Source organism: Nicotiana tomentosiformis, chromosome 2, assembly GCF_000390325.3.
Source record: "Nicotiana tomentosiformis chromosome 2, ASM39032v3, whole genome shotgun sequence".
Taxonomy (NCBI): domain Eukaryota; kingdom Viridiplantae; phylum Streptophyta; class Magnoliopsida; order Solanales; family Solanaceae; genus Nicotiana; species Nicotiana tomentosiformis.
The window spans coordinates 86,785,497-86,855,884 of NC_090813.1; the positions used below are offsets into that span (position 1 = coordinate 86,785,497).

The 70,388-nt window shown below is 37.4% G+C and overlaps 6 protein-coding genes and 2 long non-coding RNA genes across 18 annotated transcripts; 2 read left to right on the forward strand and 6 right to left on the reverse strand.

The window, feature by feature from the left end:
- Positions 1-2,947: 2,947 nt before the first annotated feature.
- Positions 2,948-3,259, reverse strand: LOC138904976 (uncharacterized). The gene is made up of 2 exons (XR_011413498.1): positions 3,082-3,259; positions 2,948-3,033 (listed from the first exon to the last, which is right to left on the reverse strand). It is a non-coding gene; the product is annotated as an uncharacterized lncRNA (long non-coding RNA).
- Positions 3,260-8,279: 5,020 nt separating this feature from the next.
- On the reverse strand, positions 8,280-9,630 carry LOC138905213 (uncharacterized). Its single transcript, XM_070193718.1, has 4 exons — positions 9,552-9,630; positions 9,160-9,459; positions 8,829-8,905; positions 8,280-8,756 (listed from the first exon to the last, which is right to left on the reverse strand). Exons 1-4 carry the CDS (start codon positions 9,628-9,630, stop codon positions 8,280-8,282), a joined length of 933 nt encoding a protein of 310 aa, XP_070049819.1.
- A 2,091-nt stretch (positions 9,631-11,721) lies between these two features.
- Positions 11,722-17,270, forward strand: LOC104113114 (uncharacterized). The gene is made up of 8 exons (XM_009623213.4): positions 11,722-12,026; positions 12,148-12,240; positions 13,231-13,309; positions 14,371-14,449; positions 15,781-15,820; positions 15,906-16,040; positions 16,190-16,327; positions 16,655-17,270. Exons 1-8 carry the CDS (start codon positions 11,803-11,805, stop codon positions 16,932-16,934), a joined length of 1,068 nt encoding a protein of 355 aa, XP_009621508.1. The 5' UTR covers positions 11,722-11,802; the 3' UTR covers positions 16,935-17,270.
- A 5,121-nt stretch (positions 17,271-22,391) lies between these two features.
- LOC104113113 (vacuolar lysine transporter YPQ1) lies at positions 22,392-26,332 on the forward strand. Of its 3 annotated transcripts, XR_690165.4 has the most exons (13): positions 22,393-22,742; positions 23,001-23,043; positions 23,164-23,190; positions 23,320-23,418; positions 23,511-23,620; positions 24,042-24,213; positions 24,559-24,651; positions 24,742-24,837; positions 24,958-24,978; positions 25,092-25,150; positions 25,434-25,524; positions 25,640-25,847; positions 25,936-26,332. XR_690165.4 is itself a non-coding variant. In XM_009623211.4 (12 exons), exons 1-12 carry the CDS (start codon positions 22,489-22,491, stop codon positions 25,739-25,741), a joined length of 1,167 nt encoding a protein of 388 aa, XP_009621506.1. In that variant the 5' UTR covers positions 22,393-22,488; the 3' UTR covers positions 25,742-26,332. The 3 variants fall into 3 exon arrangements, 1 of the variants encoding a protein (XP_009621506.1); XR_011414047.1 differs by lacking the exon at positions 25,936-26,332 and having other exon boundaries at positions 22,392-22,742; positions 25,092-25,182; positions 25,640-25,748; XM_009623211.4 differs by having other exon boundaries at positions 25,640-26,332.
- A 3,621-nt stretch (positions 26,333-29,953) lies between these two features.
- On the reverse strand, positions 29,954-31,615 carry LOC104113112 (probable galacturonosyltransferase-like 1). The gene is made up of 2 exons (XM_009623210.4): positions 30,477-31,615; positions 29,954-30,274 (listed from the first exon to the last, which is right to left on the reverse strand). The coding sequence occupies exon 1, from the start codon at positions 31,531-31,533 to the stop codon at positions 30,478-30,480; it is 1,056 nt and encodes a 351-aa protein (XP_009621505.1). The 5' UTR covers positions 31,534-31,615; the 3' UTR covers positions 29,954-30,274; position 30,477.
- A 2,662-nt stretch (positions 31,616-34,277) lies between these two features.
- On the reverse strand, positions 34,278-36,255 carry LOC104113111 (uncharacterized). 4 transcript variants are annotated; one of them, XM_009623208.4, is made up of 2 exons: positions 36,116-36,255; positions 34,278-35,153 (listed from the first exon to the last, which is right to left on the reverse strand). In XM_009623208.4, exon 2 carries the CDS (start codon positions 35,129-35,131, stop codon positions 34,469-34,471), a length of 663 nt encoding a protein of 220 aa, XP_009621503.1. In that variant the 5' UTR covers positions 35,132-35,153; positions 36,116-36,255; the 3' UTR covers positions 34,278-34,468. The 4 variants fall into 4 exon arrangements, with proteins under 4 accessions (XP_009621503.1, XP_009621504.1, XP_009621502.1 ...); XM_009623209.4 differs by having other exon boundaries at positions 34,278-35,159; XM_009623207.4 differs by having other exon boundaries at positions 34,278-35,197.
- Positions 36,256-50,537: 14,282 nt separating this feature from the next.
- On the reverse strand, positions 50,538-52,294 carry LOC138906584 (uncharacterized). 2 transcript variants are annotated; one of them, XR_011414048.1, is made up of 4 exons: positions 52,017-52,294; positions 51,263-51,395; positions 50,745-50,888; positions 50,538-50,635 (listed from the first exon to the last, which is right to left on the reverse strand). It is a non-coding gene; the product is annotated as an uncharacterized lncRNA (long non-coding RNA). The 2 variants fall into 2 exon arrangements; XR_011414049.1 differs by lacking the exon at positions 51,263-51,395 and having other exon boundaries at positions 52,017-52,290.
- Positions 52,295-53,370: 1,076 nt separating this feature from the next.
- On the reverse strand, positions 53,371-55,728 carry LOC138906583 (replication protein A 70 kDa DNA-binding subunit B-like). Of its 5 annotated transcripts, none has more exons than XM_070195687.1 (10): positions 55,399-55,728; positions 55,230-55,326; positions 55,023-55,147; positions 54,849-54,921; positions 54,630-54,765; positions 54,388-54,545; positions 54,190-54,310; positions 53,931-54,125; positions 53,778-53,828; positions 53,371-53,653 (listed from the first exon to the last, which is right to left on the reverse strand). In XM_070195687.1, exons 1-10 carry the CDS (start codon positions 55,586-55,588, stop codon positions 53,405-53,407), a joined length of 1,395 nt encoding a protein of 464 aa, XP_070051788.1. In that variant the 5' UTR covers positions 55,589-55,728; the 3' UTR covers positions 53,371-53,404. The 5 variants fall into 5 exon arrangements, with proteins under 5 accessions (XP_070051788.1, XP_070051790.1, XP_070051787.1 ...); XM_070195689.1 differs by having other exon boundaries at positions 55,023-55,138; positions 55,399-55,727; XM_070195686.1 differs by having other exon boundaries at positions 54,849-54,933; positions 55,023-55,138; positions 55,399-55,727.
- Between the last annotated feature and the right edge of the window lie 14,660 nt (positions 55,729-70,388).

The window sequence follows — 70,388 nt, forward strand, 5'->3', positions numbered from 1 at the left end:
CTTGGCCGTAAAACGCAATAAAACGAGGAACGATCATGGCGGGGCAGTGATTATGGTTCCTTAGGCTGTATTTGATGGCCCGCAAAAATTTAATGCGATCTGGGTCCCGAAGGGCATGACCCACTCGGAAGGCGGCACACGAAAATATGGGAATCAAGCGGAATTCTAGTTTTTTTGCTGTAGCCCGCAACAAAACGAGGAAAGGTCATGGCGGGGTGGTGACTATAGTTCCTTTGGTCGTTTTTTATGGCCCGAAAAAAATTTAGGCGATCAGGGTCCGGGGGCCCCAGCCAAGTCGGAAGGCGTGGGCTATAGCACACGAAAATATGGGAATCGGGCAGAATTCTTCTTTTTTGGCCGTAAAATGCAAAACAAACGAGGAACGGTCATGGCGGGGCGGCGACTATAGTTCCTTATGTCGTATTCTATGGTCCAAAAAACTTTTAGGTGATCCGGACCGGAGGGCCCGGCCCACTCGGTAGGCGTAAGTTATAGCACACGAAAATATGGGAATTGGGCAGTATTCTAGTTTTTTGGCTGTAAAACGCAAAAGAACGAGGAACGGTCATGGCGGGACGATTCCAATATTTTCGTGTGCTATAGCCCACGCCTTCGGGTGGGTCTAGGCCCCCGAACCCCGATCGCTTAAAATTTTTCTGGACCATCAAATACGACCTAAGGAACCATAGTCACCGCCCCGCCATGATCGTTCCTCGTTGTTTTGTGTTTTACGGCCAAAAAACTAGAATTTCACCTGATTCCCATATTTTCGTGTGCTATAGCCCACGCATTGCAAGTGGGCCCGGGCCCCCCGGACCCGGATTGCCTAAATTTTTTTGGGCCATCAAATACGACCTAAGGAACACAATCATCACCCCGCCATGATCGTTCCTCTTTTTTTGTGTTTTACAGCCAAAAAACTAGAATTCCGCCCGATTTCCAGATTTTCGTGTGCTATAGCCCATGCCTTGCGAGTGGGCCCGGGCCCCCAGGACCCGGATCGCCTAAAATTTTTCCTGGCCATCAAATACAACCTATGGAACCATAGTCGCCTCCCCTCCATGACCGTTCCTCTTTTTTTGAATTTTACGGCCAAAACACGATAATTCCGACTGATTCCCATATTTACGTGTGCTATAGCCCACGCCTTCCGCGTAGGTCCGGCCCCCCGGACCCCGATCGCCTAAAACTTTTTCGGGCTATCAAATACGACCTAAGGAACCATAGTCACCATCCCGCCATGACCGTTCCTCATTTTTTTGCATTTTACGAACAAATACCAAGCTCTCCAGCACGAACACGACTCCACATGTCGCGAACACGACTCCACATGTCGCGAACGCGATGTATAAATCACTGGTAGCCCAAGACACACTTTGCAATTGCGATGCTCAACAACCCAACACCAGAAATCAGAGAAACCAGCAATGCAAATAATGAGGAAAATGGTGTGAAACCACCCTGAAACTTACACGAGCCTCTCAGAACTCCATCCGAACATACCAACAAGTCACAAAACATAACAGGACCTACTCGAGGCCCCAAATAATTCACGTTTAGTTTGTCTTGTTCACCAGCCCGTACTGATTTCTATTATTTTTGGGTCTAACTTTTCCTTCCAGTAGTTGCGTTGGAGTCACGAACTTATTTCTCGAAGTGAGGATATGACTTATGGCCTATATTCTTTTATTGTCTCAAGGCCTATCACTTCTCGTCTTTTTTCCTTCCCTTACTATAGACTATGTAATACTGTCATCTACCATTGTCATCCAGGTATCACATCTTAATCATAATGCTTCATTAATTCTCTTCTTATTTTTCGCTAATATTTATGTCTATCACTTTATTATGAAAACTCGAACAAAACATTCTTTTGCTTTTAGCTCCCTTTTCTCCATCTACTAGCTCTTGGGGTTGCCTAACATTCTTTCTCTACTAGGGATGGGAGTCACACTACGATAATATTCATCCATTCCAGGCTTATAATTCCTATCTTTGTAGTACTCATATCTAGTTGTACTATTTTAGAGTACACCATCTGGGCGTCTCACAAGGAGATCTATTAGCACATTTGCAATATCCTTTGGAAATGTCAGCTAACGCTAACAATCCATCCACCATTTTGGGTTACCTTAACCCCAGCTAGATCCTGATATCCCGCCTTCTCTTATACTACTTCTGTTAGCCCCCATAGGACATAAATGAGATGGGTGTGGCCAATTGTACATACCTCTATTATTGTTGAAGGTAACTCAAAAGGCTTATATTCATTCCTCTGCGATAATCTTCATTAGTTGGGTAGCTCATACCCTTTTTCATCTTGCTTCGTTTACTTTCTGAAACTTGTATCTACCTTTCGATTCGCTTATTCCTTTTTACCGTAAGAGTGGATAAATATTCTTGCCTTAAAGCTCCTTATCAAGAACCTTACACATTTTAGTACACGCATGATCTACTGAAGACCTCACATTTACTTATCATAAGAATCATGCAAAATCGAGTTCCTCTGACTCAACTCTTCCACAGTTATATCTCTTATCAACCGTTTTTTTGGATGTAGGCATCGTCATATTATCAATAAGATAAAGTTTAGGAAATTGAGTTCTTACAACTGAGCTCTACCACACGATCTAGAGTAAGACGAAAGAGTGATAGTCCTAAATTCCCTATAGCCTTCTGCTTATAAGTGTGGTGCACAACACACCCATAAACAAGACTATACTCGACACGGCTTGTAGACTCCCTAGGACAGAACTACTCTGATACCACTTTTGTCACGACCCAAACATATGGGCCGCGATGGGCACCCGGTACCTTACTCACCCGAGTACCAACATAACGTATCTTTTCATGTCATACGATCATATATAACTGAGCCGGAAAGCTGCCGCGAGATAAGTAGAATACAACATGTAATACCAACCTATACATAAGACATACAGGCCTATAAGACCAAAATAACCACTCGTACACTGAACATAGACCGACAAGGCCATACAATCTTTTACGTACATGACATCTGTCTACAAGCCTCTAAGAATACATAATTTTCATAAAGGTTGGAACAGAGTCCCGCCATACCAAACAATACACGTCTAAATCATACTAACCAAACAAGCAACTCCAGAGCAAATGGAGCGCACCAACATCTTCCGCTGAGCTGATAGCTTACTTAGAGGGCTCTCGACCTGCCTATCGGGACCTGCGGGCATGAAATGCAGTGTCCCCAGGCAAAAGGAACGTCAGTACAAATAATGTACCGAGTATAAAAGGAATGAAAATCAGTAAATAATAGACATGAGAGAAACATGGAGTAAAAGACTCGACATGTACGTTTGTATAGCTATGTGAATCATTTCATTTTTATAATGTCATGCATATGAGTATAAATGTCATACCATGAATAAGTATATGTGTTCATAACATCATCAAGCCTCTGAGGGCATCCCATCATATCATTTCGGCCACTGTGGGCAAATCTTCAACGTATACTAGCTGATTAGGTGGTGATGCGTATATAACGCCGTAACCTTTTTCCATATCCTATATACATATATTATACATATATACGCGTATATAACGCCATCTGGTTATTGGTCAATGTACATGTATAAATGCATGAAATGCATAAGAAATATGTTAATAAGATTTTCTCAGTACGTCATAAGACCATTATGCCTCTGGTTAATATCATGAAATAAATATTACCAACTTACGTATTTTGGAGACCCATGAACAGATGATAAAATAATATGACACATTGAGAATCAAGAATATAAGCATCTCTAATATTTCTATGAATAGAGTCATGTATGGAAATTGTAAATTTACTCATTTCATTTGTGTCGTATGGATCATGCCAAAAGAAATAAGGGATAGTCTTAACATACCTGAGTTGATTCTCTTGACAATCCCTCTAACACACGTTAATTGCGATGAAATACGTAACGGCGATATCGAAATAGGGAACAATCCATTTGAAATGCTCAAAGCAATAACGTTGCTATTGCAAAATTATCTTTGTCGAAACCCTTTCTTAAGAGATTTAGAATCAATGTTGTGTAATGGAAAGCTTGTTGAAACTCTTCTTAAGAGGTTAGGAATAATGTTACATGAAAATGGAAAGCTTGGTTGAGCTCTCATAAAAAGAACCTTACTGTGTTCTTGTCTTAAGAGATTTGAAGATAATGTTGAATTTGGAAAGTTATCCTTAATTATTAGGTGGACCCCACATGTCTAGCTTAGTGTCACTTAAGTTCTTCAAGTATGACACCTTTCATTCCTAATATAGGAGTCACAACAATTGGAATGGGAGCTGCCACGCTTTTGGCTTGGTCTTTATCCAAAGACTTTAGTTAATCAACTACTAATTAATAATTAACTAGTTAATTCTTTCATTAACTAATAATTAATAAATTATTCATATAATTAAGAATCATCTCAAATTATTTAAAATACAACTCACTTTTAACACACCTTACTATTATGATCATGTGATATCTTTTATGGAACTAGTCCATAAATACCGGGTATTATAGCTTGGACCGTATTTTATCCTAAAATGTCAAACTTCGACGAAACTCATTTTCTTTGATTCGTTTATCCTTTAACCTTCAGAAAGAAGTGCATAGATTAACAGGTAGGATAGCAGCTCTCGGAAGATTTATATCAAAGTCATCAGAAAAAAATTTAAATTAAAAAACAAAATCAGTTTGAATGGACTCACGAGCGCCAACAAGTTCTCAAGGACCTAAAGTCGTATCTATCAAATCCGCCTTTGTTAGACAAACCAAAAGATGGTGAAAGATTGCTCATTTACCTCGCTGTGTCAGAAGCAGCGGTAAGTGCGGTGTTGATACGAGAAGATAAAGGTAAACAATCCCCAATTTATTATGTTAGTAAGTCTTTACTAGATGCTGAGACACAGTATCCATACCTAGAAAAGCTTGCTTTAGCGTTAATTATGACATCTATCAAGTTACGACCTTATTTTCAATGTCATCCTATTTCTATTATAACTGCTTTCCCCCTAAGAAACATACTGCATAAACAGGAATTATCGGGTAGATTATCTAAATAAGCAATAGAACTTAGTGAGTATGATATCATATATCAGCCTAGAATTGCAATAAAATCACAGGTATTAGCATATTTTGTAGCGGATTTTAGCACGAATTTAGTTCCTGAGGCAGAGAAGAAACACAGGTGTTTATCGGAGCTAATCTGGGGACTTGGATCCTATTTACTGACTGTTCCTCAAATGTTAAAGGATCAGTTTTAGTTCCACCCTAAGGCGAAGTCATAAGACAAGCAATAAAATATTAACCAATCACTAACAATGAGGCAGAGTATGAAGTTGTGATTGCAGGCTTGGAACTGGCACGAGAACTTGGTATCGAACAAATTGTGATCAAAAGTGACTCGCAGCTGGTGGCCAATCAAATGCAAGGGAATTACATTGCAAGAGAGACGTGAATGCAGCAATACATGGAAAAGGTACTAGAATTGCTTAGACAATTTCAGACATGGAAAGCCGTACAAATACCTAGGGAGGAAAATGCAGAAGCAGACGCGTTGGCAAATCTCGCGTCTATCGTAGATGTAACAAATGCAGAAAATGCCATTGTGATACATTTGTTTCATTTAGCACTTGATCAAACCAAGAGTGAGGTAAATTTCAATATTTAACTTGGGATTGGAGAAATAAATTTGTGAACTTTTTGTAGTATGGTATCGTGCTTAAAGATAAGAAGAAATCACAATTGCTATGGCTGAAAGCTGCCTGGTACTGCTTAATTCGTGAAAATTTATATCGCAAAATGTTTAATGGACCTTTAGCACGGTGCCTTGGACTATCACAAACAGAATATGTAATGAGAGAATTACATGAGAGGCATTGCGGAAATTACGTCGGGGGAAGATCGTTGGTGAAAACATTAATAAGGGTAGGATATTATTGGCCAAAAATGAAAGAAGAACCAGAAAACTTTGTAGCCAGGTACAATGAATGTCAACGATACGCCAATAACATGCACCGACCGGCAGAGCAGTTGCATTCAATTATTTCACCATGGCCCTTCATGAAATGGGGCATGGACATCGTAGAGCAGTTGCCTCAAGCTAAAGGAAAGGTAGTTTCTATTAGTTTTAACAGATTATTTCTCAAAATGGGTAAAAACAAGTGCTTTTAAACAGTTGCGAGAAAAAGAAGTTAGGAATTTTATTTGGTGAAATATTATATGCCGATTTGGCATATAATATGTGACAATGGTCCACAATTCATAGTCGCAAAAATCACAGAATTCTTTCAAAGTTGGCAGATTAAACGAATTACTTCCCACCTTATCACCCTGCGGCCAACGGAAAAGCTGAATCAAAAAATAAGGTTATCATCAATAACTTAAAGAAGAGATTGGAAGAATCAAAAATCAAATGGCCAGAGGTATTACCAGGGGTGCTATGGACTTACCGAACAACAACATAAACTAGTACAGGTGAGACTCCATTTTCACTTGTATACAGAGCAGAAACATTAATTCCGATGGAGATAGGTGAACCAGGTACGAGGTATATGCATGCCACTGAAGCGGCAAATGAGGAAGAGCTACAGGTAAATTTGGATTTGTTAGAAGAAAGGAGAGAAGCAACATTAATTCGAATGGAAGCTCAAAAGTAGATGATTGAACGATATTATAACAGGAAAGCCAATTTGAAGTATTTCAAGATTGGGGACTTTGTCCTCAAAAATGTGTTATGATCAACAAAAGCGGCAAATGCAGGAAAATTGATTCCAAATTGAGAAGGCCCAAATAGGGTTCGAGGCATCGCTGAAAAATGAGCATACGAGTTAGAAACCATGGATGGCAAGGTATTACTGTAAAACTGGAATGTAGTCCATTTGAAGAAGTATTACTTCTGAATGATGATGATACCCACGGTCAGGTATCACACAAGTTCGATTTTATTTTGTTCTTGGTCTATTCTGGCTAAGCATTCACGGTGCCATCCTCGTCTCTAGCTCCAACTGCATTGTGTGACTAGGCTGCTTCGGGAGACAGTGAGGTTTTCTAACCATTTTAGATGATAGGCAAAAAGCTAGCCCGTACCAAATGATGATATTAGAGCCGAAAGACACGCAGAATACTGAATTATTCCTGGTCTAGGTTACAACTTTTTTATGGGAAAAAGGTTATGCAGTCATCATCTAAGAAATTATCTCCGAGTCCTGTTTGTATTTTCCTTTTCAGGGAAATGACCGAAAGAAAGGAGTTGATCCAGTTTTCAAGATTTCATACTTCAAAGCTCCAACACTGGAGGGACTATGCATATAGAAGGTTACATAAGGAAGAAAAATGTATACCAAGGGCATAGTTCAGCCTGAATCAAAACCTTGAAGAAATCCTTGAAAAGATTTCATAGGAGTTCGAACTCGCAAAAAGGATGCAAGATATTCCTACCAGCTTCGAGGTTAAGGCCATAAATTTAGTCGCGGGAAAACAGACCCGAATTTGTAAATCTGCTACAATGAAAGTAGTTATGAAAGTGTTGTATGAACAATTATGAAAATGATGTACAAAATTTATTAATTTGAGAGTTCAAAAATAAAACTTCCTCAATATATTTCTCTTTTCATATCTACTTTACGTTTATATTTGCACCAATATGAAGATGAGACGTCATCTCCATTAGTGTTATTAATATAAAAAGGACCCTCTTTTATAAATACCCGTGTAAGTCGAAGTCACGGTCTGTTAAAACATTTAAGTGCAAGTTTAAGCTCAAATATTAAAAGGGCAGAAAGTATAATATGCGACAAAAGCATTAAAGATAGTTATAACCTCAACAAACAAAGGCGCTATTTACATCATAACCCCAAAAAAGAAAGGGGCGGAAAAACCTTTCAAAAGTTGTCCAACAAACACAAGGGAGTTCCAAACAAAAACCAACAAACGAACATTTTCAACAGATAAAGTCTAGAAATGGAAAAAGCTAAGGAGCATCATCAACGGGAGAAGAAGGATCGACTTGGGGAGAAGAGGGTTGAACATCAGCTTCACCTGGAGCAAGTCCATCTCCATCACCCTTAGAACCTTCGTCTTCGGGTGTGGAAAAGCTTTGACGTTGCTGAGTTTGTTCAATTGTTTCTTTGACCTTAGCAATCTCAACGTTAAGGTCAAACCCTTCATAGCTGGCTTCCGTTAAAGTCTCGAGGCGAGTGTTCAAAAAGCCCAACTAACATCCAGTGATGACTTATCTTCGAGGGCTTCATAATCCTTCTCTCATTGTTCAATTTCAGCTCTCAACTCCTCTTTTTTTGCTTCCGAGGCTTCATAAGCTTTCTTCAAATAAGCAAGAGAACTTTCCAGGAACTGAATTTTACCTGAAGAGGCGCGAAGATCTTCTTGAGCTTGGGTTAGCGATTGAACCAGTTCACCCACGTAAACCTCTTTTTGATTAAGGAGCTCTTTCAAACTCCTTATCTCTTCAGTAGCCTTGGAAAGTTGTTCAGCAAAAGAGGATTCCAATCTATCCTTATCCTTCTCAACTTGACTAGAAGAAGATTTTAGAACCTCTAACTCAGCGGATACCATTTTCATTTGTTGTTCCAAAGCCCTCTTTTCCTCTGCAAGAACGCCCTTCTCCAACTGAAGACCTTCAAATTGTTCTCTCCAGTTATCAGCCTCAGTGCACAATTCAATTAGTTGTTGGTCAGTCCAAGAGATCCTTTTCATAAGCTCAGTACCTGTCAAATTAATCTAAAAGAAAGGTAAAAGAAGAAGAGTTATGAATAAGGAAAAAGAAGGAAGGAAATATAAGTAAATTTATACCTTAAGAGAAGAATGAACAATGTCATTCATTAAGGCCATGGAATTGTGACCCTCCAACTTCTTCTTCTCCACGGTTCCTAGCAATGACTTTAATTACAATTTTTTTCATTTCCCACCTACTGATAGAAGGCTCAGCTTCTACACGAGGAGCAGCATGGGGAGAAACCATCGGGGTAACACCAAGTAAAGACACAAGGGGTTAACAATAGGTAAAACTGGAAAGGAAACAAGTGGCAGTTTTTTAGAAATAGGCCCGAGGCCTTCTTCACCCTCAAAGCAATAGGCGAATAACCTTTCAACATGACTTTGGGGGGAGGGGTGGCTGAGTTACCAGCATCTTCATCATAAATTTCTAAAGGAGCATTCTCGGGCTCATCAATGAGTCTGAAAGGAATCGAACTTGATGGGGGATCATGAGAGACATGGTTTTCATCATCTGAAACTACGTGTCTTCTGACATGCGATTTTCTCACCAAAGAATATTCTTCTGCATCCTCTTCATCATCAGACCTACGAGCTTCAACAGTTTTTCTCTTGGAGGAAGAAGCGCTCAAAATCCGTTCTTGAGCAAGACTTACAGAAAGCCTGGTTGATGGAACAGATGCGGGACTAATGCCGCGAATAGAAAACCCTAATAAAAAAATTGGGGAAGGGAGGGGGGATGATGAAAAATTTATATATGAACAAGTAAAGAGGGAAATAAACTACGAGAGTGAAGAGTACCGTGAGTCTTCATTTTCCAACCAAATTTTCGTGAAAGAAATTTCCAAGATCTTTTGTCCATAGGAGCAACAGTCAACATTTTTTCTACTCAAGCACAGAAGTCAGGAATTTCTTTAAAGACTTCCATGGTTGCTGAAAAAAATAAATATGTGATTACATGAAGGAACTCAAGACATCAAAGAAAGGAAAGGAAAAAAAACTTACGTGCAAAGTTTTATTTTTCTGAAAAAAGCATGTTTTCTTTACTCACTAATCCATTAGTGGGGGCAGCAACAAAACGGGCGTACCGGCCTCGGTCACGGTCATCCTCGGGGCTAACTAAAACCCTTTTACTTCTAGCCACGAGGGAAAAGACCCTTTCACGAAACAGCTTGGGAGAGTAAAGATGAAGTAAGTGACGGAAGGTAAAAGGAATGGAAACTAAATCAGACAAATAGCGAAGGCATACTACTTCCCTCCACACAATGGGACCAATCTAGCCAAGGCAAACATTAAAATAGCGACAAAACTCGATGATCACTGGGTAAATGGGAGGTTTTAAACCTAAAGTGAATGGGTGGGTATAAACGAAAGAAAAATCAACATGGTAAGAGGTGATTCTTTGGTTGGCACCAGAAATTAAAACTAGAAAATATGATTTCTAATAACATTCTCGACGAACCAAAGAAAGAAGACCAGGAGTGATCAAACTTGGGTAGAGTTCAGCAGGGTACAAGGAAGCTATAGAAGAAACTTGATTTTTCATGGTTTCACAATCTGATACGAAAGAAAACTCTTGAGAAACAACAGAGTCTACCACATCTCCTACTCCTAGTAGGGGCAGTAGAAGGAGCAAGCTCATCCACGATCACAACTTTGTGAGAGTTTGGTATTGGAGAAGACATGTTTAACAAAGAAAATACAAAGAAAATGTATAGAACTACGAAGTAAGGTTAAGATGATGGATACGGGGAAGAAGGAAGAAGGTTTCAAGAAATCAAAGAGGATGAAGTATTTATAAGGAGATGCGACTACCCTCAAAGTTGATCATTATGAAGTGTCATAATAGAACCGTCACTTCGTGACTGATGCAGTCGCAGAAAAAAATCCTAAAAAGGCAGTGAGAAACTGCAGAACCAATCATGTGAAACCACATGGCATGGGCATTAAGTGAATGTGACATACGTTGCATCGATTCTGAAGAGGGCATAATGATACTTGAGAAACGGCGGCAAAGAATTCCCGGCATAAATACTTACCACTTCCCGAATATTCAGAAAATGAGAGGACTATGTGGAAAAAAGACATAGACATGTGGACTATCAACAAGGTGACATAGCATGGTACGTGGAACATCGATATAGTGACAAGTGACATTCTTAATTAGATGAGTTAAAGAATACGAAAAAGGCACGGGAGAAACACCCACATAGTTATACTAAGGAAAAAGCCGGGCCTGACAGCTGTAAAAGGGGGAACATGATCGAAATGAATAAAGGTTGTAAAGAAGGGAAGATACACATACCTGTCATGAATAAGGAAGGGAAATCGGTACGATTACAAGAAATCTTTAATTATATTTCCGTTACAGTTGTATATGGTAACGGGCAATCAAGGTAATTAATACCATTAGTGAGCCCGAATTAAGTAAGAGAATCATTATAATTGTATGCTCCTATATAAAGACTGAAATCTCATTTGTAATGGCATCAGATAATTATTGAAATTCATGCAAACATTCTTTACTTTATTCTCAAAATTCTAAACCGTAATTTTGGGAGTGATTACCAATCTATTTCATATTTTCTTTGTCAATTATTTTCATTCATTGATTTGTTCTTCAAATTGTTGGGAAAATGAAGTACATCTTGGTTATTAGTAACCCAATTTTTTTACATATTGACTTTGACCGGAAAATATATTTTTGGGTTAAACAATTCCGGCTCTAGCATTTGCTCAAATTTTTATTCACAGTAGTACCCTCGCAACATTCAAATTCTGAGTCTGGGTGTGGCAGCGAAATTTGGCGTCAAAGTTAGGGGATAAACTATGTATTTGCCATGAAACTACAAGCAAAGGTTTTCTGAGTTGTGCAACTGTCATTCTTATTGGGCTTTCCGATTTGGCCCATTAGCACCAAGTCACTGAAACGGGCCATATATTAAATAGCTCTGGGATGGGCTTGGAGCTTTCGGCTTTCCACTTATCACTTAACTGAGAGACGAGTACCTCTGATTAACCGCTACCTAAGTTTCAGAATAGAGCTATTTTAATGGACATTTGCCGGCTACCAAGCCAGCCGGCGTTAATTCATCTCCGGCAGGGTCAAACTGCCGAAGTGTCCTCTATTAAAACGCCATCGTTTTGCCCCATTAGCAGGTGCAGTCTACGTTACGAATCGAGCACTAAAAAGTCAGATTCCAAACATGGAATGTTCATCCTGGGGATGGGTTTCGTAGGACAATTCTTGGCTGCAGATTTGAAGACCGGCGGATGGTAAATAAACCTTCTACTTTATCTCTCTTCCTCTTTTCGTACTAGTTGAAGTTATGAAAGAAGCGAACTGTTAATCTATATTGGGGATTGACCATTTATATAACATATGTGAATTGCGTAGGGAAGTTACTGGAAGTTGTACTACTACTGCCCGGAAACAGAAATTAGAGGAAATGGGGTTCCATGCTCATATATTTGACGCCAATGAACCACAGTGAGTCTTCCAGACATCTCTCCCTCTCCCCCCTCTCATGAATATTCATTGGTCAAAATGAAGTCATATATATTCCTCTTTAAGTAATGGGAATGGGAGGGTGGAGGGGACGTTGGAGCTTCTATTACTGCTCCATGGCTACTGTAGGTAGCTTTCGCCTTGAACTTGTGTGATCTATGTGTCACCAAAAGAGCCACACTATTATTGTGCCAAGCTCGCCCTCAACTTTATCATAATGACATAGTTCATTGCCGCCAATTTTGTCTAAAGCTGAATATGAATGAACCAACCCATCTGGCTGCAGGTGGTCATTTCCTGAATTCCTCATGTATCAGTTTAGGGATGAGTGACTGCCTTGGGATTTTATTCTGCATGATACTACAGACCCATGGTCAAAGGCTAAATGGCCAGAAAAAAGACCGGCTTATTCTCATCTAAGGACCTACTACAATGAAAACAACAGTAGAATAATTGAATTGTAAGAGGCTAACGAAAAAAGGCAAATCATGTGGCTATACTTAAATTAGGTAAGTGAAATCTTATTTATAAATGTAATAATGTTTAAACTTTGAATTGGTGGAGAATCAGAAGATTTGCAACGAAGACTTTAATAGCCAAGAACTCCTAAATTGATTTCTGGTTGTTCCTTCTGTATTTACCCTTTTACAGACTACTTAGCTGAATGAAGTGAACGATAACTTTCTTTGTTATAGAGCAAATTAAGTCTCTTTGGCAGTTCTTCTCTCACTTCTTCTGTAACAGTTACTTTCATCCTAATGAGGTCAAAGGTTGGTCTTTTTTATCAAGTAAAAATGTCACAGTTTGGTCCTTTTTCATATATCTTGACTAATGTGTCGATTGATTTCGGGTCTAGGCGTGCATGTTAGCGGTTACATATTTAAACCTCCATGTATGTAGGTAGGTTTTTAGAAGAAACCCTGTTCCTATCTTTCCCTCTGTTCTGATTAGTATTTCTGCTCTATCTTTCAGACTTGAGGTCCTTGATATCATGAAATGCCACTCACACCTTCTTATCTCCATCCCTCCAGTTTTGCGTGTTGGTGATCCGGTAAATTTGCTCAATATTATGCTACAGTTTTAGTAAGCAATATGTCAGGCGTGGGCAGTGTTAATTGTAGAGACCTCCCATGTCAACATTTTTGTTGATGGGTGTTAATCGTAAATGTTCCTCAATGACCTTTTCTCTGTCATTATATGAATATGTACTACTAAGTTGCTCGGATTTGGGTGTGGGTATCCGATACGTGCACGGATCCGAGTGTCGGATTCGGCAAAATCTAAATTTTAAGATTCGGGGGTGCGGATCCAGGTACGGGTGCGGGGATTCGGCTAAGAAAATTCGAAATTATAAAAAATAGAGCCATAAAGACATTATAAATTTTGTGAGATATTCTGTGAAAAACCCTCCATCTATGACGCTGTCCATCTGTGACGCTGCTACTATCTACCACAAGCCCGAACTAAGGACACGACCCCTTGAATTCTTGTTTTTTCTGAAACACAAAGTAGCAAATATGAGACAAAAGTACTACAATATTGAAGGTATGCCATTTTCCATGTCTTAAATCTGTTTTATTTTTAATCTTGAGAATCGAAATCTCAAATTTCCCCCTAATTTGTTGATGGATTTGGGTCAACGTATCCAAAGTTAATTGACCGAATTCGGTACGTATCCCGCATCCGTCCCGTGTCGAGACGGGTGCAGCACCAAAAACGATGAGTCGGCGCAACTTAGATGAACTATGCGTTAAAAGTAAAGCTACAATAGGGAAGTTAATTATGGTGTCTTTTTAATTTTTTTCCTTAATTTTTTTTTTCTGCTTCTTTAGGTGTTAGAGTTCTTCTTAGGGACAGTCTCGATACTATGTTCAACAGTTAGGAATATCGTTAAATCGAACATTGTTAACTTTTGAATGTAACAATACCTTATAAAAAACACTTTTGAATCTAACAATAAGGTAAGTTTATGCACTGAAGCCATAAAACTTGGGACCTTCAAAAAACTGTTGAATCCGGAAGCGAGCTGTATGATATCATGAAAAGCTTTTGAAGTTTTTTACTTACTTTTCTATTTGCTTTTATGTCCATTAATAGTTGCGTGTACTGCAGATGCTTCAGCATAAAGAGCTGCTAAAAGAAAGACTGAAGGATGGTAACCTCCAGTGGCTTGGTTACTTGTCATCAACGAGTACGTTATTCTGTCACCAATGCTGGAAGCTATGTGCATTTGTATTATTCAAAAGTCTGATTTTGACCTAACACAATTATTAAGGTGAACTGAAAATTCTTTTTCTTCAAGTCTCCTCTCCAAAAGTACTTGGTACATTCTTTCTCTTCATCTATTTTCTCCTTATAGAAAGGAAAAATTTGTTTTGACAAGTAGGAAATTATGTAAATGTGACTTTACGTTCTCTAAGGCAATTACAACTATATCGGTGAAAAAATGGATCTCTCTCAAGCCATTGGTTGTATGAAGAATGTTCATGTACTTCTTTTTCTTTTTCCCTTGGAGAGATTAGTTTGTCAATTCAGGTGTTACAGCTACATTTGAAAACAAAAACAACATAAAAGAGCAACCTTAATTGTTTTTCTTGGCTTACATCGAAATTAAAAGCCCGCTGAGTTCTTATTGCTTCTTTGCTCAAGTCCATTGAAGTATACTGCTTTGCTTATCTATGTTTGTAGTCACTTATCAAACGAATGCCTAAAAAATAAAAAAAATGACTTATATGGGTCAGTGTGTTCACCTTTTACATTTTGAGAAGTATATCTACACCTATTTCTTTTTTGAATCTTTGGATAAGATTACCTACACCTATTTCTTTAAAGTTTCCAAAAGTAAGGAAGGTTGAAACATACCATCCCCTTTCTGAAAAGCTAAACCTGATTTGTCCCCAGCTTTATTATAATAAAACATTTAGGTGGACTATTATATTGAGGCTGGTATAGGAAAAGTAGTTTAATAAATCGTTTGAGATGTGAACAAATGGAACAATTTGTAGGAATGATGTAAAATCAAGTTAGAAACAATGTATGAATTAGTATAAGTTTATATTGATCTAAATTACTTGACGGAAAAAAACTTTTGAGAAATGTATATTTTTAGCCTCTCCCTAATAATGTATATTTTTTGTATGTGTGTGTATTACATACATATAATACATATCTTTTATACATTTTGTGGCTAGTGAACGCAACTAGTTTCGGCCGATCGGCCAATGTCGTATTGTGCCCAAAACTTTTCTATTGAAGAAAGAGCTCAAGTTTTTGGGAAGCTAAAAGTAAAGGAGGTCGGCTTATTGAGATGGAGGGAGTACGAGTATATTTCTGGTTTTATATTCTGAAAAGAACATATATCCCATGTGACATGCTAGCTTCTTTCCTTGGATAAACCAAAGCATAAGTATTTACATTGCTACATGGTAAAAAGATTACTGTAAACAGACTGTATGCGCAAAGTATGTTATTGAGTATTGACTATTGATCCTGAGAATTTCGTTTTTTCTTTTGGACTAATAGGTGTTTATGGCAACTCTGGTGGTGCATGGGTTGATGAAGAGTAAGTTTACATTAACCAAGCGTTTAAATCTCTTTGGTGCGTTCAGAGTAGTCATCCTAGATTTATGTATATTATCATATGGCAGGTTTCCACCAAGGCCGATAACTGAATCGGCAAAAGCAAGGATGGCTGCTGAGGAAGGGTGGTTACATCTGGCTTGTGATGTGGGAGTCACTGCCCAAATATTTCGACTGGGTGGTATATACGGTCCTGGTAGAAGGTAGTGAAGTGTATACACAGCTATGATGTGTTACTCTAATTGGACATTGAAATTGTATTTTCTCAAAGTATATTACAAGCTAGCACTTTGTCTGAGGGAGCACTTTTGATTTAATTGCTCACTGATCCTTTAGACGTCGTTTTATGCAGTGCTATTGACACCATTCTCAAGCAGGAGCCTCTGTCAAAAGGTCAGAAGATGAGATTTTCTAGGCATTATACATCACGTATTCACGCTGCTGACATCTGCCAGGCACTTAAGGCGAGCATTCAGAGGCCATCTCCTGGGTACGTTCGCTCACCCAATAAGATTGTCTCAAAAAGTAAATTACATGATTATGTTGATGAAGCTTCTTTCTCCTTTTATTTTTCTAAGTTAATTCTTGAATACTGCTGTGTTGATCTATTAAATTAAGCCTCTGAAGTTGGTAATAGTTTGACTGGCATGAAACTGGTGTAGACGCTTTTAGCTCACTTGTGTGTTTGCTTCTACTCCTATGGTTTCTATTGTGCAATAACTTCCAGGTCATTTTGATGATTGAACTTTTCGAATTCTATGTAATTAGCTTCTTAATTTCATTTTTAATCAATTGATTGTCTGGTTTGGCTTTTCAGGAAGATATACAACGTAGTTGATGATGACCCTGCTCCTAGAGAGCAGGTATTTACGTTTGCTAGGAACTTGGTTGAGAAGAAATGGCCAGGCCACTTAACTTCAAACAAGTCTTCTGAAGACGCAACGTCTCTAAATCCACAGGGAGCTTCAAGGGTAGAGAAGCGAGTCTCCAATAAACGCATTAAATCGGAACTGGGAGTGAGACTGCTTTACCCTTCGTATAAATCTGGATTGCGGAGCATCATTGAGCTCATGGAGAAACCATTTCGCCAAAGTTGATTAGGTTCCCGCAGACAATCAGAGGCTGATTCGGGATTTGAACTTTAACGGTTCAAATTTAGAATTCTATCACAACGCGTCTAATTTATTGGGTTCAAAATCTATTTTTGCACTTATTTAGTTGGATTTTTAACACACATAGAGGGCCCAAGCCGAAGTTACGAACCCGTAACTTCTTCATTTTACACGGTGGAGTCTTTTCTATCTTTTCTTTCTGAAATTTGGACAATCAAGGTCTTGGAAATGGAAATTTAAGATGAAATTGTTGTATTGTATGGAGAGGCGTAGTCAAGATTTAAAATTTATGGGTTCGAAGATTCTAATCATTTTTAGTTACTGGATTTTAAATGAATAATTTGTATATATTCAATGAATTTTTAAAGATAAATATAAGATTTGAACCTACTGGGTTCGGCCGAAACCGTAAGGAATGCACCGCCCCTGATTGTATGTTGAAAAAAAAATACAGCCACGAGGTAACATTAAACAAGAGGACAAGGGGATTTCCAGATTCATTCTGGGATATTACCTGGTGATGACATATATTTTCCTGTCTTGTGAAGTGTCACGTTAGTTGAAAAAATGGAACAACTGTTTTCTTATGACATTTTATAATTCTATTTTATGAGCTAGCTTTTTAAATCGATTAGATTTAAAATTCATTTTCTTATCGTAATATTCCATATTCTACATGACCATGGTTGAGCTTGCAAGTATTAGATATCTCAGAAATTAAAGGCAAAAAGTATCACAGCTTTCTCGGAAGAATTGAGGATAACCATCATTTGTTGTTGCCAATTGTGATAATATGTAGATAGGGAACAAGTGTAAGTCTAAGGATACGTGTCAAAGTCATCTGATCCAGCAGCTGCAGCGCATGTTCGCCGCATCTATGAAAGCTCTTTTGTCGCTATACTATCCTGAGTCTGTTTTGCAGGTCAATTTATTTAAAGGATAATGATGAATTGCTCCATTCGACGCTTCTCTTCTGTTTTGCGTGCTGTCGCTACTGTTCCATTCCTCCATCACTTCGTTCAACGTCGAGTTAAATATTAAATCGTCTGACCCTAGTCGTTTGAAAGTTTGTTTATAACTCAACCAGTTAACTCAAATGCGCAACTTACTGTTTAATACTATGTCATATTTGTCACTCCTAAGGTTCAAATAGCCAGATTGAATCAAATATAAACTAATTACAATGGTTTGAGTATTGAACCATATTATTCATGGTTCATCGCTCTCAATGTTTGTTAATTAGATCACAATGAATTAAGACGTAATAGGTCAGGTCATAATCTAATCTCTCATTTCAATTTTGACCAGTTGAGCAAGTTAGTACGTTTTATTGAATCAAAATAGGCATTTAAAATTCTGTCCGGTCTTTTCTAAAATTAAAGAGCGTTTATGATTATTCTTCAGAAATATCTCATGGAAAGAAACCCCAAAAGAGTACAGTGTCGCATGGTATGTGATGTAAAACTTAGCTGATTAAGCTTGTTTTTCCCCTAGAGAAAAAAAGAGCACTAGTTGGGTTGGTCCACCCCGGTAGGGGAATACGACGTTTAGATTTATTTGTGTTAGCAGAATGAATGTGGATATGTACATTGGATATTGTACAAACACCTGTGAGAGATTGGCAATTACTAGTTGAACTTGGCCGATATAACGTAACTTATTCAACATGGTGTTTTGGCATACATCCAAGGAGCGAAAATTCAACACGGGAATATATAATCAGATTTTGCGTACATATATAGGGTCCCCAATTACGTACTGAAGAGTTACTGACACTAGTAGATGCAAAATAAGTACTACATAAGCACTGTTGTATTTGAGTGTGTGCTGCATCCGGATCACATTGTTTCTTCTCCATATAGGTTCGGATTTATAGAAAGTATTTTTACACGAAAACAGTTCCAACATGGTAAAAATTTACCCGCATCGGGTGTATTCGCCCAATTTAATTATGTTAACCATAAACAACAAACTAAAGTTTATTAGGAGTCCTATTTTTAAATAATAAAATTTTTAGAGATGGAATATATCTAATAAGGCACCGTGATAAAATTTAGAGTTGCCGTCATATTTCTATCTTTTATTTCCCTAAGTTTTTCTTCTAACATTGATTTCACTCTTCATTGCTGATTTAACAGGAAGCTGAAGTTTACTTTTTAAATGATGCAATTGCAAGTAAGCATAGGTTATTTTTGAGAATATATTGCGGGAGACAAGTTTTGCAAGTAAGCATTGGTTACTTTTTGCTTAGGAGGAAGTAAAACTAAATTACAAATATAACTTCAATTAATGTGGAGTTATCTTTATGTTTTTATTGAATTCATGAAAGTACCAGGAAAGAAATGTAGTCTGCCTCTTTTTTTTTTTTTTTTCCTTATCAATAAATCCTAATAAACTACATCTTTGTTTTGTAGTATAATCTATGAAACAATTTTTGAACAAATGAGTTTTCCCCGGTTGGTTTCTTGTGTTTTCAGTAACTTACTGCTGGTTCAAGTTGACGTTAACATAAGGAACATAACAAATAATAGCAAAATTATTATGTATTTTTATATTATTATTTAAAATCATGTAAAAAATATATGGTAGTTAACTATGGTTATATATTAAGAATTGTGGTTAAATAAAATGACATGTGTCATTTATTTATAGGATGGGTGTAATACTCGGTGCGGGTAAGTATTTACCGTTCAAACATTATATATTTTTAACATAAATATCTACAATAATTAAAGACAAGGTAGACAGAAAAAATAATACTTTTTAGTTTTTACGTTAGATTGATATCCGGATTATCAACAAATGAAAAACATAAATGGGCTATCTACCGATATACTCCATCCTACTAAACGGACGCTCTTTCCGTTCGTGGAATGTTCATGTAAGGTTGAACAATTTAAATAAAAGATCTCCTACCTCCAACAATGCAAGTACTTGAAATAAGATATTAGCATTAAATATTATGTTATATATATTATTCAAATTGATATAAACACGTTTCAGTTAGCTAAAGTCTAAACCACATTTTTACATTTCAAATTATGCTATTAAACGAAGGGTAAGAGCCACATAAAAAGGAAAGAGTAGCATAAAGGCTAAAAATCAGATTGAATTTAATGAAAGCAATATCATTTCCATTTAAATGATATGGAAATCACTAGGGTGTCAATGGTTCGGTTTGACCAGTTATTTTATAAAGTTTGTACCATACCAATTTTTCGGTTATTCTATTATATATAACCAAAATTAAACTTTTCGAAACCGTCCCGATCATGTCGGTTTCTCTTCGGTATCGGTACGGTTCGGTTAATTTTCGGTATTTTTTTAAAATATCATGTAAAAGTTAGTATTAGAAGTAGAATGCAATTACATACGTACTTTTATAAGACTTGGCAAAACTCTCTAGACATTTTTACAGTTTAAAATGTGATGAATTAAGAAAACATAAAAGATGGCTAGAGTATAGATTCATCAACTATTCTACTACGGCATAAAATAAACTAAGCAAATATGAAAGATATTAACCAAGTTGGGGCTCAATAATAAAATCTATAGAAGATTAAATATTCAAAACGATAAATCTGAATCATACGAAAGGAAACATATTCAATACATTGTAATTTGTGTAATTTTCTAACTCATGATCGCTATAATACCTTGTGTCTTGCTAGTGAATATGCTGGAAATAATTTAGTTTCAATAGAAGTAGCATAATGGGTTTGGGAAGTAGGATTTTGAGTTTAGTTACTTATTGGCTCATAACTATTTCATAATTCCAAGGCCCAAGAAAAAATTTAATGCTTTATTATTTTTATATTATAAATTTAATACTTTATTATTTTTAAACTTAATATATAGATCTATTTTTCATATTATAAATTTATTTAGTACAACTCGATATATTTTTCGGTTTATTTTCATAAAATAAAAAGCATACCCTAATTATCGGTACGGTTATAGATTTATATAAAAACTTACGGTTTTATTAAAAGAAATTTAAAAATCGATTTGATATGGTACGGTTCGATCGGTTTAGTCGGTTTTTAAATATCCTTTAACACCCCTAGAAATCACTAAACTTTTAGCATTATGTTTGTTATCTTATAAGTAGGTAATAAGGCACAAAGTGATTAAAAGTTTTTCACTAAACATTGTTGAAGAATATAAGCTTTGATTCGACAATTTTGCAAAACAAATTACATATATTCATAGAAATGTCAAAAGCGCCATAAGTTCAAAACTATCATATCAAAATTTTCTTTTTCTTTCTTTTTCACGATGAGCACAATTACTAGGCAAGAGCGGGTTGCTCTAGTGATAAGCATCCTCCACTTCCAACCAAGAGGTTGTGAGTTCGAGTCACCCCAAGAGTAAGGTGGAGAGTTCTTGGAGGGAGAGAGCTGAGGGTATATTGGAAACAGCCTCTCTACCCCAGGGTAGGGGTCAGGTCTGCGTACACCTACCCTCCCCAAACCCCACTAGTGGGATTATACTAGGTTGTTGTTGTTGTTGTTAAGTAAATGTCTCAAATAAGTTCCAATTTACCAATCTCTAACTATTAATTATAAACTTATAAAAACTAGCTAAACACATATAAAAATTGAAAACTCAAACAAATAAGGTCATTTCTCTCCAAGAATCACACGCAAAGATCTCCTTCCATATTTTTAAGTGTGATCAGCAACATTAGATGCAAGACGAAAAGAAAATTTCATAAATGAGGTAACAACTAAGGCGATAAAATACAAATATATATATATATATATATATATATATATATATATATATATATATATATATACAAGATTCCAAAAATCTAAGCAAAAAAAGATATTTTTCTATGGGTATGGTTGAAATTCATTGAAAATATATAGATAAGTCTATACAAAATTTGAGGAAGATTGGAGGTGATTTGGTTTCAAAATTCGTAGTTAAAATCGAGTTCAAAAAATTATTCTGCGACATTTGTATCAAATATGTATCACGCTTGTATCTCACACATATATACATGGATATACATCTGATACACATATCATTTCTTTTAATGTTCATCTCTATTTTAAATTTTTAATTCAAACCACCTCAAAACTCTACCAAATCATCCAAAAACGAGATTCAAACTCCTTAATATGTACTCAATCTATTCTAATAATACCATCTAAAAAAAAAAAATTGACTTTTTTTAATAGCTAATTAGCTAATATTAATAATATTTTATAAATTAACTAATTTTTACAATAAACTACTTATAAACGGAAATAGCTAGTTTCCTTATAATTTTCGATCTTGATCCATATTAGCGTACTTGTCAATTGAAAGAAATTTTCACTTTTCAGGGGTAGAATCGTAAAAGCAGGCAACAATATCACAGACTCCGAGGAGTCGAGAATGTCTTTCTTATATTTTTGTCCTAGTCTTGAGCATTTCTGTTCCACATAGAGCACCGAGGGGCTAATATCCTATATATGTGTCGCGCAGTTTATTCTTCGATACTTCATCATCTTTAGAAGACACCAAACAGTAGAAACTAAGAGAGGAAATGAAGGCCATAATGTCATTACGGCAGAAGAATTTAATAGCGTACTGTGTTAAGGAGAAAAAACCATGTATTGGTTGGGTGAATAGGTATTTCAAGGATTGCCTTTGCAACCTAAGTGATGAATTCTCCTTTGCTTTTGGTCTTGTCAGCCTCTTCTGTTGGGCTGTCGCTGAAGTCCCACAAATTATCACCAACTTCAGAACTAAATCAAGCCATGGCGTTTCACTTCTTTTCCTTCTTGGTTGGGTTGGCGGGTTAGTTTCTTTCACCTTTCATTTACCATTTTCTTCAATTTTCACAGTATTTGTTGGACGTGCTCACCTAGGCACACTCCAAAGTTCAGGATTGACATGAACCGAAAATTCATTCAATCGATTCTGACTTGCTTGGAATTGAATTTTAGTTGTTATTATTTAATCAGAGTGCTATAGGATTTTTCTTTCTTTCAATAGGACCTCTTAATTTAACCATTCTAATTAAAAATGTATATATGTTCGTTATGTTCGATGCAGTGACATATTCAATCTAGCAGGTTGCCTTCTTGAGCCTGCAACGGTGAGCTTAAATTAGAACTTTAATTTCAATCATGAAGTTAATTAAACCGCTTTGGTTTCTCTCATCGAATGGCGCGCCGTTGAAGTCTCTGATATTTTGATTTCTTTCTACTTCATGCAGTTGCCGACTCAACTGTACACAGCTGTGGTAATACAAATGCTTATCCAATATTCCCATCTTTTTTTTCTTAATTGAAAGCTGATTTATGTTTACTAAATAATACTTGCTTATTACGAGTTTCTTTTTCTTTATTCTAATGGATCTGCTATGGAACAGCTCTACACAACTACTACTATAATACTAGTGCTGCAAAGCTTGTACTATGACTATTTCTATAGGTGCTGGAAACACAGAGATGATGACTCTGGTCAAGAGGTACATATTAACGTTTCCAAGTCTGTAATGTGCTATTTCAGTGCAACAATAAGAGCTTATAGAAAGATGATTTGATTAACTTAATTAATTAGGTTGAAGAAGTGAAGAAGCCTTTGAGACCACAAAAACCAACAGATTCAGGGATTCCAATACCCAAAGGCATAGGAGTATCCGCTTCACGCCGTATGGACTTCTATTTCACGTGAGTCTCTGCTCTTTTTCTCCATTTGTTTACTTTGAGATGTTAGAACGAGCACTTGCCCCGTGTAGCTGATGTATTTATCACAACAAATACTTACACAAAACGTGTCTTTCAATCATGGTATATTAACATGATTTGATGTATACTTTTTTCAGATTACCAATCTACACGTTTTAATAAAATATCTGTAATTAGCTTTGATAAACTAATTAGATTAATTTACCAAAATGGAATGTCGTGTGGTAGATGAGATTTCTCCACCCTTAATCAAAGGTCTTGGATCCAAGTATGCGGAATAGAGGAATTTCTGGTGGGGAGCGCTTATTCCGACGATTTGGACAAATGAATTTCAGATACCGTTAGACAAAACAAAAGAATTAGACTAAGTGGTTGCTAAGAATATTTAAGTATTTGAGAGCAGGTCTGCAAGATCATTGGCCGGCAGTGCAACCCCGCCATTTAGGTCCAATCTAAGGCCTATTGCAAGTGGACCGTCAGCAGTGGGGCTTAACCACAATTACTCTTCAGATGAGGACACAGTTGATGCACCACAAAATATTTCCGTTAGCCAACCCAAGCCTATCCCACGATCTGTAAGTGAATCTCCTCCTCCTATTAATTTTTATATTGATTTAATCTTTTAGTGGATGTATAATGTGCAAAACAGAAGTTTACTGCTCTCGCAACTTGCTCATACAAATTGTTTACTGTACTGCAGAAAGTGATATGCCAGCATATTTACGTCAATATTTAAAAGATAATTACATGCGTTGTCCATAATAAGTGAAGTAGTTATTTGAAAAATGAGGCAGTTAATTTGTTACAACGGGTTAAATACAACGGATCCGTAAATACAATGATAATGTAAAAAATCTCTTGTACTGTTGTTTTGTTTTCTTAAGCTGAGATAGTAAATTTCAATGGTAAAATATATCCAGGCAGGTTATGGAGCGTTCTTAGCCACATCGTCGGGACTGCCTCACCAGACAAAGGCTTTAATTGTTGGGTTTGGTGGAAGAAAACTATTACAAGTATGCTCCTTTCAGTAATTGCACCACGAGATCCTGACAATGACAAGGTTATTGATGGTATAATTCGTGAAAAATTCCTTCTTTTGGCAGGAGCACGGGACGGAACACAGTGCGGTTGGCCAAGTTTTGGGGTGGATGATGGCTGCTGTTTACATGGGTGGTCGGCTACCTCAAATTTGGTTAAACGTAAGTCATTAATTTCAGATCACTCTAACAAAATGCTAATTAACAGTTAATGTTGAATCCTTATTTTGTTTAATGGAATTTTGATGCCAAAGCCACTAAACATGTTTCTTTGCTTGACAGATTAAACGAGGGAATGTCGAGGTATTCCACAGAATTAATTCTCTTCTGAATTGTTTTTACTCTGTACAAGGCATAACTTGCATCTTGGACATCACTGCTGAAGTCTAACGTGCTTTTTTTTGCACAATGCACAGGGTTTAAATCCTCTCATGTTCGTCTTTGCACTCATCGCCAATGTCTCTTACGTAGGGAGGTAGCTAATTCTCCCGTTATTTACTCTGTATAGTAAGCACTTTTGCTAGAGTGTTAGTTTTAAGAAGTACAATATTTTACTCAATCTGCTCACTTAAAATATTAATTTGCATGTAATTTTATCCAAGTAATTCACTATAAAGGTTAAATTATACTGATGATGTAAAGATTATTTGTACTATTAGTGCATTTAACTTAAATCCATCCCTGTAAATTCATCGTTAAAATGTATCCAATACCGTGCTACATGCTCCTAATTCACTTATTATGTTTACATGATGCAGTATACTACTTAGATCAACAGAATGGAGTAAGATTAAGGCCAATATGCCTTGGTTGTTGGATGCTGTTGTCTGCGTTGTGCTAGATTTATTTGTATCCTCCTATTCCTCTTAGTATTCCTTTTAGAAGCATGCATTTATCTATTGTTTTCGTACACAGTACTAATTTATTCGTTCTTCGCGAATGCCGTGCCTTAACACAACTTTAGATCATATTACAATATGTGTACTACAAATACTTCCGAAAGCAGTCTTCCACTTCCAATGACAGAGATGATGAAGGAGCCTACAAAGAAGCGGATAAATATTGAAGGAAAAGTGCAAACAATGTGTGTTGCTGCTCTATTATATACTAGATGTGAAGTCGTGGAACCAAATCTCCAAAATACCGAAAGATGTTTGCGGTTATTTCTCCTTGTAAATCGAGTCTTACATCCCTTCTTTATTTTTTTTTCCCTTTCAATTGTAAGATCTCTTTGACCTATGTTTTCCTGATTGTCTTCAGGTTGATGAGTTCTTTTTTAAGCCTATAGAAGAATTGGAGAGATTATTCAGTTTGGAGACCTTTAAAAGCTTGTCGAAACTTATAATTTAATTAGTCGTTTTAAGTACTCGAGTATGTTTGTTTAGAGTATGAGCTATGGCATACGTTATTTATAGCATAGCTAGACTTTTTTTTCTCGTTTTGGGTTGATAACCCCCCTTTTCAGGAGTTTTCTCACTTTGGTAGTTTGGTGATTCGAGCCGCCAATCTTAGGGTTGAAGATGAAGAGTACTTACCAGTTGAACCACCCTGTCTTATAGTGTCACTTACATTTCGTTTAAAAATAATACGTTATACGGGTGTATTATCTATAATCCTTCCGGTTTAGTTTAATTGATTTTATGGCTGTTTTTACACATACTAAGAAATTTATTTTTAGCATTAATTAATAATAAAATTAATTATATTATACAATAATTACTTTTAGGCTCTTTATTTCAAGGGTAACTTTTAAAAAAAAAAAATTAATTTCTTTTTGATATCAGAAAAAATTAAATATTATGAATTGTAAAAAAAATTAAAAAATCAATTAAAATAGACCGGAATGAGTAATAATCTTTCTGGATTCTTAATAACAAGACTACAACTTTATTGTACCTCTAACTTGACAGTGGTGTGGCACCAAAACATCTGTCTGCCGTAGAATATAGACGGAGTGGATCATGGCCTGCATATGATCAGAGAGGCTTATGGGCCGGTTGGTCCAGAAAACCTGCGAAGTTTCTATGACAATGAGAAAATTCAGTGTCTTTTTTGGCCAAGTGAATGGTCAGTTCAAGAAAGTCTTCATTGAAAGGTGGAGCGCAAAGATCGACTTTGAAAATATCACGACTTGTTCGCATCTGCATTCAGCCATGTATGCAGTATGCCATATGAACGTGGTGCTGTGACAGCAGTTGTAATGACACATTGTGCATGAAAATTATCATTTCATTAAGTTTAACCGGTTAGAGTTGAATTTTTTTTTTTTATTTAATTATGTACATATCAAAGACGCACTGCACGTGAAAATCTGATTTCTTTTTAAGTTCAAGCATGTAAAATTTTTTTTGATAATAGAATTTTAATTATTAGAGAGTATTTTTATTTTTATTTATTTAATTATATTTTTAACATTGTCTTCTATATGTAAGATTTCTAGAAAGTGTATATATAACTTTTTTGGTTTGAAAAAATGATTATCGAAATAATAAGTCTGTTTATCCTCAAAATCGGATAACAATTGAATTTGTAAATGGTTTTAAGGATACATGGACTAACTTTGATATAAAATGATAAATTAGATCGCAATTGAAATAAATAATGATAAAGTAAATGCAAACCACACGAATTGAATAGTATCAGCCTTGGAAGGTTAGCCACCCTCGAGTCAGGTACGCTTCGATCAGTGTTAGGATACAGAAGAACAAGAGCTTAAAGAGAAATAATAACAATTTATTGCTTAGGGAGGCGTGTTATCATGTCCTCAATAAATTACCATACCTCCTTTATATAGTAGATGAGTCTTACTTTAGGTACAATTTTATAAAAGGTAAAAATTCCTTGATTAGCTAATTGCCAGTTCCTTACTGATACGCGCCAAAATTCCCGTCGTAACACCCAACCGGTAACGGATATTTCGGTCTTCTGTTGGTTATGCTAACAATATTTCTTCGAGCTCGATCGGGGCTAAGGTCGACTCCCGGATTACGAATTTAATGTTCCCGAAGATAGATGTTCTGACCCCGGATTCTAATTCGGTGAGACTCGAGGTCGATCTTCGGTCTTTAATTGTCATGTTCGGAGCTTAACTTGCCATGTCATAATCGAGCTTGATTCCGACAATATACAAAGTCATCATTGATATATGCATCAGTGGGGATACAAATTGTGTTACAGTAATTATTCTTAAGCGGGTTCAGGGGCATAAATCATGGCTTAATAAGTTGCTCCACTTAGAAAGTTCGCCGACAGAGTCATGCGTACATTTCCTTTCTCATTTTAAAAGCTTTGGCCTTGAAAGTAATGTAGTAATTAATTGGACTTCTAAAAGTCTAGAACTAGCGGATGAGTCGTTGACTAAAACTTAAATTGTGCTTTCTTGTAGGGGCTATAATACAAACTTCTGAGAAGGCAGCACCCGCACTTAATGAATCACAAATTCAGTAAAATTTATTAGCATCGAATATTTAAATCTTGATAATTTAATATAATTTAGTATAAATGTCCGGACTAGTATTTTAACAATTCGATGAGGAGAAGCTTTTACCCACAAATTCCTTATCTTCAGTGTAGGCCTGTTCAGTGTGGCTCAATCTTAGCCTACTTTATTGGTTTGACCCAAAAAAAAAAAAAAAATTCTAACAAGCAAGTTCTTTGTTGAATTTACAAATATAATTTCAAATAGTGATTTTACACTTTAACTTGATAAAGAGCAAACTTCATTTCAAATGATAACCTAAACTTTAGGCCGGAATTCAATTCCAAAAGCTTCTAACATTTGAACTTCTACCAGAGGTTCCATTTGATCATATTTCTGCAAACTAAAGTCCAATTCTGAATATTCACTTAACAGTCAAGAAAATTCTTTCCCGATCAAAACCGAAATCACTTAACTCTCAAATGTATTGTACTCATAAAACGGAAAGTCTAAAACATGCATGTATCTACTCATCTCTATGTAAGTCAATGTTAATTTTAACGACTTTTTATAGGGTATATATGTACGTTTAGTTTGAGTTACCAAAAATTGTTTACTACAAAAAAGAGAAGAGTAACATTAACAAAATTGATAGTAGTATTCAATTCGATCAAAGAGAGTTTATAGAATTAAACTTTTCTTACGGTAGTCACACACTAAGTAATAGTGAAATTGATTAAATCAAATTTACCGATTACCTATTTTTAAACGAAGAGGGCAGAAGCATATCTATAGTGTAATATGAGGTTCACGATAATTTAGTAACTTTTATCCAGACGAACAGTAAAGTTTTAAAATAAGAAAGAAGAATTAATCCTATTAGCCGCCTACCCAATTCCATACACTAAAAATAGCCAATGGATATAAGTATATAATATATATACAATTCATATATAATACGTGTATAATTTATATATTCGGCTAGAAAAATTAAATATTGAATTTGAAATTGGGTAAAAATCCCAATATCTAAGTAGTTTGGGAACCCAGCCCCAGTTCACATGATAAATTAATTACTACAACTAATATATTATGGGATCGCGTCAAATGCGCAATGCCTTTAGCAGAAACTGAATGTTTTGACTTTTGACCATGTGTTTTTGTTTCTTTATTCTCCCTATCCCGCCCAACACGAATTAAAAGATACTCTACCGACACTCCCCCCCCCCCCCCCCAACCCCCACCCCCCCTTTTCTTTTTCATGTTCCTTTTTCTTTTTCACCTGTTTTTCGTTTTTCTTACCTCTTAAGTATTAGGAGTATAAAACGATGAGAAAAGTAATCATAGAAGGATATTGACTATAGTCGGGATAAAAAGTTAAAAGGGAAAAGATAAGCGGCAAATTGAACAACAGCTTAGAAGAGAGAAAATGGATATAAGATTTGGATGAACAAGTACAAATGGTAGCCTGTTTGTTTTCCATTTTATTTTATACTCCATTGTTTAGAAAAAGCTATAAGGATGAGAAGGCTAAAACCTAGAAAAATTACTAATAGTACGTTATATCCGCGTGTGAGTTAACCCAAATCTTTCTCCACTAAAATTAAAAAGCAAGATAGAGAAATTAAGCACAACTGGAGCTGCATGAAAATTTAGAACTCAAGCTAAGTTTTTTAGCAGAGCTCAGATCAGATGCCACTTTAGCTAAGCATTATTTAGATTTGAGATTAAAACTTCAAGAATCACACATTAACAATATTAATTATCTGTGTTAAAATTACTAATTGCTACTGTACATAAGCACTATTTGAATTATCTTGGTCTTTTAATCGTTTGATTGTATGAATGCTCTAAGATTCATTTCCGATAACAATATATTTATGCCAAAGAGGTGAGAACCTGCCTGTTTTTTCATTCTGTAGTAAACTCAACTGCAAATAGTAGTAGTATATGTTTTCATCTCGTACATTCAAAAAAAGTACTCTAGTTAAGTGCCAGTGTATAATTCTTGGCAACTGTATATTGTAATCTACGAGAAAATAATAACAACCCTCACCTTAGCCCTTTCAGGGTCTCCGCGAAGAGAGACAAATACTGTACATAACGCAATCGAGGAGGATCTCAAGACACAGATCTCTACTCTCGATCTCTTTAACTAATTTACTGCAATTTCTAAGACACCTGAAACCATAGAAGCACGTATAGAAGTCTATTAGGGAACTTCAAGAACATACGAAGCAGATCACTAGATGCAATTATAAGGTTAGTGGAAACTGCAAAAGCTTAAGTAAATAAAAATTGTATTCTTTCGAATAGTGTAGACTTTTGAATAAGATGATCAGACAATTCAACAAGAGCGGCGTTTTTGGATTGAGTAAAGTACCTTAAGATTCAAGAGTATAAGGTGTTTGCAGCAGATCATAAGGTGCCCAGAGGGCATCTAGGGGACAAGGGTAGTTCGAATCGAGTCGAACCCAAGGCTTCCCCTTTCCGCTCCAATGCAACAGGCTAACCGGACCAGGGTGCAAATCTCGGCAGAGTCCACGAAAATTATCTCCGCCTAGACCATGTTGGTTCCACCTATGATCTACAGGAGCTATATTTCCAGCAAAAACAAGTAGAAAAGGCGGTAAAGAACCCAATTCATAAATCCTCATTCTCTTTTGCAACTCCATCCACTCCACAATCTTTGTAGTATAATCCCCTGCTCTCCATCTATCAAGATCAATAACCATAACACCAGTGTTGAAATAACAAGGTTTTCGGTTTCGGTTCGCGAAAGTTAAGGAAAGTGAAGGGTTAGACCAAAACGTGGGCGTGAAGTAAGTAGTGAAATTGGCATTGCAATATTCAGGTGCTGCTAAAACAGAGTCCTCTGTTAGAGGTGTTGCTGCTAATTTACCAATGTCGTCTACGAGAACAAGGTCAGAATCAAGATAAACGACTTTGTGGAGGTATTGAGGAAGTAGATCAGCAAGATAATTGCGAGCGTAATTTAAAGGACAATCTAAAGCAGAGCGAATGGAAGTGGAAATTAGTCCTGCAACGGCTGCAATATCTTGGATTGGATAAATTGTGAAGTGAAGATAAGGGAAAGATTTCGCAATTGTAAGGTTCAAGTGTGTGGTTTCAGCAGAAGAAGAGGCCACGAAGTGGAAAATGATATTTTCAGGGCAAGAAGAGTGTTGAAGCACAGAAAGAATCGCAGCCATTGAACCTCGGAGGTAAGCTATATCAAGGGTCATAGCTACATGTACGGCATTTTTTAAAGAATTGATGGCAGAACAAGAAGGGGAGTTGTAGAATTTTGGGGCTTCTTTAAAACTGAGATTGGAATTAGTCTTGCTTGTAGCAGTAGCGACATTTTGTGTAAATAAGGAGAAGAAGATCAACAATAGCAAAAGCAGAATCCTGCCCCTGGAACTCCCAAGTTTTGGCATTATGGAGACAAACAAACAATCATAGGCACACAAATTTCCTACTTATATGTATCAGACAGAACTTCTTTGCCCTGTAAATTTAGAAAGTACAGAAAAGGTTTATGAATATAATTTTTATAATATAAGATATTTAATTTAGGAAACATTCAAAAAGATTGAAGTCAAATAGTCAAAGAAAAGGTAATCTGATTTCCTAAATATCGTAGGAATAGTAAGAAGATGATACTCCTTCTGGTTTAGTTTATATAATACTCTTTATTTTTTATTTATATGATCTTATTAGCTACACAACATATTTTAGACTAAATTTCAAATATTTTCTTTTCTTTACGTATCTTGTCCAGACAAACATCATCAAATAAAATAAAATCATAAAACATCTATATTTTTAAGTTTAGACCAACTTTTCTTTTTCATTTAGAAAGAAAGTAAGGACACCGACATAGTTACATTTGACTATAGGGAGCTTGGGTGATGAAAGTGCCGACGGGTCCCTTGCCTTTTTGTGGGGGGGGGGGGGGGGCAAGAGGCCCTCTTCTTTCCTAAATTGTTGGGTTAAGGAAATACCGCCGTCAGATGTAATAATTAAGGCTAATTGCTTCTCTTTAGTTCAGCCCACCATTTCGAGTTAATATCTACACCCTCACTTCAGGCCATTCATATATCCAAATAAAACAGATATGCTTTGAATAGTGCAAAAACATGTTGCAGATGAAAATGTCATTTACTTCTTAGTTATACTGCTCTTTAGCTGGTTGGTAGAAAGTCCTAAAGGAGAATAACTCTCAATGAAACGAATTACAAACGTTAGCTTCTTAGTTCGAAAGGTTTCCATTTGACTTGTACTGTTGTGCAATTTCTATATCGACAGGCCATTTAATTTGGAAACCTACTCCTTTCTTTAGCTATTGAAGCATTAGTCAAATCCCTACTGAAATTCCCTACAGGTGTAAATGCAGATGGGCCTACTTGTGATACCATTTCCCTTTCAAAAAATCTATCATCGCCCTATTTCTTGTTTTTATTTGTCCCCTCTATTTACTTTTTCTCAACTGAAACGGCACTAATTGTAAGTTCGCATATGGAGGGTCGATTGCAACAGGGAAAGATCATCTTACAAGGGAAGTGGAAACTACTAGTAGCAAAAAGTAACTCTTAATAGGGACTTCTCTTCCTTAATGACCCCATGTGATCCACTAATGAGATATGCTGCTCTTTATTAACAAGATGCTTGCCCTTAATTGCGGTAAGCTGAGAACTTGCTTTTTATTGGTAAAATTAACGAGTTCCTAAGTGAAGTATAAGAGAAAAGCAATCAAAAAATGAGAAATTTTTTTATCAATAGAAGAGTACTCCGTCATTAATTAGGGAACTTAAGAACCATTGGCTTAAGTTGATGTAGATCCATGTTGCTTAAGGTATAGTGAACGCATAAGAAACAATCAGTATGGTATAACAGTTGCTTCATTAATTGGACAGGACCCTAAACGATGAATAAATGATGGATTCCCATGTGCTCTTTCACATGCTCATGCTTTAAGCTTTTAAATCTTCCAACAGAAAGGACTATTTCATCCATCTTTCTAGCTGCTTATCCATCAAGAACTTTGTCATTATCAGGATACCTTCCATTAATTGGAGCAATTTATGATAAGGGTCTATTGATTCTCACGAGTCGCATCGTAAAATATTTCGTTAGAAGAACGAAATCTATATCTTGTCCATAAATTTCCTTCTTTGTGCAATCCTTTTTTCGTCAAGAAAAGAACTTTGGGCTCATAATTGTTTTGACCAAGTAGAGGTCAAAATTTTGAAGAAAATACAGAAATTTTAACACAGAGTATAGGCTACATTCTCAAGGAACGTGTATATGTCTCCACGCAACGCAGCACCATCATATCTCAAGGAACATGTATATGTAAGATCTTTTCGTTAAAAGAGCAACTCTAGTTTAACCACGTGTTGTTAACTCATGAAGATCAACTGCGAGCTACAGAAAAATGGAGAAGCAACAAGATAAGCAGCACGCTGAGTTTGATACAACAAAAAGAAGATATTTCATACGAAAATTTGTTCTATTTAGAAAAATCTTTTATATTATTTCTAGTTTGCGTAAAGATAAGTGGCATATGGTAATATAACAGTGCGAAATAGGGTATAGTGATAATGCTTTGGTTTTGCTTTTGCAATTAAATTTCAACCATAATAGCATCAATATTAGGGTAATAAGTGAAAGGACGTGCTTCTCTTTTGGTGAAAAAATATTTCAACGCATGGAAAAATCTCAAAATAGTCCCGACTTCTGTAACCAAATTAGACTGAAGGTAGTGCCTCCTGATAGGACGCCAGCCCACCATTATTAAAGAAAAAGCAGCTCATTACAAAGGCCATTTTATCATCTTTCAAAGACAATGTGACTACAATCAAATTCAACACAAAACACAAGAAGCCACATTGTCTATTCCACTATCTCACTATAAATCCTCTTTTCTTTTGGGTAAAGTGGGATTGGAGAATGATCTTAGACTAGTAACGAAGAATCACAGTACACCTCCAGCAAAATTCCAGTGTTAACTAAAGGTAGCTATGCTTGGCTAGCTAGCATGAACAGCCAAACTTCAAAAACAAAAGAAGAAAACTAGCCAACTAATAAGCACATAACTGAAGATCATCAACTGCCAACAAGACCATGTGTCTCATTGGTATTCTTACAAGGGGGAGGGGAAAAACATGCTAGAAGCACCTTGCGAATTCAAAATATACACATTTCACACAGAGATAAACTGTTTACTTGAAATTAACAAAGTGCCCAGCATCTACATATCACCAAAGTAATATTTGAGTAGAAACTTCATAGAGAGTGCAAAATTGACATATCCACATGCACAAAATCTGACAGCCACAGTTAGCATCAGGCATGGACTGAGTCCATTCTTTAGCCCAACAAATAAATGAGCACAAGAAAACCAACAAGTAAGAACATAAACTTAATATTGCTATCTGCCTGTACTTGGGTTGTGTCTTGAGCGTTACGAACATGTGGCCCATGATATGCAGGAGTATATCCAAATGGGTAATTTGATGTGGTAGGATACGCTGTCGGGCCAGGGAATCCATGAAACTGGAAGCTGAGTAACGAAGGGAACAATCCACCAAAACCAGCCGACATTGTAAAGTTACCAAATCTTGCAGTTGCTGTTGGAAAAAATCCTCCCATATGACCAAATCCAAGATTAGGAATATTATTTGATTGAGGTTGAGGAGCTGTTTCAGGTCGTTGTCCTGCAGGCCTATTAGGAATTTCAAGGCCGGAGATTGGTTTCGATCTGGGATCAGTAGAAGTCCTTCCTCTGCCATAAAGAGGAACTAATTTCTCCTCCTGAATAAGGGCCTTACAAACAGGGCATTCATGGGATTGTGAGTGAAGACGTAGCCATCTATAAAGGCATGGCCAACAGTAGAGGTGACCACAGAGTGTCACAATGGGATCTTGCGCCAATTCAAAACAGATATTGCATTCAAAATCACCAGCATCATTGCTCCCATCCCCAGAGGAAGAAGAAGAGCTTTCAAATGCCCTGGTAGATGAGTCTTGCATCTCACTCAGATATATCTGTATTCTGAAACTTCAAAACCTTAACCTGTCAATTACGAGTATTAAGGGCTTCGCCAAAAAGAATAAATGTCAGATGTTAAGATGAATACAAAATCAAGTTCATTCAAGTACACCTCAATAAGTTTGTTTGGCTGGGCAGAAAATAATATCACTAATACTTGATTAAATTGAATAGTTTAAAATGTTCTATCGCAAGTAAAGTATTTTCCACAACAAAGGGGAAAATGACTTCCATCACATTATTTTCATATAAAAAAACATCTTAATTCTTACACAGTATGATTTGCTTAGACTAAAACCTAAAGTGATGTCAACCTTCAGTACGGTAAAATATCACCAATATACTATCCACATATCCTACCTTCCACATTGTGCCATTGCCATATTGAAGCATACTCTGCCCAACCAAACATTATAAAGTGATATTCCCAAGATACAACATTCTAGGCAGAAAATTATTCTAATGATAAATATTTCATGCTATACCAAAAACAATTCAAAGCATGAAAGAGCCCCATCCTAATATGGCAGATCTAACTGATTTGCCTATGCCAAACATCTTTCTCAAAGGAAAACTACGCGCAGAATATAAAGATGAAACCCCCAATAAAACAAAAACCTCAAATCTGATCAAACCCTACGTCACAACAACACAACAATAACTACGCCTTAGTCTCAAACTAGTTGAAATTGGCCATATCAATCTTCTATTACAATTCCATTAAATTCGCGCCCAATTCATTCCAATACTGGAAAATTATTTGCCTTTTAACGCCTCAATAACATATGTAACAAGGTAAAAGCTACAATTATCCACCATCCTGAATCTGACAAATAATAAATATTTCTATCAAAAAAGAAGAAAAGGTTCTCGATTTACAATAAAAGCAGATTAGATCAGAAAAAATCACATGACATGCAAATTGCATAATATGAAAGGAAGACACCGAGGATTTATCAACGTACCGATTCTGAAGAAAAGCAAGGGGGATTCGGAGGCAATTAATGGATCGAAGATAAAAAGCGGTAATTCGATCCCTTCAATTAGTATTGAACAAGTACTGATCCCAACAAAGATGATTCTAGGGCTTTTCACCCTCTCTCCCAAAGTTCTTACGTATTTCGTCTCTAATTTCAGTTATACCTGGAGACGGTCAACTGCAACCGTCATTGCCCTTTTATTGGGCTGTTGTGTAACGGGACCTTAGGCCCATAAGCCCATTATTTTGATCATTCTCAATAATATAATCTAGGATTTTTACCTTCCTATAAACTATTTGAAACTTTATTACCCTCCCTACTCAAGTTTCAAATTAATTATATAAGCATATATAATTTACCAATTATATATATTTTAAAAATTAAATGAGTATTCCTTTATGTTAGAAATTGAATAAGGAATCAATTATTTCCCATCATTATTCTCTTTCCCTCCTGTGCGCTCTCTCTCTCCTGCGCGTTCTCTCTCTCTCTCTCTCCGTCTCTCTATGTCTCTCAATCTCTCATTCTCTGTTCTTTTCCCAATTTTTCTTCCTCTGATGTTCTCTATTTTTTATCCTTTCATGTTGTATATATTTTTAATGAAATTCATCAATGGATTTCAATCGTTTTACTATAGAGTTTTAACTTAGCAATTTTCTTTCATGTTGCACAATTGGTGTTCAAATTGAAATTGTCAATCAATACATTTTGAAAGTGTTTGACTCTCCACCATTGACAACCATTAAAAAGCTTTGAAGCTTTGAATTCGAATTTGGGTTTTCAAAAACTATTATTTGTTTGGATTGGGTGTTGTTGCAAATAATTAAAAATATTATTTGGAGTTTATATCTCAATTTTGAGGGAGTTTGGTAAAAATTAGACTTGGTTTTAGTTGAATTTCAGATTGAAACTCGAAGAAGAAGAAGAAGAAGAAGAAGAAGAAGAAGAAGAAGAAGACATGACATGACATACAATATATTAAGAGAGAAAGTTTTGATTGGAATTTTAGAGAGGAAGAAACACACACAACATACAAAATATATACAAATCAGATACAAAATATACAAAAGACATATTGTATAAAATTTGTATGAAAATTATATTTAAGTTATATGATGTTGTAGATGTATTTTAACTGGGTAAAAATAATGTATGAAAGTTGTAGATAAGCTGTAAATAAGTGTATACTATATAATGAGTTGTATAAAATTTATTTTTAGTATGTATGTTGTTGTAGATATACCAATTGGTATTAAATTTGTACGAATATAATTGTATTGTATGTAACTTAAATACAAATTACTCATTGGCTGATTCAGATCAATCTGCTTCACAGGTGGACATTCCAAGAGAGCCTCAAAAGAGTAATTTACCCAAAGTATTATTCGCGGAATGGCTTTCGTTAGATCGATTTAATGGGCAAGACTTTCAGAACTCACGCAACTTTGATCCTTCCAATAATAACTTTGGCTATAATAATTCAGAGTTGCAAGACAAATTCATGCACAATTTGCCAATGAATGGCATCGGCTATGTGAATGGCATAAATCAAGAAGTTAACAGTGGGATAGTAGATGATATTTTTCAACCCCAACTCCAGTTTGAGGAATCTATCTCTGCAAATGGATTTGAGGAATTTATGTCGGGGGAATTCAGCATAAAAGATGATGTGATGTACATATGAGTTCTCTTTTAGAATCTTACAAAATAGTGTTCGGAGGAAATATAAATTTCATACGACGATTCATACTTTATACAACTATTTTTCAACTTTCATACAACATTCAAATAATATAATATATATAACTATAACAGAATACAATTTACATACAATTATACTACAACTTTACTACAAATTCGTAAGTATATTGTATGCCATGTGTTCTTCGAGTTTCAATCTGAAATTCAGCCAAAACCAAGTCTAATCTTCACCAAACACCCTCAAAATTGAGATACAAACTCCAAACAATATTCTCAATTGTTTGCAACAACACCTAATCCAAATAAATAATGATTTTTGAAAATCCAGATTCGAATTCAAAGCTTTATGATAGATTAGTGTTCGAATCTTCAATTCCTATGACCTTCTTACTAGGTGCTGAATTCATCTCTTGAAAAAGACTATCAAACTGCAGGATAATCCGATTTTCAAGAGAGCACAATACAAATCGAAGTGTCACAAGTTTGAATTCAATAACATTCTTGCACTGTTAAAGTTCCATATTTAGTGGGTAGCAATGTAAAAGAAAAAGGACAAATCAGTGACAAACTAGAGGCTACTTCAATAGGTTGATTGGCAGAAGACAACTTTTAGGCTTACCTTATTGAGAGAGAAAGGCGGTGAGAGAGAGTGATGAAGAAAGAAAGAAAAACTGATGAGAGAGGCGGCAATGAGGAAAGAGGAGTGGAGAGAGAAAAGGGAAAGAATGTAACTAAATTCCCTAATTTAAGGCACTAATAATGGATTGTATATAATTTGTAAGTAATCCTTATTTAGGGTGGGTAATCCTTATCAAAATAAATAACTTTTGGGTGTTTGAGCAAACACGGTAAAAACGACAGGGGTAAGTAGAAGGGATCTGTACACAAATAGCCGGCAGTATTCATTGTTAATTTTTTTAGCCATGTAGATAGATTATACATTGATTCTACATAATTATACACATATAATACATAAATTATGAATATATTGTACTTCGATTGGCTATTTTTTTATTTAAGTGATTGGGTGAGCGGCTATTTAGGTTAATACTTCTAGGTAGAAAAACAATGATAGGACTATTTATAAGCTCTAATGTATGTAGGTAGTTTCTTTAAATTTTAATATCCTAAGACCAATCCAAAATTCTGGTCGTTTTTTTTCTTCAAGAAAAGGGATTTTTCGGCTATTTCACATTTGTCATTAATTGTTGAAGCAAGCTAATCCTTGTTTTAAGGTTTTAAGTCTGAATAGTAATACTTTTTATTTTCTATGGCGTGTGCCTCTATGGCATAACTGGTAGCCAGCAATATTCCAGCAAAAGTATGTCATTTCCATGCGTCTCTCATACAATTTTTGACACTAATATTCCAGCAGAGGTCTATTTGGTGGAAGCTGCATCGCTCTTTCCTCATACCTCACATTCTGCTAAAGGACGAAATTTCGTCATTTATGGACACTCTGATCACACTTTGGCTAAATCATGGAGTGAAGAAGTTGAACAATGACTAACGTGAATTTTGGACACAACTCAGAAATTATTACGGTCCTTCTTTGATCCTTCTTTCCTCTAAATGCTTGGCAGTCACAAATTAGAAACTTCCCATCTTTTAGTTTCTTGCTAATCATGAGATCCCTTGAAAGATAAAACAAAACAAAACGTGAGTTCCCTGCTAAACCTTGTGAAATGACTAGATGTATGTTTTCGCTTGGTATTTAAGTTATAATAATCACTGCCAATGCTAAAAGAAAATTACACTATAGATGTAATTACGTTATTACGTACAACTTTTTTTCTTCGTAATTACATACATTTTCCGTCAACAAACTTTACCGAATGGTCTCATTATTGTTCACAGTAATATGCTCCAGCACCGACCCATCAAACTTTCAAAACATATATTGAAATTTCAGTCTGAAAAGACGAGCTCAACCAAAGGTAATCAGTAACTATTTACTCTGAAAATTTAAAAAGGTAGGACTTCATTGTGTTCATTTCTTACAATAACTTAGCAATAATTCGTAGGTAGCTGTCTATAATAAGCGGTAATAATTCAAATTACACAGACCTCTATGAGAAAGGTACAATTCTAAGAAAGGTAAAAATCTTTCTTTTCGCTAATCACTGATCTACCGTTGATACGGGGCGGGATTCACGCCGTAATATCCGATTGGACACGGATATCACGACCCTTTGTTAATCGTGCATGGTCGTTCGATAATGCTCTCCGAGGTCTCGGAACTCGAACCGGACCCAGGGGCGTGGTCTCAATGGCTCTGAGGGCATGTGTTTTGCTCGGGCCTTGATGCGAGAGGCTCCTGGCTTCGATTCTGATCCCTTGCAGTTATGTCCTTGCTTCGTTTGCCATCTCGGGATATGGGGTACTTACTAGCCTCGATTTTACCCATATACAGATAGTCCCCTCGTTTCTCTGAGAGTAGGTTTGTCGAAACGATGGTAAACGATAGATGTTCTTTGGTTCCTTCCTCCGTACGTTACGACGAAGGAGTCGAAACGTCCCATCAGTCGCTTCATTCTGACTTCAGACGCATGTCAACCAACGGCTGGTTGCCTCCGAATGCGAAGCGTCGCCTACTTTCCTATAAAAGCTTCCATCCTTTGTTATTTTTCTACTTTTTGACCAAGCTTTTACCTTCGAGCTTCCCAGCTATCATCAACTTCTTTCAAACCTTCATACCTTCATCTTTTGATCTTCAAATCTTCATAATTGTTCTTAGATTCTTGCCTAGATCTTCTTAAATTCTTCATATCCCGCTGTTTAGCCTTTAAACATGTTCTTCCAAACCTCCATACCCCTTCTTCAAATCTTCAAATTTTACCAGCCAACAATGGCTAAAACTTTCAAATCATTTCCCCAACAGGCTGCCTCTTCATCTTCCCAACCATCCGCTGGTACTGAGGCGGTCAATCCCGAAATAGTCCTCATCGAGGCGGCTGCTCCTGACATGGCAGCCACTGAACCGGCTCCCAAACCCCATTTGAAAGTGTTTATTCCCGGGGGTTGTTCCATTGCGGATGGCTTCAAGGTTGAGAAACCTCCGTCCAAGCACAACTGGGGTAAAGGAGCATCAATGTACATATGCTCCATAACCGAAGACGTCCTTCCCGTGGTCCGAGAGGACTGTAATTGGGTAGGTAAGGGCGTGGTAGTCTCCGAGCCCGAGGACACTATGACTACCCAAGTGGGGAGGGGGGAGGGGTACTTAAGTGTTTACACTTACCCATTCATGTTGGGCCCGTTAGACCCGATTATTTTGAATTTTTGCAAGAGGTACGAGGTGTGCCTGGAGCAAATCCACTCGTCTCTATGGAGGATCCCGATCCTTATTCGTTACTTCGCGAATAAGACAGAATCTCGTCGGTTCATCATTATTCATCTACTTCGTTTATACAGTCCCCGAATTTTTCGAGGGGGACTAATCAAGCTTACTCGTCGGGACAGCAAGGCCCCTTTTTTGAGCATTGATGAAGGCCGAGACTAGGGCTGGCAGCGATACTTCGTTTGGGTGAGGACCGAAGATTTGATCCCTCCCGAGTTCATGCCATTCCCTGAAAAGTGGAATGCATCTCGTAAGTACAGCCTCTCTTTAAGCGTTAATTCTCTTTTATTTTCTTTCCTTTCATTCACTTTTGTGATTGTACAACGTTGTACGAGTTCCAAATGCGGTTCCCCGGCTTAAGGAGTGGATTAAAGGCATCTGCAACCAGATGTCATACTTCGAGCGCTCATGGCGCAAGTTGTCGATGGGCCGATGGAAACCCATTCTCATGGTAAGTTTCCCCTCCAAATAATTGTTATCGTGTCCTTAGCTCATAGCATACTGACTTCTCTTCTTTTCCTTTATAGGTTTGCCTAAGACCACCGAGCTTAGGCCTTTGGAAGGGGACGAAGACGTATCCTTGTTCGTTGATCCCTCCGTTGCGGGACATTTCAGGGTTGCCGTGGGGGAAAATAAGAAAAGGAAAAGAAAACCTTTGGGATCCCTGGGCCCTGAGGCGAACCTAAAGAAGAGGGTGGCTCGCAAGCGGAGGAAGAGCATCAGCTCTTGGGTGCTAGACTCCAATTCTCTTCTCTGGCTCAGGGATGAGCCGGAAGAAGAAGACATTTTCATCGCCCACGGATTGACCTTTCGCCGAGGAGGCAACCGAGGGGGAGACTCGTGAGGTCGACCTCCTTCAAACTCGAGAGGTCGATATGGAGACCGGGATGGGACCCCCGGGACACTGGATCCACTCCGAAGGAAGCGCACGGTATAATAGAAATTATGGGGATGCCCTGCTATACCGAGTCCATGCTCGAGGAGGCCTAAGTAGGAAAGGAGAAGTCCAATGAAGGGATCCATAGCACAGACAATCCCCTTCATTCCTTTTTTGATGGTGTGGACTCGTCCACTTTAGAAGATTTTTTCGGGCTGGGTGACCTGGAGATCCTGAAGAAGGATACATCTTTGGAAGCTGGTGGGCCGAGTTTGAGCCCAGGATTGATTAATCAATCTCCCGCTCCGAGTGTGGACCCCGATCGTAAGAGATCGGTTATTCTTACTGTCCCGGAGGATGCACTGATTCTATCTTCTCCTGTGGGCGTAGCTAGTTACCTCCGATGTCTGGTGATCGAGGAGGACCAGGCAAACATGAACTAGGTGAATGTGTCGTGCCTTTTCAATTAAGCGCAGCAGGCGCTGAACCGGATAAGGCATCATTACGTTCCTTTGAACTTTACTTAAGTTTGGATATTTCTCACGATTTTTATTATTTTACAGGCCTCGGCACTTCATCATGAAAGCTTTCTCTAGTACCGCATCGAGGTCAACCAGCTTGAGCTCAAGGAGCAGGCTTAGAAAAAGGATACGTACAAGCTCCTCATCGAGCAACAAAACAGGGTCATTAAGGACCTTCAGGCCGAGCTGGATAGGGCTCAGAAAGAAGCATCGATCCTGAGGCGGGAGCATGCCGACTTGGTTGAAAAGGTAAAGGTCTTTGAATTTAGAAATGAGGAACTAGTCGTAGTGGCTAACGACAAAACCTCGCAGGTCCAGCAGAAGATCGACCAGATCGACCAACTCTGAAAGGAGATGGACGAGATCTAAGTCATGGCCGATGGGTGGAAGAGCAAGATAGATCTGCTGGCCTCGGAGAAGGATATCGCCAAGGCAAAGTTGTTTTCGGTGGAGGTTCAGTTTCGGGTGGCGAAGGAGAAAGCTGATAAAGGAGCTCAACTAAATGAAGATCTCCGAGCACAGCTGAGCTCGGCCGCCGCAGAACGGGATGCCCCTGGTAAAGAGCTCGAAGCAACGAGGTCGAAGATGGAGACAACCTTTGCCTATGGTGACGAGATGGTGGCCCAATACAAGGACGATGTCGAAGCAGCCGAGGCCCGCCTGAAGACCAATGCCGAAAATGTGAGGTGGCTATCTCGAAGGGAGGCCCTCGAATAGATGCATGCCCGAGGCTTCGACCTGTCGGCCAAGATCGAGGAGGATAATAGCCTTGAGGCCGAGGCGAAGAAACTATCCGAGCCCGAAGGTGCGGAGGGCTCCGAGGGTTCTGAAGGATCCGAAGGTCCCAATAGTTCAGGTGACGAATCGGGCTCCGATGAAGATTAGGCGTGAATGGCTTAGAATCTTTTAGTTTTTGTGTCGTGTACATATTTTTTGTTCATTTTGAGGCCATTTTTGTTGGGCCTTTATAAAGATATTTCGGAATATATAAAATTACCCCTTTTGGAAATTTCAATTTTTTAGCATTTTTTCACAATTTCTATTCTTTCAAATATTTCTGATGCCTTAGAATAGAATTAAATGTAGTAATAAGTCATTTATTTTTCAGCGGTCCAACCAAAACCTGACCTTGGTGCAATTGTTTATTTGCTCGAAGCTTTGAAAACTCGGAGTGACCGAAAGTTTTTCAAAAATGCTTAAGTGTTCTTAGACGATGCTTTTGCCGAGGATAACCTTTTTTGTAGATTTTGATTTTTTATTGAAGGCCTTATGTTTTGACTATGGGCTTCGGACGTCTCCGAGCCATTTTTAGGGCGGTCGTAGCCTTTTAGGTTTAGGCACTACCTAATCGGTTTGTGCCTCCGGATTTTGATAACCCGAGTTGTTCGAACTTATTTCGGATGACAGTCCCCGAGTGGAGGTAGCCCTTGGGCTCGGATAAGGGTAGCCCTTGGGCTTGATAGTCCTCGGGTAGGGATATCCCTTAGGCTTGATGTTTTAAGAGGCAAAAATACGTAATAGCAAGGTGAAAACTTTGTTTCATTTATGTGTGTAAAGTACATGATTGAAAGCGTGTAAAAGCTTGTATTATGGCTAAGGTGGCCTACGCAGGCATGGTTCACTTGGCCGTTTTGCCCTTACAATAAATCCCAACCACCGAGCCTAGGCTGTTCGAGCACAAAGTTTCCTTCTTTCCTTGCTAAGAAGCTTAACCTGAGGGTGATGGCCCCCAGTATTCGAGGTCGATCTTGAGAGGGCTCAGATACTATTGATGCGACCATTGACTCCGATTTAAAACCGGTCTTCGAATCTAAGTTAGCACGATTTACTGTTTCATTGTTAAAACCTTGCCGAAAAACCCATTTGGGACAAAACCGGTTCAAGGGAAAAAGAGTGCAACACGTGCTTTTAGACCTAATAGTCACATTCCTCTTTGGTTGTTGCCTGTAAGTGCTAGTATGATTCATAATATTACAAAAGGTAAATGAGATCGTACTTTAGTAGTAGTACCACTTTAAGTGCGTCATGTTCTAGTTGTTCGGTAGTTGTGCACCGTTTCCTGCTTTGAGTTTGTACGAGCCTTTACCGGTAATTTCGATGACTCGATATGGTCCTTCCCAATTCGGTCCGAGCTTCCCCTCGTTCGGGTTTTGGGTGTGTAGTGTTACCTTTCTTAACACCAAGTCCCCAACATTGAAGTTTTGGACATTGGCTCATCGGTTGTAATACCTTTTTATCAACTATTTCTAGGCGGCCAACCAGACTAGGGCGGCCTCGCGCCTTTCATCCAATAGTTCCAGGCTCGTAGTCATGGCCTCACTTTTTGATTCTTCGGTCGCATATCGGAACCTGAGGCTTGGTTCTCCCACTTCAACCGGTATTATTGCTTCGACACCATAGACCAATGAAAACAGAGTGGCCCCGGTATTAGATTTTGAGGTTGTACGGTATGCCCACATGATTTTGGGTAGAATTTCCTTCCACTTCCCTTTGGCATCGGTCAACCTCTTCTTCAGGTTTTGAAGTATGATCTTGTTTATTGATTTCACTTGTTCGTTCCCGCTAGAGTGATAGGGGGTTGACAAGATATTTTTGATCTTATGATCTTCGAAAAATTTGTTTACTTTGCTGCCTATGAACTGCTTCCCGTTATCACACACTATCTCGGTCGGCATCCCGAACCGGCATATTATGTGGTCCCAAATGAAGTCAATGACTTATTTTTCTCGGACCTTCTCGAACGCTTGAGCTTCGACCCATTTAGATAAACAATCGTTCATAAATAGTATGAATTGAGCCTTACCAGGTGCCCACGGCAGGGGACCGACGATGTCGATTCCCCACTTCATGAACGACAATGGTGACAAGACCGAATGTAGTATCTCTCCGGGTTAATGGGTTATTGGTGCGTGCCTCTGACAACGATCACATCTTCGTACAAAGTCCTTTGCATCTTTCTCCACGTCGATCCAGTAATAACCGTCCCTGATTATCTTCCAAACCAAAGACTTTTCCCCCGAATGGTTTCCGCAAGTGCCGTCGTGAACTTCCCTCAAAACATATTTGGTATCTCCCGGCCCCAAGCATATGGTGAGCGGGCCGTCGAACATTGTTCTAAACATAGTGCCTTCAGACAGGCTGAACCTGGCCTCCTTCGTGCGTAGAACTCTCGATTCTTTAGGATCCGAGGGCAACTTCCCAGTCTTCAAGTAGTCTATGTACGAGATCGCAATTGCGATGACCTCTTCACATTTGCGAGCTTCGCATTTGCGAAGAGGTGGTCACAATTGCAAAACTCTCAGGCCTGGCAACTTTCGCATTTGCGAAGATGAGCTCGCAATTGCGAGCAATGACAATTCCTGTTGCCTTCGCAGTTGCAAAGACTTAATCGTAATTGCGATCTCTTGGGTTTCCTATTTCCTTCGCAATTGCGATATTAGAGAGCTGTGCTTTACAGATTTGAAAATCTGAAATTTTTTCTAAGGCTGTGTTTCGACTGTCCAATAATTTCTTGACCATATTTGAATCATTTTGCAATGTTTTTCATAGCCATACCATGTTTTCACTCCAATCCTTTGTTTACAGGTACCGTAAGCTGAAAATGAGCTCTAACTCCGACGAATCCTCAAATGATAACCCTTTGGAAGTGGAGGAGAACTATGACCAACACCGGTTCTTGTCATTGGAATGCCAGGAACGGTACTATGCTAAGCTAATTTTGAAGAAAGTGCTACCAGAAAGGGGTATAGTGCTGGATAAGGTCTCAGAACGTCTTCCCAAGTTCCATCAGAGGCTTGTAGCATGGGATGGACCTGTTTTTCCCCTAAACCTTGCAGAGCCAATGAGCAATGGGTGAGGGAGTTATATTTTAATCTTCCAGCTGTAACGACCCGACCAGTCATTTTGAACTCTAACGTGTCGTTCGGCGGTTTGAGGCCATGAGCAGTTTCATTTCGGGTATTATTTGACTAGTTTTGGATCGGCGGTCACCGGTTTGAGGTGTTAGGGCAGTGTTGGAGCTGGTTTTGGAACGTCGGAGTGAGGTAAGTCTCCTGTCTAACTCTGTGAGGGGGAAACTACCCCTAGGTGGTATATTTGATGTGTACAACTTATTAAAAGGTTTTTGTTAAAGAAATTACTACTCACACGTTTATTTGTGAGTGGGGTCAAGGACCCGTCAAAGCTTCTTATTCTAATGGGATCGGGCCGCTCACCTCGGCAGGATTATGTATTTCACTCTTATGGGATCGGTCCAATCGCCTCGGTAGGATTTATGTACCACACTCTCATGGGAGCAAGCCGTTCGCCTCGGCAGTTTAATAGATGCATCTATGGTTCGTGCCGTTCGACCATCGGCAATGCACAGCTTAAATATTTATGTTGGATCGGGTTGTACTCCTCGACATTTCCTATATCATATCCTCATGGAATCGTGTGTAATATTTGGAAAGAAGCCAGTGATTCTGCGAGTTTTCCCGATTTGAGTTATGACAATCCATTTGATGAGATCCACTATATCTTTATATATGCTCCGATTAAGGAGGGAATTTCTAATAGAAAGCTTGAGTTCCTCGTAAAGAGGGGGATCTGTACCACGTAATTTATACTTGTTTATCTCATTTATTTACTCTGCCTCATATTTACTTACCTCTTTACTGTACATGATGTTATTGGACCACTAGTGAGTGTCGATGTCGACCCCTCGTCACTACTCCTCCAGGGTTAGGCTAGATACTTACTGGGTACACGTTGATTACGTACTCATACTACACTTGCTGCACATTTTTGTGCAGGTACATATATGACTAGTGGCCTTGTGAGAGCAGAGGCGTGTATGCATGCGGGGACTTACGTGAGCTGCATTCCATATTACGACCCGCAGCCGGCAAAGTCTCCTTCAGAGTATTTATATTTCTCCTGTCCAAATTTGTATTCCGGACAGATGCTGTATTTTATTTTACATTCCTAGTTGATGCTCATGCACTTGTGACACCGGGTTTTGGGGTGATTATGGGTTATTATGTATTGAAATTATTAAAAATATTATTATTTGCACTGTGAATTCCATCTTTTACTATTTAATTGAAGGAAAATATGACTTCAAAAATATTAAAATGAGAACCAAATTAAGTATTTATTTTTGGCTTGCCTGACAGCGGTGTTCGGCGCCATCACGACCTTTAATGGATTTTGGGTCGTGACAATATAGTATCAGAGCACTAGGTTCACTTATGTCTCACGAGTCATGGGCGAGTCTAGTAGAGTCTTGCGGATCGGTACAGAGACGTCTGTACTTATCTTCGTGAGGCTACAGGGCTGTTAGGAGCACTTCCTTTTCTTGATTCCTCATCGTGCGATTTGATTCCTTTGAGGCTGATGCCTTTATATCCTTCCTACTCATTCTTATACGATGTTCAACGCTCGTATCATTTAGGCATCGAGGAGTAATAGTGATACTACAGACGTGTGCAGGATGTTTATCCATGCGCATTCGAGCAAGTTATTATTGTCTTCTTGCGAAAGGGTGTTCTGTCATTTCGGCTCTGTAGCTGTATTTCTGATGGTTTTGAGGCTATCCTTGTTGAACACGTTAAGGTTCGACGGTATTATGGTCTTCATCAATTTTCCTTCGGGGCAGGGTAGTACGAAATGGTGCCGGAGAAGCGGTTGTCGGAAATAACGAAGTGTAGCGTGTTCGGAATTGAATTGGTACTTCTAGTATTGATGGCTCGAGAAAGATGATCTTCTAAGAGGTTCAGAGTTGGTGGCGACTCATGTGTTCAGATATCACAAAGATGGATTCGGGTTTGGAGCAACAATTGGGCAGTAAAGGACGAGGAAGTACACGTGGGAGGTGTCTTGCGGTGGTTGAATTGTTAGGAGGCCAAGTATGAAAAGTAGAAGTCGAGGAGTTGCTTAAAGGTGAGGGTTTGACCAAAGTGGGAGAGTGGCAGAGTAGCATATGAGTTCCGTGGTAGGATAGCCACACGCCTTGAGGGAAACTTAAAGCAATTTGGGAATCGTGATGGGTAGTGACTAGGACCATGGATTTTATTTGGATGCAACATGACTTCGAATTTGGAATTCGTTGTTAGACTTTTAGCTGATGTCAACAGGGAAGAAGAAACCTCGGCGGGTCCCAGGGTTATGTAATTGTAACTTCAAGCTAAGTGGGAGAACCCCACCGTCTATGATTGGATTGCGTAGTTGTCAACTTGTGCGGTATCTGGTTATCATTGTTATTGGTGTATTGGTGGGTTATTACGACTAAGGAAAGAAAACATCAGTGGTAATTTGAGCAAAGGATTTGAGGAATGTGTGCTATCTTTGACCTTATCAGTTCATGTTCAGGTTTTGGGAAGACCCAGGGTCTATGCTTCGTCTGGATGTGATGTATAAGGAGAGGAATTCAGCCAGTTACTTCTTTGAGAGGGTGTTCATGTGCTAGCAGGGCTTTGGAGTTTGATTGTATCCGAGGACAAGTTAGAGTGGGTGACTCTCAACAATGGTCCTAGTAGGTTCAAAATTTAAGGTGCGGTGCCTAAGGATTTCGAGTCTGTGGTATGGCTAAGCATCGAGTTTTGGCAGCGGATTATAGAAAAGGGGACTTGGAATGTTCTATGTTGTCTACAGTCTGCAGTGCAACATTGGAGGAATGGGAGAAAATAACTTCGGATTCATGGAAGAATTATCAGAATGGGTGTACCCGTTGAAGATGCGAATATGCGCAAAAGGAAAGTATGTGATGGTTCGTGGGTTTTGAGACAACATGGTCTCGTGAAATAATGTCACTCTGGATGAGTGCGGATTGTGGTTAGTTATGTTTTAAATGGAGCTATTATTATTATTATTATTATTATTATTATTATTATTATTATTATTATTATTATTATTATTATTATTATTATTATTATTATTATTATTATTATTATTATTATTATTATTATTATTATTATTATTATTATTATTATTATTATTATTATTATTATTATTATTATTATTATTATTATTATTATTATTATTATTATTATTATTATTATTATTATTATTATTATTATTATTATTATTATTATTATTATTATTATTATTATTATTATTATTATTATTATTATTATTATTATTATTATTATTATTATTATTATTATTATTATTATTATTATTATTATTATTATTATTATTATTATTATTATTATTATTATTATTATTATTATTATTATTATTATTATTATTATTATTATTATTATTATTATTATTATTATTATTATTATTATTATTATTATTATTATTATTATTATTATTATTATTATTATTATTATTATTATTATTATTATTATTATTATTATTATTATTATTATTATTATTATTATTATTATTATTATTATTATTATTATTATTATTACTAGTATACTTACCCGCGCGATGCGCGGATAGTTTTAAACCAAAAAGAGCATAGAGAAATATTAGAAAGAGATATATATTGCAAACTATATTTATTGGCTGCATTAAAAAAAATTAAACGAAAAGAAAAATAGGTGAATCCTATCGGGCTATCTCTATGAATTTGTTGTTAGGGCTATCTAAAGATGTTCATATGAAATGAAGGGTCATTTGTTTCCTCAACAAATGTCTTTTGAGTAAATGTCAGCCTCAGGTTGTGTGCCGTAGTCCTCAACTTCAAATTATTTGGTCCGACTACAAAGTAGTTCATACGATATAAGCGAAGTTCATGTATCTTGTTCCTAAAAAACTTAACAACATACTTTTCGATTGAAGCATGTATACGATCACCCTACAAAATCAGATTCCTTATTAGTGCACAATTATGAAGCCAACAATTATAAGATCGTATATACTGTCATAAGTGCCTAAAGTTGTCCTCAAGATTTGATGTCAAAAACCTAATTGCTTTAGTTTTTGAGATATCGTGTAACTATCTGACGCAACAGTTCAATACAATGACAACAGATATTTACCTTAAGTATCTCATTTGTTACCCCTAGTCTTCCAGCTGCTAATGTAGCCCCACCAGCAAGAAAGCTGGAATGATGATATATTCCTCTCTTCTTCTGAAAGGCATTATAATAACAAATATTTCACATTATTAAAAGAAAAACAAACCTTTTTTTGCAGGATAATAATCAAAAAAGCATTTTCGCAGTAACTTTTACCACTCACCTCGGCTGCATAGAGTTTTTTGAGTTGCTCATTACAAAAATCCATTTTGCCTCTAGCAACCCATTGGTTGTATCAAGACGATTTCCAGTGTGTTTTTGCACAATTTTCCCTTGCGCCACTATATATTCATAATGTTCTCTCTTGCTGAGAACAGAAAGAAAACGATGAATAATTAGAGCTAAATGGTAATATCAAATAATGAAAGTAAAGAAATTATACAGAGTTTACTCCTTGACTTAACAGAAAAAAATACATATTGTCTCCTTTTTTAATCAAGGATAAAAGGAACATATGGAACATGCCATAGAGGTAATTAATATTAGTAGTGTATAATAGAGCAGATCATATTATATAAAGAAAAACCAATGTCTGTGCATGTATATGAGAAGCCATTTGTATATTGATGCTAAACATTATGATTTGCATTGCAATAAGTGACAAAGATTTTGCACATTCCGCCAAAGATACTTAATACATTATTTCTAAAGCTTAGATCATGGACATTCTTTGAGGTCAACCTTTTTTCCATCTCCATGATTCCTACTTCGAAAACTCTTCAGAAGTGTAATGTGTTCCACATCTGCTTTGAGAAAGAATAGTTTGGCTGCTTCATGTCTAATAATTTGATGCTTATTGATATCTTTAACAGACCTGGATAGTGCATCAATAGTATTTTTAGTAAGTAATTGACCCAATACATAATTGACTTCATGTTTTACTAAAGCAGTGTTTCAAGTTACAGATTCTTTATTCGTGTCCAATATTGTTGTAATGTGAAAAAAGAACAGAATAACAATGATACATGCCCTGTTCTTCTTTAAAAATAGCGTTCCTCAAGTCTTAGACAGAGGAAGAAGTAGAAGGACCAGATGGTTTGTGGATAGAAAGTGTGATAAAATCATTGTTCAGGAACCGTTATTAGTTATTACATTCTTCAACTCTTTCATTTGTCTGACAGACTATAACTTGTTTTTCTGAACTATTGAGCTGGAATTGCAGCAAAACTTGTTTATATCAGGAAAATATTACTTTATAAACCAATTACATGAAGAGTGTGAAGAATAATAAGAATAAAAATGAAATGTAACGCACTTACATTGCGGATGTCATTAAATTTTAAGAGAATAACACAACATTAAGAGTAACTTAATTAAGAAGCCATTTTAGCAGTTATTTTAAGTAAAGCTGTCAAAGAGAAGAAGAATCATTCTTGACCTTTATGGGTAAAATGAAAAAACAAAATACACAATTTAAAAAAGAATGAGGCCTCACCAGTCAATGACAACCACTTAGCCCAACAACATATTTGACAACTCCCTGAAGCCCGACCAAAACAATCTTGGTTCTGTTGTTTCTAGTCACAATAAATTTGGTATGTCTCGGATGAACAGACAGTTCCTTATCACCACTCTCTGCACGGAAAGGCGATAACACCCGAGATAGACATAGTTGAGCCTCCAGTATTTTGCACGTCTAAACAACTAACTAATCACAATGAATTTAATGAAGATAACAATAAAGATCAGTTTAGGTTAGGTACTATTACTCTGCCACCAAACTGCAGAGCTCTACATGATGAATAATCCTTTCTCCCATGCTCCTCATGTCGATCAGATAATCAAATAACAATTTTTTCTAGCCATGAGAACAAATTAACAATTCGAACATTAATTGGAGAAGTCATCAGTAATGTAATAGTGACTTTGATCATACATTTCCTGCCAAAGTAAGAAAGAACATAATGGAATAATGAAGTAGTAGAACTTAGGAATAAGCAGATTACAGGAATAGAAATGTTCTGATTCAACTTCAAGTGCATAAAGTGCTCTGCAGAGATTAATTTGAGTTGATTTAGTTTTCTTTTTATGGAAATGTTGAAATTGCGAAGCATGATGATTGGAAGCAAGAAGAAGATAGGAAGGCTCTTCAATTCTTGAAGGTATTTAGCATCTTTATTTTGGAACCTAAAGAAGCATGACATTTTTCTTGGGACAGACTAAAAAAAGAAGGTGTACCACATAAATTGAGATGGAGAGAGTAATTTATGTTATTTTCTGAAAAAGGTTCTTCTTTGGGGATAGGATTGTTGATTTTTTGCTTATTGTGAATATGCTAATTTCGAACGATAAGCATTGTCTGTGGATTACAAAAAATCCAGCCAAAGTAACATGAAATAATTTTAGTTCTTGAAAAAAATATTGAGAAATCAATATCTGAGTGTTGGTTGCAAGTTCCTAATAACAGTTGCTCCCCATTATGCTTTGCCGATAGTAAAAGAATGATCTTTTACCTGCTTTGGTATCTGATTATCTACTAAATGCTTAATAGAAATATTCTGATTCTACTTGAAGTGCACAAAGTGCTCTGCAGAGATTACATATAAGACAGATAGAAAATTTTCTGACAGCAAAGAATGAGACAAAAATGAAAGCACAACCAATAATGAAGCAGATAGCAAATCTCTGAGGCTAGCAAATCTCTGAGGCAACAGCAGCACATTCATTCAACATAAGTAATAATTAAATTCATGATTAATAAAGATAATATGAAGTTGCATAGGTAGAGTCATTTCACCAGATCACATATCAACAGCAGCACATTCATTCGACATAGGTACAAAATATACAATTGCATAGCTAAAGGCATTTCAGTAAAAGCAATCAGAGATTCTTTTCTTTCTTAACGACTCTGCGAACCTTGTTGCTAGAGAGTTGAGAATTGAAGTCGTCATCTGGTCCTACTGCTGATGCCTTATTAGCGGATCTAGTCTTCTTGTCATACGTCTTCAAAGGAGATATTTTTGCATTGCAAGCATCACCATCTTCTAACACGGACGATCCACTTTCTGATACGCTTTTCTCGATGGGAGTTTGCAAAACAGACTTCAGCTGAGTTTCGGCCATAAGATCCTTCCAAAAATAAAAATATTTAATAGCAGTTGGAGAGCAATACTGTTGCTAGTTGCATAATTTTGACTCATAATTGTTAACTAAATAAATAATGATGTAAAAGTTTAAATTTCATAAAATTTACCCCGAAAAGCTTATCTCCACTTGAGCTTTGTCCATCAAAAAACTGTGGATCCTGTTAAACAGAAAGAAAAAAGAACATTCATTCATCCTATGAATGCAAAATTATTTATACCTAAATTTTGTATGAGGAGGTTTGTGAGTAAAAAATATTTACAGTGATAGTATCATCGAATAAACTGTGATTGTATTCCTTTAGAAGGTCATCATCATCAATAAGCTTAAGAACTTTGTAGACTTCGACCTGTGACTCAATATTCTCTTGCTTAACAATAACCTTGAACATGAATTTTTTATAAAGAATATCGTCCAGTTCACTTGGATAAGAACAGTCAGCATCCGCAATTGAAGTCTACACCAAATTTCATAGGTTAGAAATATTATAATTGATAACTAAATTAAGTTTAGTATTATACCTCAAGTAATCTTTCCTTAAGTTCTTTTGCGGACTTCCCTATAAGCTGCATAGCTTCGCGATTCCAAAGCAACAATGAGATAAAAGCGGTTCCATCCATAACACGAACTTGAAGCCTATACCTGCAACTCAATTTTGATTAACCTTATGCATATTTTTTGTAGATAGAAGAATTTAAATATACATAAATAGTAATTACCTGTGAGTAAATAAAAATTCTTCTTCATTGCATTTCTTACAAAAGTATTTATTTTTAACTTTATCAACCTTTCTACTACACTTGTTGCATGTCAAGTATGACCATCCCTGGTCAAGTTCCAAATTAACCAATTTTGCCGCAATCCAATAGCTACATTCCTATTTAACAAAAATAAAAAATTATTGTAAATGCAAAACAGAAAACATAAGATAAATATAATTGACAAAGTAAATTAAACTCACTTGCGTGCACTGAACTAAATCCCTTATAGTTTTAAACAGTACAATTCCTTTGTCTAACTCATCTCTAACAGAGTAACTTTGCTGAGAACTTGTTTGAGTGATTCGCTCAAAGTTTGATTGACGTGCTGCAAGTAATCTGCATAAGTCAAAAATTGTAATTTATAAATACTATTGTTATTTTTTGTGTACATATAGAAAAGGATTATACACTTGAAAAACCTGGATTTAAAGTCAATAGATTGCGGCAACGTAGAATTTATCCATATCTTTGTCTGATACCAACAGCTACGCACTGAGTAATTACCTGTGTATCAAATGAACTATAAATATAAATTTGAAATTTAAAAATTTTTATAAACTAAAATTCAAAAATACATGTAATTTCTGGTAAACCTCGAAATTTTTGAGCTTTCATATGCTGGAAAACAACAATCAAAGGCTCATCAGTAGATTCATTCAAGTGATGTTGAATTTGATCCACAAGTTCACTCCATAAGGTTGCCAAAATCCTGTTCCTCCTATACGTTTCATGGTAAGATTAATAAACACATATATAGGTAATTTATTATAAAGTATTGTTTCTATTTTTGAATTACTTACTGATCATCTTCGAGCACAACATTAATAAAGACACTTTGGTTGTCTCCTTGCTTGTAGGTCTTAACATCTTCATAGGTCACAACCTGACCAACAACATCTATAAATATAAAAGTTAGTCACATAGTTTTACAAATACCATTAGTTCATTAAAAATGAAAAGAAGAATTACCGAGTAATTCTGTCTGATCGACATCATGTTGATTTGTTAGTTGGTCAAAAGAGCGCAAGTTAAAGATGTTCATATGAAATGAAGGGTCATTTGTTTCCTCAACAAATGTCTTTTGAGTAAATGTCAGCCTCAGGTTGTGTGCCGTAGTCCTCAACTTCAAATTATTTGGTCCGACTACAAAGTAGTTCATACGATATAAGCGAAGTTCATGTATCTTGTTCCTAAAAAACTTAACAACATACTTTCCGATTGAAGCATGTATACGATCACCCTACAAAATCAGATTCCTTATTAGTGCACAATTATGAAGCCAACAATTTTAAGATCGTCTATACTGTCATAACTGCCTAAAGTTGTCCTCAAGATTTGATGCCAAAAACCAGAATGCTACAGTTTGTTCTATATCAATTATGAAGCCAACATTAATTAATAGACAGAAAGATGAATACTTGTACTACACATATTTCATATATAAGCGTAGTTTCTGTATGTTCATCCGTTGATAGTCTAAGCAAGGCAACCAATATCTAATATTTGCCAGATTTTTATATTTTGAACAATACCTCTGTTATTTTGAACAATACATCTGTTATTATGTACGAAGATGCAACTTAACTGATTGTCTATATGTATATATTAGGATAATCACTGTCTAAAGTTATCCTCAAGATTTGAAATCAAAAATCAGAATGGCACAGTCGGTTCCATATCACTTAAAGAACTGTTTATATGGAAGTAGAAATTATTGGAGCAACTTCCTAGACATTTGAGTAATGCGGAAGAATGAATTTTCATATAGAATGCGAGTACTTTACGAAGTTTAAACCTATGAGAAAGTTGAATATGTTATCTTAGAATCCTGTAAAACCAATTCAATTGAATACGGTATTTCCGGCTTAAAGCGATCCGGCATTACCCACATTCGAACAACTCTAACTTTGAGATTCCATTGCATCGAGTTGCCTGAAATTTATTTGATATCATGAATTTGTGTGGCCATATTTGCAAATCAATTGTAATCAGACTGGTATACTGAGTAGATAAAATACGAAGTTGAAAAGGTTTTGAAAATATACAGCGCATAAATCATGCAGTTATGTATGTGTAGATAAAATAGAGATTTTTGGTTGGAAGCCCACGTTTGGGAGCACGATCAGTCGTGGAATAGAAGAAAAACTACTGTAGACAAATTGGGGTGAGAAACTGAATTAGGTTTGAGAAGTTGAAGAGTCTTCAAGAAAAGCTAAAATAGAGAGCAGTTGACGATAACAGGGCATATCTGATGCGCCTCTTTTTCCTTTATATTTATTATTATATTTTGTTTTTTTATTTTATATCTTTTTTAGTGCAGTAGTATTTGTAGTTTACTATAAGTCCCAAAGACAATTTTTTAAATGTATTTTCGAAATAATTAAAAATTAAAGTATGACAGGAAACTTAATTTTTATATTACCAATATATTTTCAACTGATTGAAGAATGAGTTAGCCCATTGTTATTAATTCTTAGCAAGTTCTAACTCTTGCCAAATTCTCACTTTGAAAAATTATTCGTCCTTTTTTTTAAACTTTTATTTATGTATAAAAAAACTAATTGAAACTTTGACACGGTAGTTGTTGAGTAAAATAGGGTCAACTAAGAAAGTGGGAGGATTCTTTTTGTTTTTTAATAACAGCCAGCCCAAATAAGGGGAAGGAAATTCTATTTTTAATAGGCAAGTGTATCAATAAGAATAACTGCAAAAACAAAATCGTGGAAGGACTGGAAACAAAATCGTGGGTCGATTGGAAGTTTTTTATATTTTTTAAATTTAACTTTATTTTGTTGATTTGTAGTTTGAATTTGAAATTCCAATTATCTTGGAGAGTTGTCCTAATTTTTTACATGTGTTAGAATTGTGGGTATTCCACTTGTCAGCCTAACATGATTTTGCCTTTGTTATTCTATATAGATAGATTCCTAAGGCAAGTCCGGAGTAAATTAGAAGAAGTCGGATCGGTTAACAACGGTTGAACTAACATGACGGCGTGTTGAGTTATGTATGTGATGTATGGCGGTGCACGCGAGGCTTGACCACCGCCGTAATTGATTTATTTGGAGGCTTTCGATTATTAAGGCATGTTATGTATAGATGGATCCCGGAAGAGTTATGGTGGTTTAGACCACAACTTGAGGTTTGTATTTTCTGCGGTTATGGGAATTCAGTTGCGTGCGGCAATGGTTCTCCTAAAATAAGTTAAGTAAAAGGTCGCTATATGATGGAATGTTTAGTCTATTAGTGGATCGGGAGTCAGGATGGAATTCTCGTACTCTCGCGTAGTGGCATGTTAAGTGCAGTGAGTGGTAGGAAAATTGGAAGCTGAGGATCAAGGTTACAGTTTGGTGTCGACAAGAATGTCAAGAGCTCGGATGAGCAGGAAAGAATTCAGATGTTTAGAGTAAGCTAGTATTGTCTTTAGCGTCACTTGAGATTGGTGTCATGGGGAAGAGGCTTTGTGTATGGACTTGCAGATTTTTGACTCACTCTACAGAATTAGAATGGCTGGTGGTATGGATGTGCGGACCTTGCTACCTGAGCGGAATGGTCGTGGGAGCATGCCCCACGGGGAGATATGTATAAGTGTGACATGTCAGTCACTTGATTGTTAAATATTCAAACCGAATGTGGAGGTCATGGTAATATCGCAAGTGCGGGAGTTTATTCCTGAGAGGCATTCTATTCCTTGGGTTGTGGACCATGTGAGTTCGTTTCGGATTTGACGGCTATTCTTATGAGTCATGAATAGGTCATTGTGGGTCCTAGAAGGGTTGTTAGCCCAGTGCGGTACGATTAGAATCGGCTTGAGGTCCGTGGATGGATCTAAATGAGAATGTGAGCTCTATATCAGGCTGGATGTGTTCATTTTAGCATGGCATTGTTTTAGGAGAGCTCTTCGGGCCTTGGATGTTATTTCTGTTGTCGGCCCTTCCATGTAGTCTCTATTGCGTCCTGTGGGTTATGAGGAGGTTTGATTATTCGCACTCGTATTGAGATCTCGTATAGTTTGTGGTGTTATGTGAGCAGGATGGCTCTTGAGATGCAGATCATGTATCACACCTTAGTTGTGCTTGAGTTTTATAGCGCATGACGCTACCCATCTCCCCGGAATTTGTATTATGCACTTGGCGTGCTTATGGTTGATATTCGGGCATTTTGTGAGTATAAACGTTACGGCTCTATGTGTGTTTTCTTTAGATTATTATGTTGGTTAGATCGGGTGGCACGCCGCCACAGATATGTTGTTTGGATGGGGTGGCACGCCGCTACGGGTATCATGGTTGGATCGGGTTGCACGCCACAACAGTATCATGTGTGGATCGGGTTGCACGCCGCAACAGTGTGATATTGAGTACATTTTCCCATATCTATTATTGTGTGTTTTGCTTCTCATTTCTTGAGGAAGGTTCATAACATCCTTTCGGTTGTTTAATTAGTCACGTGGGTGGAGAAGTTCTTTCCAGAGTTCATTTTTCCTTATGTATCACATTCGAGTTTGTAGCTTGTTGTCATATTGTGGCATCATATGAGAATTTTGGCAGTGTCTGCGGTGACTTATTGTCTGAGCAGCTTGTACTGGGTGAGACGAGATTATTAGACCTGGGATCAGTGCGATCAGATTTATATGAGGCACATTAAAGAGTAAATATTGATATTCAGTCCAGAATGAGGTCATTGTTCTTGTCGGGAGGAGAGACTCCATAAGTTGTGATTTGGCAGGTGGTTATGAGTTTCTACACATCTCTTCTGTCGTGGCAGTATTGTGAGAGCTAAAACGGGACTTATATGCTTCATGATATATGTTGTGGGCATCAGATTTGTGGGATTTCGTCTATTGCGGTCAGGGGATGTCATTATGAACATGTGAATAATGTGGTGCATGGTGTGAATTCGGTGAGAGTATACAATCAGGTATTGGTACATCGTATAGTGATGGATACGGTGTTCGTATGTTGGGAACAGACCTGGTAGAGAATTTCAGATGTTGGAATTTGGCTCTAAGGCTTATTTGACTAGATAAAAGGGAGGATTTTCAGGTTTGCTCGAGCTAATGTGCTCAACTGGGTCATGGAGGCACGGGTAGGTACACGAGGTATTAAACAGTGATTTCAGACAACTCCAGAGCAGTTCTTAGCACGTTCGAGGACGAACTTATGTTTAAGTGAGGGAGAATATAATGACTCGACTGGTCGTTTTGAGCTCTAACATGTCGTTTGGCGGTTTGAGGCCATGAGCAGCTTCACTTTGGGTATTATGACTTGTACGCGTGGTCAGAATTTGATTTCGGGAAGTTCAGAGTTGATTTGGAAAGAAAATTCTAATTTCGGAAGCTTTAAGTTGGAGGAATTAACTAAGGTGTGATTTTTGAGTAAATAACCCCGGAATCAGGATTTGAAGGTTCTGATAGGTCCGTATGATGATTTTGGACTTGGGCATATGTCCGGATCGGGTTTTGGATGACCCGGGAGCGTTTTGGCGCCTATTGTGGAAGGTTGGTATTTTGGAAGAATTTCATAAATTTGGGTTGAAGTGTATTTTAATGTTATCGATGTCCGTTTGGGATTCCGAGTCTGTGAATAGCTCTGTATGGTGATTCTGGTATTGGGAGCGCGTCCGGAAGTGGATTCGGAGGTCCGTAGATCATTTTGGGGTCATTTGGCGGAAGTTAGAAATCTGAAGGTTTATGAGAAGTTTGGCCGGGAGTGGACTTTTTGATATCGGGGTCGGATTCTGATTCCGGAATTTGGAGTAGGTCCGTAATGTCGAATGTGACTTGTGTGCAAACTTTGAAGTCAATCAGACATGATTTGACAGGTTTCGACATCGAATGTAGAAGTTTGATGTTCTAAAGTTCATTAAGCTCGAATCGGGGTGCAATTCATGATTTCGATGTTGTTTGATGTGATTTGAGGCCTCTAACAAGTTTGTGTTATGTTATGGGACATATTGGTGTGATTGGACGGGGTCTCGGGGGGCTCGGGTGTGTTTCGGGGTGGTTTCGGATTGAATTTGGATGAAAAACTGTTGCTGGTTTGCTGGTGCTGGTGTTATCTTTCGCGAACGCGGGTGAAGGGGCGCGATCGTGAAGAAGGATTCCTGGGCCGGTGATTTTTCCCTACGCGAACGCGGTAAGGGGCCTGCGAACGCGTAGGTGGGCCTGGCAGTGCTTCGCGAACGCGAAGGCCCAACTGCGAACGCAAAGAGGAGATGAGGGAGCGGGGCCTGGAGCAGTTGGCCTTCGCGAACGTGGCTGGTGGAACACGAACACGAAGGGTGGTGGTCTCAAATGTTCGCGAACGCGGCCAAGATGATACGAATGCGAAGAGGAAATTAGAGGCAGTGTTTCTTTGGCCTTCGCGATCGCGATGGTCTTTCTACGATCGCGAAGGAGGTCGCCTGGGCAGTGAGGCTATAAAAACGGGAGTTTGGCCATTTTCATTTCATTTTCCTACATGGGAGCCGGCCTAGGAGCGATTTTGGAGCACCACTTTCATCACCAAGCATGAGGTAAGTGATTTTTACCATTTGTGAGTTAAATATACGAATTTAGGCTTGAAAATTCATGAAAATTTGTAGAAATTTGGGATTTTGAAGAAAAACTTAGAAATTGGTATTCTTGGATTTTGATCACGACTTTGGGCATGAAATTGAGAACAAATTATATATTTGAGTTCGTAGTGTTATGGGTAGTGCTTGTCTTCGAAAATTTTCGGAATCCAAGCACGTGGGCCCGAGGGTTGCTTTATCGATTTTTCGCGCAGAGTTGGAAATTGTTATAAATTGATTAATTATGAGTATTAGAGTATATTTTGATTGGGTTGCATCTTATTTGGCTAGTTTTGGATCAGCGGTCACCGGTTTGTGGTGTTAGTGTGGTTTTGGAGCTGATTTTGGAACGTCGGAGTGAGGTAAGTCTCCTGTCTAATTCTGTGAGGGGGGAAACTACCCCTAGGTGGTATATTTGATGTGTACAACTTGTTGCGGGGACTATGTACGCACGGGATGATGAGAGTCCGTACGTAGTTAGATTCATGTTATTGTCCGGGTAGACTTAAGTTCACACCATGTTGTACTTGCACTATAGGGATTATCCTTGCTTGTTTAATTCCTTATTTTACATTTCTACTTGAGACTAGACTTGCTATTGTAGAGACTTCACGATTTCACGATTAGTCACCGAATAACTTTAGTCCTCCTACGACATGTTTCTGTGATATATATATATATATATATATATATATATATACACTTCATTGAAAGGTTTTTGTTAAAGAAACTACAACTCACATGTTTATTCGTGAGTGGGGTCAAAGACCCGTCAAAGCTTCTTATTCTAATGGGATCGGGCCGTTCGCCTAGACAGGATTATGTATTTCACTCTTACGGGATCGGGCCAATCGCCTCGGCAGGATTTATGTACCACACTCTCATGGGAGCGGGCTGTTCGCCTTGGCAGTTTAATAGATGCATCTATGGTTCGTGCCGTTCGACCCTCGGCAGTGCACAATTTAAATATTTATGTTGGATCAGGTCGTACGCCTCGGCATTTCCTATATCATATCCTCATGGAATCGTGCGTAATATTTGGCAAGAAGCCAGTGATTCTGTGAGTTTTCCCGATTTGAGTTATGACAATCCATCTGATGAGATCCACTATATCTATATATATGCTCCGGTTAAGGAGGGAATTTCTAATGGAGAGCTTGAGTTCCTCGTAAAGAGGGGGATCTGTACCACGTGATTTATACTTGTTTATCTCATTTATTTACTCTGCCTCATATTTACTGTGATGACCCGATAGGTCATCTTATATTTTAGAATCTAATTTTGCATTACGAGCTCTCAAAAACCTCATTGTAACCTTTCTTGATTTGCATGCACAGTCCGGGTATTGGCCCGGAAGGCTTATATGTTAAAAACTGATAAAAATAAGATTTTTTACCTAAAAACTTTAGTTGAGTTGATTTCGGTCAATATTTTTGGTAAACAGGCCCGAATCCATATTTTGACAGTCCCTAGCTCGAGTTATGAATTTTTGATGAAAATTAAAAGTGTGAAAATTTAATGGTTTTAAGAATTTGGTTTATGATTGTCCTTGTGGATATCGGGTCCGTATTTTGGTTCCGGAGCCCGGTACAGGTTCATTATAATATTTAAGATTTGTTTGTAAAATTTGGTGAGAAACTGAGTTGGTTTGATGTGATTCGGACGTCCGGTTGTGAAAATAGAAGTTTTAAAACTTTCTTGAAAATTTTATTCGATTTGGTGTTCAATTCGTAGTTTTAGGTGTTATATTGACAATTTGATCGTGCGAGCAAGTTTGTATGATGTTTAAGGACTTGTGTGCATGTTTGCTTTGAAGCCCTAAGGGCTCGGGTGAGTTTCGGATAGGCTACGGAATGTTTGGACTTAGAAAATCTGGTATTTTTGCTGCAACAGCTGTTCTGGTGTGTTTTCTTCGCGTTCGCGAAGATACTCTCGCGAACGCAAAGGGTAAGCTGGTCAGAGTGAGTTTTTCCATTTCGTGAACACGAAGGCCTGGTCGCGAACACGGAGTGATGGGGGCTTTACCCTTCGCGAACGCGACCGACTCATCGCGAACGTGTAGTATTTGGGACATGGGGGAGGGGTCAGAGTTTCCTTCTACGCGAACGCGAGCACGGGCTCGCGAACGCGAAGGCCAGGGGGCATAGCCTTCGCGAACACGGTGGGGGTTTCGCGATCGTGTAAGCCTAGCATGGCAGCTCTTCGCGAACGCGACAGTGTCCTCGCGAACACGATGAACACTGTCGCCCAGTTCAGAAAACAGTCCCAAAACGGGACTTAAGCCATTCTTTCACATTTTCAAAAGCTAGACGGCCTAGAGGTGATTTTCAAAAGACATTTTCTTCCCCAAAGTGTTAGTAAGTGATTCTAAACCATATTCTTTCAATTACCCATTACATTTTATGAATTTTTAACCTAAAATCTAAGATTTTCATGGTGGAGTTGGGGATTTTTGGGTAGAATCTAGGAATTTCAAAATTTGGGGATTTAGACCTCAAATTGAGGTCGGATTCTAAAATAAATTATATAATCGGGCTCAGGGGAGAATGGATGAATGGATTTTGGTCCGAACCTTGAGTTTTAACCAAGCTGGTCCGGGGTCGATTTTTGACTTTTTGGGGGAAAGTTTGGGAAATCTATATTTATGCAATGTAATTGATTCCTTTAGCAATATTTAATATTATTGAGTCATTTTTGAATAGATGCGAGTGGTTTGGAGGTGGATTCTAGAGGAAAAACTGTGATTGAGTATTGAGTGGCTTTCGGAGCGAGGTAAGTGTTGTGTCTAACCCTGACTTGAGGGAATAAGACTTGTTTGTCTATTTGCTACATGTTCAGATATTGGGGAACACCGTATATGTAAGGTGACGAGTACTTATGCGTTATAGTCGGGTTAAAGCATGTGGGTGGGGGCTTGGTTTCTTGCAATTATAGCTTTCTTTGTTCATGTTATCCATGTTTAGACTAGTATTGCTAAATTGATCGTTCTTACCATGTTTACGGATTTTCTGGTGATAATTCAGTATTGATTTCGAAGCTGAGGTTGGTATTGTGGAACCAAATGTTGAAGTAAGGCTTGTACTTATTATTCTATCTCCTTGTTGTTATTTGTTCATTGCATTATGGTAAGGGAGAATGTTAATGCACGAAGGGTGATGACGTGCCATATTATAAGTGTTAATGCATGAAGGGTGATGATGTGCCATATTGTGAGTGTTAATGCACGAAGGGTGATGTCGTGCCACGTTATGAGAGTTAATGCATGAAGGGTGATGTCTTGCCGTATCTATTGATTTATATTGTGAGGCTGAGAGTAAAAGCACGAAGGGTGATGCCGTGCAATTTTCTTCATTGTGTTTAGTTGTTTTTCACTGATTAAAAGCATGTTGACTGTTCTGGTTATCATTTTCGCTGTATCTCCTATATCCCGTGCCCCTTTAGTATGTTCCCCCTCCCAATAGTACATGTTTAGCTGTTACTGTTGTTTTTTTTGTACATATACGGTTATCTGCTCAGGTTTATTATGTGGGTGTCTTGTCATAGTCTCGTCATTACTTCTTTGTGGTTAGGCTCGATACTTACCAGTACATGGGGTCTGTTGTACTGATAATGTACTCTGCACTTCTTGTGCAGATTTTGGTACCGGTCCTAGCTGATCGTGAGGCTTAGCAGCTTGGATTTGCTGACAAGACCCAAGGTAGATTTGCTGGTGTCCGCAGACCCTGGAGTCGCTTCCTAGTTTTATCATTTACTATTTCCTTACTTCAAAACAGTGTATTTTTTTCCTTTTTAGACTCTGTTTGTAGTAAATCATAGTAGCTCGTGAGTTGTGACTCCAGATCCGGGTGGTAGTAATTAATGTAGTTTTTATATTATTCTGCACTCACTATATTTCATCTTAGCTAATTTGCTGTTATTCACTGAATGGAAAAATGATTGGTTTAATGATTCTCTAACGTTGGCTTGCCTAGCAAGTGAAATGTTAGGCGTCATCACGGTCCCGATAGTGGGAATTCCGGGTCGTGACATGTTGAACCTAATTTTGGGTTACGAGGTCTCAAAAATATAAGATGACCTATCGGGTTATCACATTTACTTACCTCTTTACTGTACCTGATATTATTGGACCACTAGTGAGTGTCGATGTCAACCCCTCGTCACTACTCCTCCGTGGTTAGGCTAGATACTTACTGGGTACACGTTGATTACATACTCATACTACACTTGCTGCACATTTTTGTGCAGGTACATATGTGACTAGTGGCCTTGTGAGAGCAGAGGCGTGTATGCATACGGGGACTTACGTGAGCTGCATTCCATATTACGACCTGCAGCTGGCAGAGTCTCCTTCAGAGTATTTATATTTCTCTGTCCAAATTTGTGCTTCGGACAGATGCTGTATTTTATTTTACATTCCTAGTTAATGCTCATGCACTTGTGACACCGGGTTTTGGGGTGATTATGGGTTATTATGTATTGAAATTATTAAAAATATTATTATTTATACTCTGAATTCCATCTTTTACTATTTAATTGAAGGAAAATATGACTTCAAAAATATTAAAATAAGAACCAAATTAATATTTAGTTTTGGTTTGCCTGACAGCGGTGTCCGGCGCCATCATGACCTTTAATGGATTTTGTGTCGTGACACCAGCCATCCGGTTAAAAAAGTTAAAAATGAGGATTTGCGGAAAAATGGTGCATTTCGGAGCTGAAGTTGTGAACCAAATATATCACCTACATGACCATGACATAGCCCCATTCTGTGCGAAAGATTGTACCTCAGGCGAGTGGTTGGTCTCCAAATTGTGCCCGGGTGTGGATGTTCCATGGATAGCTGAATAGAGAGGGATCACGTCCAAAGAATTCACTGCCGAAGCAAAGATATGGTTGGCCATCATATGCAGTCGCATCTCCCCTGCGGTGAATGTATGGAATGTACCAATAATGAGAGATCAAATTATAGCCTCTATTCTTGATGGTATTCGACTCAATGTTGAGATTTTCATAAGTGAACTGAGGGAGTATCTGACTCTTGGGGGTCAATTACTGATGTTCCCATCTCTCATCACTGAGCTGTGCCAACTTGCTAGAGTTCAGGAGGCTCCGGGAGACAACTGGATAGATCCGGAAAAGCCTATTAACCCATTGAAGAAAATAAGAGAGGGCGGCGCCGTCAAGAGCAAAAAGAGAAAGTTGGGATCTTCTTCTCAGACCGATCAGGGTAGCCAACCATCATCTTCTGCAGGAGGACCATTTGCTATGCTTTCCAAGGAAATACGGCACATTCGCGACCTAGTAGTTGGCCTTCCACAGGGACCTGGGGAAACATCTGAGGGACCCTCTGCATGGATTTCAAAGAAAGAGTTTTAAAAGTATCTTAATGATCAGGAGAAGTAGGGGGATCACCTTGAGAAGCTGGAGAAGGCATATACTGATTTGGCCACGACGCACTGTAATTTGAGCACTTCTCATGAAAAACTGGCAAATGCACACATCAGGATAAAGAAAAGGGAGAAGAAGAGAGATTAATTCTTCACCCGCATGTGGAAGGGTGTGAAGGGGCTATGGAAAGTTCTAAAGCCTCAAGATCCAGTGCCATCGACCGAGCCGGAAGATGATGATGATGCTCAAGTTCATTGGTCCGAGGAAGAAGAAGAAGAAGAGGAGGATGCGACTGAGTCCGATAGCGAGGAGAGCACTTGATGCAGTATTCAGGGAGCACTTTCCACCATTTTACTCTATTTTGTTTAGTTGCATTGGGGACATTGCAACATCTCTATTTGGGGGTGGCTTATTGTATAATTGTATGGTAGATTGGCATTTTTGTTTGTTTTCATGTGATGTTATTTTGTTTTCATGTGATGCGTTATATTAGTATGTTTACTAGCTTTTTAATATATAGTATGTTTTATTGACTTGATGTTTATTAGATTCTTGATTGTTTTTAAATAGTATGTTTTATTTTGGTGGCGATATCCTTGGTTTTCTTTGTACCACGATTCTTTTTCTGAGGACGCCAATTTTCTTTTTGAATCGGGTAATTTTTGGTAAATTTTTGTGTTGACTTTTCCCCGTGATGGATAGCTAGGCGACTTTCTTAAGGGAATTAGTCTTGTAGTTTAGATATAGTTTTTGTTAATTTAGGAAGAATAAGTGGTATGAGTTGGGGTTTGTGCCCATTGGCCAATTTGTGGCTTGCTTGGTACCAACATGATTTAAACCTCGGCATATGAATTATTAATCTTTGAAAAAGAAAAATGATTGAAGTAAAGATCATTGGCATGAACTTTAGACTCAAATTTTGGCTCTTTGATTCACTAAATAGTTTCTTATGCTATATGTAACTTCTTTGAGTTATTAGTTTCAATTGGATTTTGGATTTGTATTCCACTTGAGTGTTCATGTGCCATGTGTAGTGAGATTTATTATGAGTTTTTTTGCATCATTTTTAGTCTAGAACTTGCCCGGAATGTGCTTCAAGGTGAAATCCTAGACTAACTTGGTTTGAAAAATGATGTTAGGCCTTCCTTGGACCACTATTGTGCCTTAAATTTCCTACCCTTGCATATTTTCCCTAGTCAACCCCTTTTGAGACTTTAAACTTTTTCTTTGGTAACCATGTTACAAGCTTTAACCCTTCATTCTTTATTGATTTATCTTTTGGCACCCTACTTCCCTAAGTACTTTGAAAGTATAAACATAGGCTAAAAGCCTAGGTTTGGGGGTGAAGGTTGGAAAAGTTGTGATGTGGAAGTTGCTTAAAAGGTGAAAGGTAATAAAAAAAAAAGAGAAAAAGAGTAATATTTGAAAAAAAAAAGAAGAAGGAAAAATAAGAAATTGTGAATAAATGGAAGACTGGGTGATGAAATTAAAAAAAAATGAAGAAAGAGTGGAAAAGTTCTTGAAGGAAGTGTACTTTGATTGTTGAAAAATTATAGTGCTAAGGGAGGTTTTGAGTCACTCTAACCAAAATTGTGCCCTACCATAACCAAAAGCCTAGACTACAACCTTTTAAGTCCTAATTGATTTTGAACCAAGTTTGTCTACATTAGTGGAGAAATACATGAAGGGCAAGCCTATGGTACTACTTGTGTGCATTTGAATATTTTTGTGAGAGAGAGTTAATTCTTTCCATTTGATATCCCATTTATGTTTTGACTTGGCATGATATTGATGCACTATTGAGTTAAATACTTGGAAGGAGATATTGTCGCTTTCATTGCTTGAGGACAAGCAATAGGTTAAGTTTAGGGGTTTGATAAGTTGGTATTTTACTAACTTATCTTGTCTTTAAACTTAGATTTTTGCTATGTTTGAGTGATAAAATCATGTGTTTAATATTGTTTACTTCTATTTTATGGGTTCTATGTGATTTAGAAGTGATCATGAAGAAACCAAGTAAAAAAGAGTCAAAAAGATGTTGAAAAGAAGAAAATATGGAAAATGGCCTCAGATGTCGCAATTGCGACGCACATGTGGGAAATGCGAAGAAAGCAGTGATCGCAAATGCGAAAAAGGGCTTCGCAAATGCGAAGTCAACCCAGGCAAGCAGTCCTCGCAAATGCGAAAAAGGGTTTCGCAAATACGAAGTCAACCCAGGCAAGCAGTCTTCGCAAATGCGATAAAGGACTTCGCAAATGCGAAGTCAAACTAGACAGTCAAACTTCGCAAATGCGAAGTCTTTATCACAAATGCAATGGTCAACAGGAATATCATTGTTCGCAAATGCGAACATTGCTTCGCAAATGCGAAGATCATGCTTCAGTTTTGGGTACTTCTGTAATTTCACACTTTTTGGCCCCAAACCCTTTAATACACGACCTAGCTTATTGGAAAAATATCTTTGGCAGCTTTGGACATATCTTGAGAAGGGAACACAAGTTTTGGAGCTAGGGTTCTTGCACACATACTTGGGTCTTGAAGATTTGAAGCTTTTGGTTGAGAATTTCTTACTCATTTATGCCCATTTCTTCATTTTCTTGCTTTGTATTGAAAATCTAAGTGTGTAATATTTTTTCCAACATTTGAATCTTGTTTATAGGAATATTCATATTTAAAGTGTGGATTATATATCTTGTTGTGCTTATGTATTGAACGATTTTTATTTATTATGAAGTGAGTTATTGTTTCTTTAATTATTCTTGTTCTTTAATGTTTCCAAAGTGATTAACTAACCCTAGGACTCACCCATTTACTTTGAATTAATTTTGGGAAAGATGATTTGGGGTTGGAAAAAATTAATTAACAAGAACTTGAGACTTTAAGCCTCACTTTATAGATTCTACCTAGGGATAGGATTGAACTACTTGTAGCCATATTCGGGTGTGCTTATTATCTTAATTATTTTAGAAATAATTCAATTAGAAAGTCTTGTTAGTCTTCGGAAGAAGCTAATAGAATTATTACCCGGGGCTAATTAACATAAACTCGTACATATTTGTAAAATCATAAAATACATTGGATTGTTACTTTAGTGTAATTTCCAATGCATCCATGCTTGTAGCCATTGATCATTTTATTTGCTTTCTAGGTTAGTTTATATTTTTCGCATTTAGCTATAATATTTTCACAATCATATTTTAAGTGTTTGGCTTAGCATAATAAGTGATAATTCTCTTACACGCCTAATCGCCTACATATTGTTCTCTATGGGATTCGACCCCGACTCATAGTTGGGTAAATTATATTGCATGCGATCGTGTCCATTTACTTTTTAGTAGTGGATTTGGATGTCATAAACGACCATTCCTGAGCTGAATTCATCGTCATCAACCGATGGCCCCAAGTTAGCCAGAACATCGGCCTCGCTATTTTGATCTCAGGGCACGTGCTGTAGGGTCCATTCCTTGAATTGATGCAGCGTTACCTGCAATTTGTCTAAATACCTTCGCATTCGTTCCTCTTTTACTTCGAACGTCCCATTGACTTGATTTACCACAAGGAGGGAATCACACTTAGCTTCAACCACCTCGACCCCCAGTCTTTTAGCCAATTCGAGACCTGCAATCATGGCCACATACTTGACCTCATCGTTAGTCAATTTCACAGTTCTAATAGATTGCCTAACTATGTTACCCGTAGGCGGCTTCAACATGATGCCGAGTCCGGACCCCTTTGCGTTCGAGGCACCATCCGTAAAGAGGGTCCGGATTCCCGAGGAAGTCCCTAAGGTTAACAACAATTCCTTTTCGACTTCGGGTATTAAGGCCGACATAAAGTCGGCCATGAAATCTGCCAAAATTTATGATTTGATGGCAGTTCGGGGTAGATATTCGATATTGTTCCCGCTTATTTCTACAGCCCATTTGGCCAACCGGCCCGAGAGATCATGTTTGTGCATTATGTTCCTTAGTGGGTAAGAAGTTACGATGCATATAGGGTGGCATTGAAAATACGGATTT

Excerpts from the sequence above, each read along its gene's own strand:
- LOC104113114 (XM_009623213.4), top strand. The coding sequence starts at position 11,803 with ATGGACATTTGCCGGCTACCAAGCCAGCCGGCGTTAATTCATCTCCGG. Across the intron at positions 16,041-16,189 it reads ATATACGGTCCTGGTAGAAG|TGCTATTGACACCATTCTCA; the intron begins GTAGTGAAGTGT and ends CGTTTTATGCAG. Across the intron at positions 16,328-16,654 it reads ATTCAGAGGCCATCTCCTGG|GAAGATATACAACGTAGTTG; the intron begins GTACGTTCGCTC and ends TTGGCTTTTCAG.
- LOC138905213 (XM_070193718.1), bottom strand. The coding sequence starts at position 9,630 with ATGTTGACTGTTGCTCCTATGGACAAAAGATCTTGGAAATTTCTTTCA. Across the intron at positions 9,460-9,551 it reads TTGGAAAATGAAGACTCACG|GGTTTTCTATTCGCGGCATT; the intron begins GTACTCTTCACT and ends TTTTTTTATTAG. Across the intron at positions 8,906-9,159 it reads AATTTATGATGAAGATGCTG|GAACCGTGGAGAAGAAGAAG; the intron begins GTAACTCAGCCA and ends AGTCATTGCTAG.
- LOC104113111 (XM_009623208.4), bottom strand. The coding sequence starts at position 35,131 with ATGCAAGACTCATCTACCAGGGCATTTGAAAGCTCTTCTTCTTCCTCT.
- LOC104113113 (XM_009623211.4), top strand. The coding sequence starts at position 22,489 with ATGAAGGCCATAATGTCATTACGGCAGAAGAATTTAATAGCGTACTGT. Across the intron at positions 23,044-23,163 it reads GCCTTCTTGAGCCTGCAACG|TTGCCGACTCAACTGTACAC; the intron begins GTGAGCTTAAAT and ends TACTTCATGCAG. Across the intron at positions 24,979-25,091 it reads TTAAACGAGGGAATGTCGAG|GGTTTAAATCCTCTCATGTT; the intron begins GTATTCCACAGA and ends CACAATGCACAG.
- LOC138906583 (XM_070195685.1), bottom strand. The coding sequence starts at position 55,588 with ATGAACTACTTTGTAGTCGGACCAAATAATTTGAAGTTGAGGACTACG. Across the intron at positions 55,148-55,229 it reads GTTGTGCTCGAAGATGATCA|GAGGAACAGGATTTTGGCAA; the intron begins GTAAGTAATTCA and ends TGAAACGTATAG. Across the intron at positions 53,654-53,777 it reads GTGGAGATAAGCTTTTCGGG|GATCTTATGGCCGAAACTCA; the intron begins GTAAATTTTATG and ends TATTTTTGGAAG.
- LOC104113112 (XM_009623210.4), bottom strand. The coding sequence starts at position 31,533 with ATGCCAAAACTTGGGAGTTCCAGGGGCAGGATTCTGCTTTTGCTATTG.